Consider the following 67,042-nt stretch of genomic DNA (forward strand, 5'->3'; position numbering starts at 1 on the left):
ATATATATATATATATATACACACAACTATATATATAGATATATAGTCTGTTGATACCATCAAGCATCATAAATGGAGTTGGGCGGGGTCAAACCTTCCTTCAAAAATAAGAACTGAGCTGCAAAATGTTGTTACGGTGGGTCAGAAGGTGGCATGTTTTGGAGTCCCTAGGACCTGGAGCTCATGCACTGAAGTGATTTACTACAGCTTAATGAGATTGTGCAGGAATTATCTAATTCACGTGCGCTTTGAATACAGGGCAAATGTGGGGGAACTTAAGTTACAGTAACTTAATCATTTGTCTAAGTGCTGAGAACATTTGAAGGCAGCCATGATCTCCAGCTTGAAATCAAGGTCCTGGTTCCTTCTGTGCACTGATGATCATGTGGGGTCCCTTCCAGCCTGAGCCATTCTATGTACGGTCACTCTTTGTGTTCTGGATGCATTTTTCCACTTATGTTTTCAGTGCAGTTTTCTTCTAGTTGATTGGGGTTTTTTTTTTTCCCCACTTGGCTTCATCTTAACTTTTGAATCCCAAACATTTTGGTGAGTTGTCCTGCAAGTTACTGTTCTTTTTGGGAATGCCAAGAGACTGCCTTCTCATAATGGAAAGTTCAGATGTGTAACTTCAATGTTTCATGAAATATTTAAAAATTTTACATTAATGCACACTGTTGGTTTCTGTGAACTCAGGTGACCGGGTCATAGACGTAGGGTCAGAATGGAGAACTTTCAGCAATGACAAAGCAACAAAAGATCCATCTCGAGTCGGCGATACTCAGAATCCTTTGTTGAGTGATGGCGACTTGAGTACAATGATTGGCAAGGTAACACTAAAAATATTAAATTTTACTAAGTTTCAGTGTCAATTGCATGTTTGTATGTCTGTAAGCAATCTGTTCAGAGAAGGTATTTACAAAGAGACTGCTAAACTGAACTGCTACATTTCAATGGTGTGTAAAGCGTGGCTCTTTCCTGGGGTTAGCAGGAAAGGGCTGACCTCCTCCCCAAAAGAAAAATCTGCAGTGCTTTGGGGGGGTTGCTTGCCACTCTTTGGTATGCTGCTATACACAGAAAAGCTGATGTTGCAATCTTTAAAGAAACACTGACATATCCTGTTTACTTGAGATGATTCTGAAATAACAGATACTTAGTTTTGAGGTCTCAATAGCTAGTACTGCCTAACTTAAACTATAATTTTTTGTAATAAAATCTGTATCAGATTAATATTGGAGAACCGTTGATGTACTTGCGTATTGTACATGTTCTTCTAGTTAATGTTAAAGCATTACCTGTAGAGTTCTTTCTGGTGTGAGTGCTCCAGAAGAAAGCATTCAGTGTAAATTTGAGTTGAAAATCAGTGGTGCGGCTGTATCCTCCTGTTTCCCCTGAGAGAGCAAGCAAGATCAATCACTCAAATGCACCCCCTTTAATAACGTAGTGACCCAGGTAAGTTTTCGTCACTGTACTTTGTGTTACATTTTTTTTTGCTGCAAGATCCAAATTGATTTTATGGGTTTCTTGAATGTTTCATGAAAAGTGATCTGGTGGTTGATAACTATTAATAATGTGTTGCTGCTTTGTGTGTTGCAGTATGTGCACACCAGGATTTCTCGGTTAAGTTTTTTTTCTGGTGATGTTGCCAGGATGCAGAAGTGGAAATACCTAAATATGTATAGATATGTATAGGGAAGCATGCACCATACTTCTCAAGCAAGAGTCCTTCAAAGGAAGGAGGTTGATTAGTGAACATTGATATGGGCAGTAAATCTTTCACCACTGGTGGAAAAGGATCTTTCTAGTCAAAGAATTGTCCAAGTAGATGCTTGTGTTTTGGACAACTCCAAGCACTGTTTCCTACCAGATTTTAGGATGCTTTATGGTGGCTTATTGGAATCCATTCAGGCAAAAAAAATCTGCACTACTTCATTAATGAAGTTGGCATTGTTAAGTAGCTCAGTGAAGCAGAGCTGTAGAAGTCACTGGAGTTTTAATGGCATCTGCAGGGGTCCAGAAGTATTGTAGTTCTCAGGGTTTGGATTTCTGTCACCAGTTTGGTCAGCTATGATAAAGAAACACACTTTTGTAGACAGATGGAGAAATGGACTGTTCGTGAGAGGTCCACACTGTTGTGTTGGTTTGGGAGTGTGTAAGGACAGGATTTGTTTCTGGCAGGTCAGTTGCATTCAGTAGGTAGGATGACTTGCTGAGGTCTTCTAGAACCTGCATGTTGGAAAAGACAAAAGATACTTCAGCTAAGGATAGAATTTGTATCTGGGTGAACAGTGACTTGTACTGTTAACCATCTTCTCTCTGGAGGTTTAGGTCCTCAATTAGAATAAGAGGGGTAGCAGCCTCAGTGGGAGAACTAAAGACAAAGAAATGTCTGTGAAAAGTTTGGTTTTCAATGAAAACTAAAGATTTTCAGAGGTGGACATTCATCTAATAGAAGTTCTGCTGTTAACCAGAACATCCCAGAATAGATATGTCAGTCTGTTGCAGCTGAGTGCCATTCAGGGAAGACGAGATGTGGGCATGTCAGTGAGGCATGGTGTAACCTGTGAAACGTTGAGCCCAAGTACTGGGACTGCCAGGATCATGTTGGAGAAAGTAGAGGCAGTCTGTCCTGCTGTGGGTATTTTATTTGCCTGAGGGGGAATGGCAGAAGAGACACAGTTTTCTATAGGAAGTAAGGAGTCTCTTTCACAAACCAGGATGTGTTCTGTACAAGAGTTTCTGTGTTTGCCTTGCCAGTGTGCAGGGGCTCTGGGATGTCAGATGTGAACTCATGCGTCAGGAGTTGCATTTTTTTGCAACAGCTGGTAAGGAAAAGAATGGCTTATATCAGAAGATGCTAAAGGAATTTCCTATTGGTGCAGAAAGGGTGTGAATTTTGCAGCAAAAATAACTAAACCAGGGAAGTAGCACATTTCTCAAAGCAGTCCTTTGATGGCATAAGGACTGACCCTGGTATGCACAAGGGTGAAACTGGTGTAGTCATGAGGAAGATAAGTAGTACCTGACAGACGGCAGAACAGCCTTCATGAATTCCAGAGAATGAAGCAGGGTAGGATTGTATTTTGTCAGTTAACAATTCTTAGAATGGCCTGGAGTGGACACCAGATTTGTGCGCTAGAGATGTCTTTTACCTTTCACATGGGACAGGGAACCAGAGGTACTCCTTTCTCCTTGAGGTAGAGCTGCAGATAATAGAATCTTTAAAACAAAAAACACCTTCTTGTCCCCCTTTCTAGCCCTCCTCTTTTGGACTTTCTTTGTGAAAGTCCAAAATTATCCATTGATAATTCTCATGACATATATTAGAGATTGGCTGTGAATTCCTGGGAATGTAGGTGGCAGTGGAGTCCCGGCCATTTGCCAGTTACAGCAGTAAAGTTCTGGTGACTGGCTGTTGCCTTGAAATAGTAAAGGAAGGCGGGGGGGGCAGTTCTGCTTCATGGCACAGTTTGTCACTCTTATAGGAGGTGCTGCTTCAGGACCCTTCTGCTGGGAGCATGTGGTCTGTATCTGCTAGCAGCAAGAGAGGCTTCTTCATCCCTGTGAACAGATTAGTTGCTAATTGGTTTTAGTACTTAAGGGACCCATCTGTCTGAGGCAGAAACAGCCTGCATTGGAAGAAAGATTAATTTGTCTGTGAAGAGGAGGATGGATAGCATAGATGGCTGTGGTGGAGGTGGTTTGTATTCTTCAGGCAGATCTTTAGGATATTGGCACAGAACTGTTTCTCTCTGCAGGTAGGTACTGTGTACTGCAGTTGATCTGGTGACAGTGCAAATCAGTGGGAGATGTGGTGAAGGCTGGCATTAGTTGTGACTTGATTGCCAGAATATTACAGTTATTTCTATATCCTTATGTAAAATTCAAGAAAAAATTACTGAAGAAGCACTTTCTAGATTTGCATTGACATAAAGAACTCATTTCTATGACTAAAAGAAACACGAGTTTTGCTGCTGATCTTGGGGGGGAAAAAAGGTACAAAAGGGTACAAAGCTATTGGCTGCTAGCACACTAAACCTAGCTTGTGCTCAGCCCCTTCAGAGATTACCACTGTTTATGGGCTGTTTTCTCACTCGAGCTATCTTTGAGGTTTTCAGGATTGTATCCATAAGATTTCTTCTCTGAAAGCCAGACAGGTGGAACTCCTGACTTTAGCAAGGATCTTTCTCGCTGAAATGGGAAAGAGATGAGTAGATGTCTCAAAGGCCACAACAGTAAACCACACAATTCTTAAAAGTCCATCTGATTTCAGTTAAGACTGCATGGCTTCTGTTTTTTCCATGGATGGAAAAGGACTCTTAACACGGTTGTCAGGGGCTGAAGCCAGCGAAGCGTTGTCCTTCAGCTGAAAGCTCCAGAAGGAAAGTAAATGCTGCATTTAAAGAGCAAATGCAGGGAGAATTGCTGTGGTTCATTTAAGCAGTTGAGATGGAAGAGTATTTTCCAACTCTTATACTTGGGAGCTGTATATTGATTATGGCTCTTGGAGAGTGCTCATACCAGCAGAGTAAAATCCTTTGGCTAACATTACTTCCCTATAGCTGCACTGGTGGTTTCAACGCACATAAGCAAATTTTGGAAGGAAAAGGTAACCATAAGCACCAGCAAGAAAGTAAAAAAATGAGAAGTTAAGGAGAAACACTTAAGAAAAAGAATTCTTTTAGGTCCTATATAGTGGACCAGGGGAAATCCCTGTGGTGAAGGGGAAATACTTGATGCCTCCAGGACAGAGCTGCTTTTGCTGGTAAAGGACTATGGACATGAAGCCTGGTTAGACAATGACTGGGGACTTGCAGTCAGGTTGTCTGTAGTCACTTTTCTGGCATCTGCAGGATTTTGAGGACATGCAGTTCCTGTAAGCATTTGTGCATGGTGCTAGTCTAGTTGTCCATGATGCACAGGAATGTTGTAATGCATTGCAGGGAGCAGGAGTGTGAGTGATGGCCAGAAAGGAGCCTTTTGACCTGAGCCTTTTGTGTGTTTTGGGCCAAGGGAAGCTATTCTGGCATAAAACCTTATTAAGACCTTCTGAAAGGAAGGTCTAATGTTGCAGGTATGTTTGTAATGTCCTTTGTGGCCTGAAGTTTGTTGTGCTTGATTCTTGTTCTTTGTTTACCTTTAAACATTACTGAGAACTTCTGGGTAGCTGGAAACGTTCATCCAGTCAAGGAGGTAGGATTGCCTTTGGAGCAGTCCTCCTCTGTGTTGGTGCCAGGATCATTTCTGGGTTCATCTGAAAGGGTGTTTGAAGGAGTAGGAAGAAACCCAAGAACTATCTTGGAATCTAGTACCTGTCATGGACGGTCTGTTCAAGGGGCTAGGGAAACTTGTGAGGGAGGGTTCTGTGCTGGAGTCCTCGCTCTTCGCAGGGGTGTCAGAGTGTGTGTGCGCCAGAGGTGTGGGTCTCAGCAGAGGCATCCACCGAACTAGTTCAGAAATGGGGCCTACCTGGAGTCCTTAAGGGTAGGGAAGTGAAACAGGAGAAGTGAACAGTCAAGGGTGAGCATTATTAGTGCCAGCCAAAGAACATGTATTGAATGTAGATGTGTGCCAGGCAGAGATTATAGAATTAGAAGCTGTTTTAAAATAGAAGACTGATTCCCAAGGACATGGATCAGGAAAGGAGAACTGAATGCTGGGCAGGTAAGAGGAATAAGGCGGTGCTGGAGTGTGATCTGCCCTTTGCTCACTGTACCCTGGCCCCCCACTTTCAGCAATGTGTCAGGATGCCCAGGTGGTACAGTCTTTAATTTATGAACTCTGTTTGCAAGTGCTGGATGGGAACAGCCAGGTTAGCAGCCAGTCATAGATGAAGGTCTGCTGTATGCTTACTGTTTTTAGCAAAACAGAGCAGCTTAGTAACCTGTGTCTGCAGTGGCCACCATGTCAGGATGTTTAAATGCCCAAATCTATCTACAGTGTTGCAGGTGTTCCCTGCCCAGCTAAATTGTTAGAAGGTGTCAGCCAAGGAGTAAATGCTCGCTGGTGCAGGGAATCCAGGTTTCCACTCGTAACATGGAATTATTGCGAAGAAGTGCCTTCTATTTGAGGGAACTCGTGGCCCAACATGCTGTGACAGCAAACTTACAAGTAGACAATATAAATTACAGACATTGCTCTTCTCAGCATACAGGCCCTGTTGTTGTCATCAGCTATGACTAATCTGACATGGCTTTATTTGCTAAAGACGTGTTTCAGACTGATGGATAATTGAAGACTTTAAACATTTTAGGCTCTCTTAGTTGGGCAAAATTGATTGCCTGTTTAACAGAGGTATGCAATTTGCACTATCAGTTTTAAATAAAAAAAAAAAGGCATGTTGGAAGCTTGTTTTGAAGTTGCCAGGCTCTTACTTGTAAGACCTCAGACTTTTCTTTTGAGAGGTCTGTGGCTTTCCTGTAAAGGCAGAATATGTGGATATTTATATTTTGCCACAATTAAGGCTTGTAACTGCTAGCAGGCACAGTATCAAATTGGTTTTGAATAGGTCATTGGTTTGGATATTCTCTTTGCCCATGCTTTCATTTTCATATTTGAGTTACTGTTGTAACAACTGGTCTCCCGTTGGCCATAAAATGTTATTGTTCTGACTCACCAGTCTGTCACAGTGCAGATGCAGCCCAAATGACACATGGGTTGCATAAAAACCTAGTCTTGGACCTCAGCATCTCTGGCAGGAGTATTGAAATGCACACTTGTATATATTATTCATTTTATACTTTAAATTATTGTTACATTAGGAAAAAAAAATCCTTGTGTAATCTTGGAAATTAGTTCATGATTTGAGGCTTGTGCAGGGTGTAGAACCTGGTGTTTGGAACAGCACTCGATTGTATGATTGCCTTCAGTCATGCTTATTCACTCAGCTGTTTGAACTGGGCACCTTGAATTAAGATACCAGAAGCTATAAGATGTTTGCTCTTGAAAGGAGGAGAAAGTTGTTTGTGTTTTATTGACAATAAAAATTTTTCTTTTCAGGGCACGGGTGCAGCAAGTTTTGACGAATTTGGGAATTCCAAGTACCAGAATCGCAGAACCATGAGCAGCTCTGATCGTGCGATGATGAATGCTTTCAAAGAAATCACAAACATGGCAGACAGAATCAACCTCCCTAGAAATATAGTTGTAAGTTCATGTCTCCCTTCCTTAAATTGTTCTGGCATTGACTTAGTTAGCATAATATAATGAGCGCATGAATTTTTGATACAGCTGCTAATTAAATGGCCTAGAGTTAATTAAATTTAGTCTTCTTGCTTTGAAGGATCGAACAAATAATTTATTCAAGCAAGTGTATGAGCAAAAGAGCCTGAAGGGGAGGAGTAATGATGCTATTGCTTCTGCTTGTCTCTACATAGCCTGCAGGCAAGAGGGTGTTCCAAGAACATTTAAAGGTAAGTTTTCGGTGATACAGATTCAGTTTTGCTATGAAGTAAAGGTCTAGCTACTGTCCCTGTAGGGGGTTGGTTTTCTCAATCGTGGACTTGGCCGAATTGGTTGTTCTCAGCTCCAGCTTGCCTTTAGTGGGGAGGGTAGCAGGGAGTCTGGAAATTTGTTGTATTTTTGAAGTGAGTAGGCTCTCAGGCATGGGATTTTTGGTCATAATCATGAAAAAACGTCAGCATTCAAAGGCCATTCTGAGGGTGGGTGAAACTTAAAAGCTATTGCTTTGGTCAGAGGATGATGGGGACTGCTGTAACTAAATTTGAACCAATAGTTCTGCAGTACATAACATGCAACTTTTCCCTGACAGGCGTACAATTTTTTTTGGCATTGAGTACCAAGTTTCCTTTACTAAGCAAGCTGTGGCAATTAGCTCCTTACTAAAAATGTGCACTGACTTGAAATGATCTGGAAGTTTCACAAATGTACAAAGCTTATTTAATGACAGTGACCTTAATGATATTGGCCTTCATTGTGGGTCTTGATATACTGAGAATCAAATTTAATTATTTTGGGGGAGCAAGTGCTACCAAGCCTGAAATTTAATTTTTACTCTTTGTTCAGAAATATGTGCGGTGTCCAGGATTTCAAAGAAGGAAATAGGCCGGTGTTTTAAACTTATTTTGAAAGCTCTTGAAACCAGTGTTGATCTGATTACAACTGGAGACTTCATGTCAAGATTCTGTTCCAATCTGGGTCTTCCCAAACAAGTACAAATGGCAGCCACACACATTGCCCGTAAAGCTGTGGAATTAGATTTGGTTCCTGGGAGAAGCCCTATTTCTGTAGCAGCTGCAGCTATTTACATGGCATCACAAGCTTCTGCAGAGAAAAGGACACAGAAAGGTAAAATTTAGCTATTTTTTATTCTTCCTTATTTCTTGCTGCTTGGAAGAGAAATCAGTGTTACTGTCAAATGTGGATGAGGTCTGTGTGACTAGTGGTAAACCACTGTTCTAATTGCGTACAGCACAGACTGCACCAGGACCTCCTGCTCCCCAAAATGAAGACTGAGTAATTGCCTATGCTCAGTGCAAACCGAGTTCACTTTGTTCTGGCACTAGGAGTTGGACTAGTGCATTCACATGAGCATGATTTGAACCATCCATACGAATATTTGCATGTGTATGTTCTGCTCTGAAACAGACCAAATACAAACTTTGGGGCAGTTATGGGTGGTGTTATGGCTTAAGATCATGTTGAGTCGTTAATTGCTCTGGTAGCCAAGGAATCCACCTCAACATGAGGAAAGACTTCTTTCCTGTGAGCACTGGAGCAGACTGCCCAGAGAGGTTGTGGAGTCTCTTTGGAGAGATTCCAAACCTGCATGGATGTGTTCCTGTGTAACCTGACCTAGGCAAACCTGCCTTGGCAGCAGGGTTGGACTAGATGACCTCCAGAGGTCACTTCCACTCCCTTACCATTCCCACTACTGTTCTGAAATCAGCTAAATTAGTACATGTTCCTTGACTTCTTGCAAGCCTGTGATAAAGACTGAGAGTGGTGGGATGGTATACTTGGCCACAGATCAACTTTGGCGTTACTGTCTTCTGGTAGGGTGGCCCTTAGGAAGCCAGTAAAGAATTCAAAGCTGTTCTTAGGCTTCAGGGCAGCATAGATCAGCCTCTGGGGCTCAGAACAAGGCCTGCCTGGGTGCAGCACAAGGGGAAGGAGGGAATCGAAGACTAGTGTTTAGAACTTGGTGTGACAAATGGATCCTAGAGCTGGCAGCTGGCTGTGGAAGCTCTGTTGATGCGGATGTTAAAAATCTAGCGATTTCTTAGCAGGGAGCTACTTTTAGGTAAAGAATAACTATCTGCCAGGTTGTGGTGCTTCTGCATTAATTACTGCTTGTTCTGTCTCTGAAGTTTTCATTGTGCTGGGAGTTCCCTGGGCACGTGAGTGTTCCAGAGCCCAAACTGTAGGGTGCCCTCATCCTTGCTCCCCTTGAGCTGTTGGATTCTGTCTCTTAAGAGTGATGGTTAAAACAAAATACATGCCAGCCCTGGACACAGACATGACTCCATACCCCTTCAGTGTCCTCACACAGTGCTGAAGGCTTTCATGCAGTTCATGTTTTAAATTCCAAATCTGATTAAATCTTTAAATTTTAAGTTTCTGTGCATCTCAAACAAGTACTGTCATCACTTGTTAAACAGTGCTCTGTGCCTCTGAGTTATTCTCCATGTGTTTTAAGATAAAACTGTTTCATATGTAGCTGAAGGTATTGCCTTTTGTCTGTGCTAAGTTTTTTTGCTGGTTTTGCTTATACTTAATTGAAGTGCAAAAATGAAGATCCCGATGTTGATGACGATTTATTAGAATATTGGTGAGTACATGTAGATTTTGCAGTAGACATTTCTAATGACTTTAGCACTCTTGGCCCTCTGCCAACATGAAACTGACGGTATTCCAGGACTGGTAGGGTAAGTTGAATTATGGCACATGAGAAGACAGATGTCTGGGTGCGAAACGTTGGTTGTGATGGTTAATGGTTATTTTTACCAGGTTTTTGGGAGAGTTATGAATTAAGCTAAGTGTATAGCACTTCTCAATAAATTGTGCTTGATTGTTTCTTCTGTAGAAATGACAAAAGTGAAAACTAATCACTTCTCTGCTTTTTGTTTTAGAAATTGGTGATATTGCTGGTGTGGCTGATGTAACGATCAGACAGTCGTACAGGTTGATCTACCCTCGAGCTCCAGATCTCTTCCCAGCAGACTTCAAGTTTGATACCCCAGTAGACAAACTACCACAGCTGTGAAATTGCAGAGGTTACTTTTAATTTGTTAAGCCCTGAAACTCCGCAACAACAACCTTCTTTTTTTTTTTTTTTTTTTTTTTTTTTGCCTATAATAAAGGATGTACAAAGTGTTAATATTGAGTTTTCATGTTGTGGAACTGGAGGATATGGAGGTGGAGTATAGCTGCTGGAACACAGCACACATTCCAAGGGTAAACAAGCTCATTGTGTGGCATTTTGTATGTATATATTAGTGGAAGTAAATATTTAATGACTGTTGCAACAAACTTAATTTCATATTGTTGTACTTATTTAGATTTCTTTTGTAGGGATCTAGTAAGATGTATTTTGGAAAATTTAAAATATTATGTAATTCTCAAATAAACTGTTTTCCAAAAACACTTAACCATCTTGTGAAATATAACTGCAATTTGACACTCATGTGCTGTTCTGCATGCTGAGAACTGGCATACAGGCCAGAGGATGGTGGAGGCAGCTCACAGACTTGGTCACACGGCTGCTTAAACGTTCGCTGTCTTGACAATTCTTAATCTCTAGTGTGACTTCAGTGTCTTTAGTTAGCTGTACGTTGGGGCGTGGGTGACTTAACATAGAATGCAAGCAGCTGCTGAAAAGTGGTTTGGATATTAGCACAACTGCTCCTGAAGATTTCCAAATGTGTTGTGAAAGGGTTGGTCACATCCTTGGCACAGTCTCCCTGATGTCTCTGCTACGCTTCTGTGAATGTGACATAAATGACAAAGCAGCTGAAAGGAAACATGAGGACTCTTTAGTTGAATTCCTGGCAACTTTGTGATGCTTCATACTATACGGAGGAAGGTAAAAAGTAGTTTTAGTAAATGTTTCTGTTGGATGTTCTACCTGCCAGTCCACCCTGCAGCCTGTCTGGCCAGTGGTTAAGCTTCTGGCACTGCTCAGTTTGACGTGAGCACTTCCTTGCTTGAAATAATGCACCAGGTGCTGAGGAGTGAAGGCCAGAAGTTGCTGAGCCCTCCCCAAACTAACAGCTTTGAAAATAAGTTGGCTCCTGACAGTGTCACCTTGTGTGGAAAGCAGCAAGTGGAGTCCACGGGGTGTTCTGGTTCCTGGGTTAATTTTGTACCACAGGCGCACGCTCACGTTCAGCACCAGCGAGAGCAGCTTGGGGGGGCAGCCTGCTGCAGGGCTGGTCCTGGGCCAGCCACAACAGCACTGATTGTCAATAGCCCTCATTGTTTTCTTCCTGGTTTAGCTTTAATCCTCTTCTGCTGGTTGAGACTATTGAAATGTGGCAGCTCAACAATTTTTTTTCCTCTGTAAACAAATAACAAAGGTGCTACAGTTCTGTTACACTGCTGAAGCTGTTGGTTGCACTTGTGAAAAATTCTGGTGCAGACATCAAAGGTGGTGTTCTTGGTAGCTTGGGGGGATTGTATTCTAATGTATTTCCTTATGGCTTGTTGCAACCTTTTCTGTTAGCTGGGCTTTCCCTGTTTTGCTCTGAGCGCCTCTGTGGGCGAAGGCGTGATGCTTTGAAGAGGCAGGGCCTGGCCTCTCCTGTGCTGTTGCAGTTTGGGAATGCAGAGGTGAAAGTTCTTTTATCAGGTGTACACTTTCCAGCATAGATCAGTATATTCAATCTTTAAATCTTTTTTTTAATCTTTAAATATTCAATATTTTAACCTGCAGGTTAAAAATGCCTGAAACTTAGATTGGCAGTAATGCTTTTACTTAAAATGCTTTCAGTTCTGCATGAGCACTTGACATGTGAGTGCTGAGTGTTCACACTTGAAATTGATCTAGCAAAAGCTGTCTGGAGTGAAATTTAAATATATCTGTGCAAAGCTCTGGAATGCAGCAGATGGAGGCAGGGGACATAGTGTCCTGGCTTGACCCTGTCTCTTCCTGCAGTTCCTGTACTGCCCTTGGTGTGAACAGGGTAGTAACCGTGCAGCCCGGAGAGGGACAACTATGAGTATGCTTGAAGGAGGCCCTGTATTCTGAAAACCAGCTACTACTGGTTAATGTGAAGCATTCCGGGAAAATAAAAAGTGTAACTCCGAATTCTTTTTTAGGTAGTTATGACCCCCTTAGTAAGGAACTTGACTTCTCTTAGCGCAGTTTCTCATTCAGAAATGAGCTCTCCTTGTTCCTAGCTGGAGCACTCCTTGGTAGTGTGGGGGACATCTGTGTGCATGGTACACCAGCAGTTCTTGGGATTGTGGGGGATAGGTGTGGGGAGGTGGAGAGAAGGTTGTTGCTGCTCTGCAGCCCATTTTAGCCCTTTACCTTTTTGTGTTACTGAAGTGAGGTGGTAGCAAAGGCTCTGTGACACAGAGAGCCTTAAGTGCAAGCAGGGAGACTGGCTACAGTTCAGGTGTTGATGGGTTTTGGGTTGTCTGCTAATGCCTGTGTCATTGCTGGTTGAGCAGCCAGCCTGGGAGAAGACATTGCTGAAGGATCCATTCCCCAGGCACACCAAAGGCAAGGGTGCAGTGTCTTCAGGCACTTCCTGTGTCAATTCAACTGCAATTTAGACTAGATATTTAAAACTATCTTCATTTGGAGCCTGCCCTATCTGGAATGATTGCTTAGTTAAGCACTGAAGTGTCTCTGGGCAATGGTCTCATGTGAAATTTTATTTTGTTCTTAAAGAGCTATAAATACACTTGGGGAAGAAAGCTTCCTTCTTCTCTGCTTGAAAGGTCACTGGAGGTTGGGTCTAAGTTTTTGGTTCTTTACAGAAATATCCTGTACTATGGGGGGTTGAGTGTTGTCTTCCCTGTCATAAAAACCTGTGAAGGGAGGATGCTGATTCAAGCTGACCAGACATCAACAGACATGATCTCTACCTGATGCCTCAGGTCTGCTCACCCAAGTAAGAGGAGGCTGCTCTCCTTCAGCCTCAGAAAGCAGGTATGCTCACCAATAGTTACTTGAGTTGTGTTTGGTGTTTTTTTTTTTTTTTTTTTTTTTTTTTAAACGAATGGAAGTACACAAAGCTATCACTAAGAAACTGGGTTTCTGTAAGTCCCCTCCTGATTGCAAGTTCTTTTCTGAAGTTACCTGTGGAGAAAACGTGACAAGTCACTTCAAGAAATAGCAAAATCACGTTTGGGACGCAATTTACAAATTACTCTATTTAAAACTTTAATTTGTGATATTAATGACTGCAAAACACTTAGAATGACATTTGTTAAAGGCACATTTAATTTTAATGCATAGTGTACCATTCTAAAATATCCTAATTTCCTTACAAAGTGCTTGAGCAGCCACATACAGATAAAGTATAGCAAAATATATTTACAATCTAGGGTTTAAAGTCTTAATCTGCCTAAAAATAGTTTAAAAACTACAGAGATAAAATTAGTGCTTTCTTTCATCTTAACTGGGTGAACATACCCTGCCCTCTAATTTTTTTAAGTGATTTACTTAGATTAAAAAAAAAAAAGATTTCTGTACAAGATGTAGTTACAAAAAGGTATTTTTGAGGATACTTTCATAAGTGTTAAGCACCCTGTTAGATGCTCATATATATATTTGGGAACCAAAAAGGGTGAGCTGACTGTACCTCAAAAGTATTGGTTTCAGCTAGATACAGGAATATAATTTGTTTCTTATCAATTAGAATCTGGAAACGATGCTGAGAAGTTGACTCACTCTACCAAACATGATTTGCAGGGCTGGCAGATGCCTTCCTTCTTCCTGTGCGAAGACCTTTTAACCTTTTTCTCAGTCCATTAAGACTCTCCCCTGCCTGACTCTGCAGGTCTGTCCAGCATCATGATTCTAAACCACCACCTCAGGGCTGCACACTCAAGTGGTTCGCATTTCTCTGAATGAAAAAAATGACAAGTCTTGAATTCATTGGAGTGCTGATTCTCACTGTCTTAACCCATGAACAGTGAACTCTTGGCTAGGGTGAACCTGTGAAATTAGATACACAATCAGCTCTGAATAGTGCCAGAGCTAAGGACCACATGGGAAATTTATTTTCCAAAAATTAACGTTTGCCCAAAGAACACCAGATGCCAAAAACAGATCCTGGTTTACAAGTACGCACAGTGTCTGGTCTTTTGTCTTCAACTTTTGAGGTACAGCTTTTAGTGTTAAGGGGTTTCTAAAATATACACAGTTTTTATCAAAAATATTTATACATTCTGTTACAACATATTGCTTTTACCCTCGGTAACTGCCAATCTAAGTTCTGGAGTTCAGTGGCCTGTGTGTTTACAAATATCTTTTTCACTCAGAGTTGGATGTCGTTCGCGTGGCCACTGTGCAAAGTTAATGAAGTGGTGTAATTAAATTACTTGCCTGGACATAATACATTACAGCTTCCAAATATACATGTTCACAGCATGTATACATTGAAAATCCTTACGTTTTCTAAAAGTGATATGATACTGTACAGCAGATACGGGATGATCTGGGTGGTTAGATGGGGGACTGGTTAACTTATCTCTCCACTGGGTGAGTGGGAAAGGCATGAGCATGAGTGCAAAGGTGGATGGGCCTGGGAAATGCAAATGCTTTGCTCCTTGCAGTTAGACTGAGCAATGTCCTTGTTACATTCTTCATATAATCATATGAAGAATAATCATTCTTCATATAATTAAATTCATATAACCAGGGTTTTAAGCCGTGCTTAAAAAGCTCAAAGGCAAAACTGTTTGGCAAGTGGCTTTGGTAAACTCTGGATTTTTCTTTGTAATGGAAGCACTTACACTGTTGTTATCTCAAAGGCAAGGTGTTTAACATTTTTCCTAATAAATACCATAGAAAATTTACAAAACAAGGCATATCTGTTCTGAATACCATTATTTTAAGAACCCAAGATGGTGTACATAGAAAGGTGTAGTTTTATAGACTGCACAAGATAACATTTAACTGAAATAATTTGCCTGCTCCAGCTAGAACCACGTTCTGTGTGTGATCTCTATCCCAAACTTCTCTTTCACTGTGGCTGAGTAGAGAGAAGTGATTACCTAGCCCAAAGTCTGCTTTCCCCACGTAAGGCAGATACTTTAAAAAGTGATGTTATCTGCTTTAAAGGAGTGAGAGCAACAGTTACAGATTCAAGTGTGCACGTGTGTGGGAAGCTTAAGACAGCCTGGGTTCACTAACTCAGCATAAGAACTCCGTAGACCTGCTTTCCAGTGCTCAGATAAAAAACAATATACAAAGAGGCCACTCTTCATGAGTGTTAAAACAGTACTTAAAAGAATCTTCATGTGATTTTAAAAAAACCAGAAGCTACAGGTGGCACAGAGAGCAATTGAAGGGTTGGTATTCTTCTGAGAGAGGCATTCTTGTGAGCCAGTCAGCTGGGGTTTCACAGTGTCTAGAAGTTAACACCAATCAGCAATGTAATCAAAATCGCTGAACATTTCCTGCTCTTCTTCTGAAAGTATCCTTGGTTCCCGAGGTGGAGTGAGGATAGGTGCTTCGGAGGTAAATTCGTCATCAAAATTACTAACATCTTCTCGTCCTCTAATGGTGGGTACAAAAGGAGGCTTCACTTTCTTAGCCAGTAAAGCATTCCAATCGATTAGCTGTAAAACAAACCAGCTGATCTTTAGTTTACTGTCTACTACTCCTTAGCATCCTTAGAAGTAATAGTAGGTTGTACTGACCCTGAAAAAGTGATGCTTTTTCACATCCTCAGCATCTTTTTCTCCAGCTCCAAGACGCCGGTCTGGATTTCTTCGTAGCAGCTGACAAAACACGCAAGATTTGAGTGTAAAAGTTCAGGGGTAGGAACTAGGGGAAGATAAGTGCTGCTGTATAAGAGCTGACACCAAGATTAGGTGATAGAAATGGATGTTGCCTGACCTATAGAAAATCCCTGGTCCTCTAGACATATGTAGCTAGAGATAGCAATGCTCTTTTAGAGATGCCTGAACCTGTTGGCACAATTCCACCACTGGGCTAGCTATGCACATGTAGAGAACCTGTGCTACCAAATCTTGCACCCCAAGATGATCTGTGGGGCTAGTGTTGAGCACAGAGATACTGAAGGGTGTGCTTCTTGCCACAGAGGTTACAGCATTTACATAAGCTGGTATTTCTCGCTTGGCTGAGAAGAGAGACTACTCTGCTGTCTCCTGGGCCCAGCTATTTCACAGCAGTTAATTCACCAAGAAAGGGCTGAATGCTGCTATACACGCCCAACCAAATAAATGGGTTTTCTAGTTAACACCAGAAGTTAGATGTTTGCATGTGTGAATCATGCTGCTGTGAGCAGAACCCTGCTCCAGGCAGAGTGCCCCGCATCAGGGTGAGATGATAGAGTCATGATGCAGCCATCAAAAAATAACATCTTCTGTATTACCTACAAGTTTCTCAGATGGGAACAGTGCAAGCACAGCTACAAGTAGTAGCTATAAGCTCAAAGTTAATGGTAAACGTATTCTGGGTGCAGCACAGGAATCCCCTGGCGATGCAGGCACCAGCATTTTCACAGTAAAAGTGCCCTCCCCAGGTACTGTCATAACACGGTATTCTTCCTTTTTTTCCTCTGGACAAACGCTCTCCCTGGGAGTAGGCAAATAATTTTAAGCTATAGAATATTTATGCTATTACTTATGTCACAGTAGTCTGTGACATGCTTTAACTTACAGGCTGCAGCAAGTTGCTGAATTGGGTGCTAGACTGCTATTTAATGGCAGACATTCAAGTGGAGAGGTTGGTTCCAAAGGCTTTGAATCACCTCCAGTCGATTCCCTTCTCTAACTGTGATAATCTTCTAACTCAGAGAGGTTCAAGGGTCTTCTTTAGGTAAGTAGAGCCATTCGGCTAAGGAGTAGCACTAATGACAATCATAAACAAAATCAGCTGCTCTTTGCCAAGAATGGGACTGCAGATCCCGTGTGTGTTGTGTTCCCTGCCCCAGTTGGAATGAAACCAAGAAGATTTAGAAGTCTTTGAATTAAAATATTCATGTGACAATGTTAATCTAGCAAATAGGTCAATGCAGCAGTGTTCTGTTAGGAAAAGAGATGAACTTCTCTCATTAGGTATGACTAGGAAGCTCAATACAGAGAGAAGATAGAGCCTCTACTGTTCTACATTTTGAAAGAAAAAGTTGCTTCTCAATGAAGTGGAATGGCATTTTGCAATTTCAAGATGATAAGCAGCATGGCACAGCATAAATGAAGCAAGTCTGGATTTTAACTGTAGAAAAAAAATACTAAGCATAAGTTCTTAAAGTACTTAGTTCCACATAAAAGTAATTAATTTCTTTAATGTTGAAGAGGAACAGGATAAGAAGGGAATATGGTGATATTATGTTCTTACCCGTCTCATGATAGAGATGGCTTCTGTAGACAGAAATCGTGGATATCTTACTTCATCATTTACAATACTGTCAAACACCTCCTCTTCATCATCTCCAGGGAAAGGAGACTGTTAGGAAAGTAATAAAAAACCCCAAACTATTAAGTAGGCTTAAAAATCACTATGGAAAACTGCATATATTCAGCTGACAGTCTGGCATTAGACACCCTGAAATGAAGTCTTCCTTTTTCCAGAGACAGATACGGTAGTTCTCCGTAACGAAGAGAGAAAAGTAAGGCAAGTTGATATTATCCCTTCATTCTTACTGAAGGACTATGCTTTAAAAATGTGCTTTTAAGAAGCAGAAACACCTAAGTGAGTTTTTGACACAAGATACACAGGAAGTGGGGAAAGTATGTATCAGTTCTTTGGGACAGCCACCATTCACAAGCAACATAGTCAAGATTAATTTGCTTTGGTAATATTTTTCTAGCATGCTACAGCTCAAGGGTTTTCAAATTGCTTTGAAGTGGCAGATGTAGGTAACACCCTACAGGCTTTTTATCTCAAAGGAATTGGAATTTGAACGCTCATCTTTTTTGAAAAAGAAGAAAGTTATGAGTAAATCTATGTAAGCCACCGCTGTGCTACCTGAGTGACTCTGTAACAAAATGGCCAGAAGGAAAGCAATACAGGCAATGATAAATAACTGTCCAGTAGTAAATTATTTCTACCAGCTCATTTTATTTTCAATGCATATGTAATTCAAGTGGTGAACAGCATTGTGTTGGGCATAATCTTTCACTGCTATCTAGTTTTATGTATTAAATTTCACTTCCACTCAAGCTACAGGAGTTAAGGACTTTATTTTCTCTCCAAAAGCATTTGGAAGTGGAAAACTGCTATAGCTGTACCCATCCAAATGTGATGGTAACAGATGTGTGCTGGAAACTGAGCGTCCCCAAACCAGATGTGCTATGTTCTTGCTCAGAGACACTGATATTAAGGTCTCATTACTTTAATTTAAGGCATAATGATGTAATTAAAAACAAAATAGAACAAAAATCTAGAGTTTAAGTCTTGGACCAGCTACAACTCATCACTTCCACAGCTGCTGATAATTCAAGCTCATGACATGACTCACCAACTTCTCACATTACAGCAGCTAGTATCAGGTAAGTAGCTGCTCAGTATTAATACTTTTTTTTTTTTTTTTTTATGAAATGCATTGAGATGCTCACTGTAAAATGAGGTTTGCCTATACGTATAGTATATACAAGTATTGATAGAGCTGTGACAGGCCACATTAAGTGTTGACTATTTGGTATTCTGAGTTCTGTAACCTTTTTAACATATATTGGTTTTATGACTCCATTGTTTCTTACTAGAACTTACCTCGCCCACAAGCATCTCATAGATCAGTACACCAAGACCCCACCAGTCTACAGCTCTTGTATAGGAAGTTTCTGTCAGCACCTCTGGAGCAAGAAATTCTGGTGTGCCACAGAATGTGCTTGTTCTGTCTCCAAATCCCATTCCTGAAAAGTTACAGTTAATGAGAAGCAAGCAGGATTTTCTGCCATTCTACAATCTAGTCCTCCAGCAAGTAAAACCTCTCTCTAGAGCAACTTCAGCTCACACTATAGTTTCAGGGCCTGTCCTGAAGGCTCAGGCCAATAAGGCAGAACATTCCCCCATTCTTCTCTCCCATGAAGAATATGTTTTTCTATCCTTAACTACATGCAATGAATTAAAATAAGCTTCCAGTAACACCTCTGTCACCCAGTTTATCTTTGCCTGCGAAGACACAACTGTATGCTATATTTCTTCTAGCTCATAGAAGAAAATGAGGAACTCTAGTCAAACATACCTACTATGGATGCTTCCACACTTGCAAAACTACATAAAGTAAAATGTGGAGTGTAGTCAAACAACTTTATTCAAAATAAGCCCTGTCTATTTGCAACAGGGGGACAGTATGGGACATCAGCACCACATGGTCTGATGTAACAATAAATACACTTGGAGGTGCTGCAGAAAGCTTAAAACCATTTATGGTAGTAGTCAGTAAACCAAAGAGCTTTTCTTCTCGTTTTCTTCAGTCATTCGTGGGGATTTGTTTGTAGATGAAGTCACAGGACTTGCCCAAGGATTTTAAAGACAAAATATCTTTAAACACCTACTGCATTTACTAAATTCCCTCTTAGGCTATCTAAAAGGAAAAGATAGGGAAGACAGGCTATAAGAACTTGAGAACGAAATGAACTTTTCCAGATCTTCCCCCCCAAATGGGGTTTGAGAAAGACACTACAATTTCAGTTGCTACCTCTATTTTATGTCTTATATGAAAGGCAGTTACCAGTAGTGGGATGCCTGAAAGTAACTTTTTAGCATACAAGGCTTCCTTTTTGGGATAGATTTCTTTATTTTAGCTATAGTATACTTTGCATGTCATTTCCACATACTTAGAGTTGTGACTATTTCATAGTTAAAAAGATAATGAATTTGTAAAAAAGTAAGAATAAGGTATGGATTATAATTGTACTTGATCTTACTGTACAGTATCAACACGTTTAGAATGAGGATGCTCCTCATCCCTTCTTAGGAACGCTGCATTCGTACAATCGGAGATGTATGTCTTCCTTCAAATGATACAGGGTGAGTACACAGTGTACATATTTAAGAGTCCAAAAGTCTCAAGGAACAGCCAAGAGTAAGACAGATTATGGAATTCCCCCAGAAAGAAAAATTAAGGGTCATTACCTTCTTTGCAAAGACCAAAGTCAGCAATTTTCACAAAGCCTTCAGTGTCGAGCAATAAGTTATCCAACTTCAAGTCTCTAAATGAACATTTGAGAACAAAATTGCATTACTGACATTTCTTCAGTACTATTCAGAATAGCTGAAATTAGTCTCCTGAAAATGGGACAATGACTACTTACCTATATACTATTTTGTGTTCATGTAAATACTGAAGTCCAAGAACCACACATGCAGCATAGAATCTGTTCAAAAAATTAAGATTTCAAGTGATTTTAATTTTGCTTTTCAGAATGTGAAGTCCGTTATTACTGATCTTTTTTATTAACCATCATCTGAAGATTACAGATCGTTTTCTTTTTTTTTTTTTTTTCAGGTATTGATTAGTTTTATACAAGGTCAGAGCTTTAAAGCCAGATGGCAAAAAATGATTAAACCTGCAGCTTTCAAGCTGTACTATGTCAACTTGGCACAGAGGATAAATTTTCTGTAGTGTCCACTGCCATGGCATTGAAGGACTTCTAATTTGCCTTATTCTTTCCCTTTTTACCCTTGTCTGCTATTTTAACTTTTAATTTAGCTTTTATAATGTAATCTTAAAAAAAAGTATTATAAACATTAAATATTTATATGTAATTTCTGAATTCCATGTAGGTTCAGGCACATTAAACCTGCATGCGTCACTTTCTAACAAACTGAGTTAGAATCTCCGACCCTTTTAAAAACTTAAACCAGTCTTGACTGAAATGACACAATACAGAGGCAGGTGCTGATAAAGATTTTAATTCTCCACTGCACAAAATGCCCTTCACTTGATGCCACAAAAAGGGACTGGATACTCACACTGCTCTGGGTTCAGAGAAGACATCAGTATGAATGTGCATCATCAGATCCCCACCAGCAGCATATTCCATTACAAAGCAAACGTGATCTTTGGTTTGGAAACAAGCAAAAAGGTTCACCAAGAAGGGATGTCTTACACTATTCACAGTTTCAAATATTCGCTTTTCACACATCAAGCTGTGAACAGAAAATGAGTAAAAATTTAAAGCTGAATCCTGAACCACAATTTTTCAACTCTCAAAAAACTATTAGTAATTTCTATCTTATATTTTTCCTCAATTCCTCAGGGTAAGATAAGAACATTTTTTGTTTCAAGAGAGAGGTTTTAATACTTGCACACACATTACTTTTAGCTTTCACAAACAAAACAGGAAACCTAGCAGTTCATGGAAATTGTACCCATTTTCCTTCCAAATACTCAGACTTGCATTGAGTATGCATTAATATCATGTGACGATACCTTCAAACCACTTTCATTTTATACAACAGCTAAAGTGGAAAACCAGTAACAACAGTATAGACATCTATATATAGTAATTCCAGATTACTTCTCCTTAAAGCCAACTTGTTAATTTGCAGCTTTTTCTTAACACGCTTATCTTTCTTCCTGCAAGTCAAATGAATATAGTCACTATTGAACAGTTGAAAAAGCACCTCATTCCACTAAAGCTAGGCAGTTTTGTAACTCCCACTTCCAAGCAAAGAAAAATCTGACTTTTGGGGCAAAAAGACTGAAAAACAACAGTGGAGCATACACAGGACTTAACATGATGGACAAAGTATGAAAGCATGTTACAGGTTGAGAAATACCATCATGGGCGTTTCTGTCAGTAAGAAAACAGTTACTTTCCTCCTGAAATGTGATGGAAGTCTACTGAACAAGTAATTAGAAAAAGTAATTGCAAGAGAACTTAAATGAAAAACAGGATCAGATCAGCTTTAAGTCAGAGCTGTAGTACAGACATGGTAAGAGAGGCACTAAAATGAGTCAGTATTCCTGGGCCACACTGCTCCTTCCTTGCCCCAGAAGACAGACTACATTTCTGCAGCAGCCAACTAAGCAGGGAGATGACTACTTGTTGCCTGAAAGCTTACAGTTGTGTTGCATTCAGAAAGAAAATGTAATCCATTTATAGACTCTGGGTATTTTATTCTACAAACTGACCTGTCTACTTCATCACGAGCAACAATATCGCCTTTCTTCAAGGCTTTTATAGCAAACATCTCATTTGTGTTTTTGTACTCTGCCAACAGCACCTAGAACAGAGGATAAGTGAGTCATTTTAGAGCTGTATCTAGTTTTTGATATAGCTTTGACATTTGATACAGCCTTTTGACACTTACCTTTCCAAAATGTCCTCTGCCCAGTACAGCACAACATCTGAAATCCTTCAGACTGAACTGAAATCTTTGTTGTGACCTATGTAAATAAAAAACCCATCAAAAAACTTCTAGCTTTTTAACTTTAAGAAATGCTATTCAGCTCCACAGTAAAACCACTGCATTTTTACCTTCTGTCTTCAGGCTCTCGGGTGTTGGTGTGTTTTATGTCTGAATGGGGAGCATCAGACTCATGGATTACTTCAGGCTGGAGTTTTGGTACAATACTATTTCTGCCATTTTCAAAATCAAAAGTTGTTACTTCATCCTGTGGAAAAAATGAAATCTGAAAATTTAAAGCTGATTGCAAAGGCATATTAATGCAGAAATTTTATGACAAGCATGAGAAATTTTTAACACAAGAATTTTCTAAGCTAAAATGATATACTTTAAGACGATACAGATAAGCAAGTTTTTAACAGACTGATGAAACGTATTGCTTCAGTAATTCTGCTCTTTGTTAAAAACATTTTTTCCTCAATGCTCTTAATGATTTTGGGCTTTTTTTTCCCCTCCCCTCTTCTGTGACATGGAGAGTTAAACACATCAGCCATGGAAACTGTTTCCCACCAAGAGTAACAGAACAATTCTGTATGTGTAAGTTAAGGGAGCATATACTGAAACATAAGGGAAGAAATCCATCATAAAGATGCCAATATTGCAACTTTGTTAAACTGCATAGCTCAAAATTCTTAAAGTTACTTGCCTGAGATGGCACATCAGGAGCCTTTATCTCAGAAGATTCAGATATTTCCCCAAGGGAAGACGCACGGGGTGGAGCAGGTGGAGGCTCAGGCTCAAGTTCAAAGTCCAATTTGGCTACAGGAGAGTCACTGGCAAGAAGATAACTCCTCAGTTTATAGCACCGACTGTTTTAATAGTATGAAAACCAACTTTAAAACTGTTTGCTATGTAGATTTCTCCCACAACAAATCTTGTGTGTAGATCGTGTATACAATGGATGTCCAAAATTAAAACATCGAAAGGTCTGCAGTATTGCAGAATAAACAGATTTAACATACATTATGTACGTGAGGACATAAACACCTCACTGTTATTCTTGCTGTTAAAAGTGCTTGAAAATTGTAGATATCACCTACCTGGGTGACAGTGTTAGTTCAGGAATGTGTGCATCAACCACTGGCCCAGTAGCAGCCACTGGTGCTTGAGGGCTGAAGGTGCCAGAGTGATTTACTGTAGGAATAGCTCTTCTTACCAGCCTCCCCCAAGTGGCAATATTAATATTCATTTGAGGAGCTCTGAGAAACGTTTTGCCTGTGGATATTGTGAAAAAATAAAATAGAGTGCAAGTAATTTCCTCACTTATTACCAAAAGCTATAATTAAAAAAACCCCACATAGTCATCAGTTTATGCAGAACAAACTGAATTTGTCATATTCCTTAGTGATTTGCAATTATTCACTATTAAATGCTAATACATAAAACGGAATTCTAAAACAAAACATTTCTAAATGCAATGCCAAATCCTTCATTATCAGCAGCTTTAGTCCCAGGCAAATACTAGGTCTCTGTATAAAATATATCACAGATATGTAAACTTTTTAAGCTGATTTTTTTTCTAACACATTTATATTAAACAATCACCTTGCTGTTTTGAAAAAATTTTCTTCTGTCTCTGGAGTTTTGGTCTTCTTTCAATAACTGGGTTAAAAAACGTAACCTGCAGTTCAAATAATGTGTGTTATAATTCAAGTTTCAAAACAAAATTCATGCTTAGAAGTTTAAGAAAAACTTTTTAAACTATTCTGTAATATAACACTTGCAAGTGTGCTCAAGTGCTTCAAAGAAACATTCTTACCTCTGCAAACAGAGTGCCCTGGGGTTCAAGATAGAGACACATGCCATGTCGTTGGTTATCCAAGAAATCTTCCAACCTCAGAAACTTTACTGCACACAAAGATCTCCAGTCACGCCAATAAACTGAGATTTCTAATTCACGTGACTACGACAGGAAACATATACACAGGAAATTACTTGTTAGTAATTGTTCTGCAAGAGTTACCTCTCTACAGTCAGATCTAGCAACTCAAGGACCAAGATGCAGAGCTGTTACTTTAAAAGGGAGCCAGGGCTAACTAGCCACGATGAGCAAGCTCCCACTGAGCTGACTGTAGCATTTCACTTCAGTTCAGATGTGGTTGTTGGTGTCCAAATGAAGTGTAAGTGTAAAATTTCCCCAAAAGTAGAAGGAAAGAGTCAGTTATGACTTTTTGAGTCAGTCTGACAACGGTGCTAATTCAAGATATTTCACCTCAAGCTCTGACAAATTTTTACCTGTATTTAGATGCTTCAACTTTACTAGTTTTCCAAGTTATTCACAAGTATCGACTGCACGTCACAGCTCCAGTGACATTTTAGTACCTGTATACGTACTATGATGCAAGACTTCATACAGTATCTCTATAAATACACAGAGTTTTTGTAACACGGTCTTAAAGAGGAGCCCCAAACTGTAAACTAACAAGAACTACTGCTTTGTCTCGCCAGTGGGATTTATATATTCTTGGGGTGCTTTGTATGCTTGTTACAAAAGGTGAAGAATCCTGCAATGAAATGTAACAGCAGCATTGGATGTTACTAATTTCAGTTAGCATAGTTTAATTCCAGCATGACGCATCGATTTACTGTCTTTGTACAGCTGTACTTTTCAAAAGAAACAAAAGTTACACAGCAGCAACAGATAAAAAAAAAAAAAAAGAAAAAAGAGATGGGGCTTGGAATGTGCATTTCGAATATGGAAGTGTGTGTAGTCATGCCCAGCAGAAGGTCCTTCTCTGGCACCAAAAAACATCTAATATTCAGTTCTTAAATAGTGAACATGACACATACTGGCTGGAAGGATCAGTTCTTAAACTTTTGACTATTCTGAGATTTAAGACTACAACTAATCAAGGATTCAGGACTCCATAGCTGCTAGTTTAGTTCTGCTCTACTCTTAACCAGAAATTGAATTTCTCTACCTACACATCTGAAACTGCTTCCTTCCTAGATGGAAGGAATCTGGTTTGTGGCTCAGCGGGGTGGGGCTTGGTGAGGAGAGAGCAAAAACAGGAAGGTGAGCTCCACCCCTCCCCCCCCCTTCTCAATTGTTTTATATATACTGGAGATGACATCTGGGCTCCTAAAATACAGTTTAATTTACATTCTATTTTAAACACTGATGGGGAAAAAAAAATCCTTATACCTTAAAATACTATGACTATCAGGTATCTACAAAACAAATGCTTGATTAAACCTATATGAGGAAATGGCCTCAAGTTGCACCAGGGGAGGTTTAGGCTGGGTACTAGGAAAAACTTCACCAAAAGTGTTGTCAAGCACTGGAAGAAGGTGCCCAGGGAAGTGGTGGAGTCACCATCCCTAGAAGTGTTTAAAAGATGTGTAGATAAGGTGCTTAGGGACATGGTTTAGTGGTGGACTTGGTCGTGTTAGGGTAATGGTTGGAGCCGATGATCTTAAAGGTCTTTTCCAACCGAAATGATTCTATGATATAAATTCTCTTCAAAAGGTGTGAGAAAAGAAACATCACGTATAATTTTGATACTTGCATCTTCCAAGTAACATTTAAAATTCTAAGAAAGAACTCTTAGTGAATTAATTTATTATTCCTGAAGCTTCACATGAGAACACTTTTACAGAAGCACTATAATAATCCTATGACGTAGCTTTACCAAAATATCTAAACTGTCTGATACTAGAATGTACCGATAAATAATGAGAAGTTGATGATCCTATTAAAAATTTAAGTACCATCTATCTCAGGCAAAAAAGATGCTAAATGTTAGAACTTGGATAAAAATACGTCAGTTTGTAGGTCAGAAAAGGCAAAATTTCTAAAATGCCAGCCCAGCATAACAGCTTAACTCCAGGGAGCTCATTCTGTTAAGGACAGGAATAGTTGCACATATGAAATTTTAACATAATCACAACAACAGGAAAAAAAAAAAAAGTAACATGAAATTAATCTATAGATCGACTATAGCTGTCAATGAAGTAAGACCACATTTTTACCCTGTCTAGTTCCAGTGTAAATTTCTGATCCCATGACTGATTGGAAATAGGTTTCCAGCTAGTTTGACCAACCACAGTGTTATCCAGCTTCAGTACAGCACAGACTTCATCTGTAAGTAAAGTACACAAACTCAGCTTAAATCTTTAAGATTTTCCACAAACAAAAAAAATTTCACTAAGGTTCTCTTAGAAATGTTAGCTCATATTTAATGGGTTCTTATGGGTGTAATAGTGTGGTTGTGGTTTCTTTTTTGCTTTTTTAAACAACTTGACAGATGAAGAAACAGATAAGTTTAAAGGCTCAAATCAATCTAGTATTTCAAATCACAGTATATGGCACATGCATCAAAATATAACTAACAGATCTACATAATAAGAAAGGTAAAGGGTATACTGAACTAGACAAGTCATCAGTTTTCAGAAGGTTTCTACTACTTCCACTTTTACTTCGACTGGGTCTGCTCATGAAAGTTGGTCTGGCTTCATTTGGACTCCAACCAGGTAGTGCAATTGATGTGGCTTTTGATCGACCGGGGACATTTTCCAAAATATCCTGGCAGCCCATTAGCCTAACTTCCAGGGTACCTAGAACAAGACAGACAGTGATTTATCAAAGATTTTTGTTCTTACTAAACAAAGTGAATGACTAATAATTTATGGCAATAGCTTGCACTGTGACCCCCACAGGGTATAACAGAAATATCAGATTAAATGAAGAGACAGATCTAAGTCAGAAGAATATACTGAAAATAAGCATTAAAAGTCAAATATGTGGGACTCAACCTTCTAGAAGGACCAACAGTTCACCCAAATAACACAAAATAAGGTTTTGTTCCATGTTTCCGAAATATTTTTGTTTCTTTGCTTGAGTACCTAAGTGACTTGGGTTCAGGTGCTAAGAAATTTAATTTTTTTTAGATGACAAATCCTAGGTTTCTTATTAAAATGATGGATCTTGAATATAAAAATAACAATTTTCCTTGAGTTTTTTTATAACCAGATAATATTAGATAAATTGTTTTGGTAGCTAAAGTCAGCACATTGACTATTGAGACTCCAAATTTCTTCAAGATACATTCAGAAATCTCATTTGCCTGCTGCATGCTAAAGTCAAATTTGAGTTAGTACATAATAAATGCATTGTTCCAACTGGACTGGACTTGGATTTAGAAATGCTGAGACAAGAAGCCACTCTTAAAAATCCTCTACATCTTTAACCAAATGAGGCATAGAGGCTGCTGGTCTAATTTAAGAGTTTCCTCCAGCAGCACAGAAACATCTGAATACCACAGAAGGTTACAAGAACAGTAGGCTTACCTCATCTCGTACAAGATAGCATCTGTCAAATTGTGACACTGCTGGCACTAACAAAATCAACTATTAGAAGTGGTGAAATTAGCTGGTTCATAATCACACTGACAGCTAGAAATGCAGCTCCTAAGTGCAGTGTTCTTTGAAAAGAAATGTACCTAACTGTGAAACTTATAACTACTCCTTTGTAACAGAAATTTAACTCAGAGTTGACCTTAAATCGGGCTGGCAACATTATAGCCCACGGAAGAGACACCAAAAATCCAGTTTGAGGAGAAATCTCATCCTGCAAGAAACCAACAGCTCTACCTGACAACTAGCATTAGGCTTTGAAGACAGAGAGGTACTATTATTGGCTCCTCAAACAGGTTAAAAGGCAAAAGAGTATTTCATTCCAAAATTCCAAAAAATAAAAAATTCAAAAGCAGAAAGGCTATAATCTTGTATAAGGATCAGATGCGCACCAGAAAGTTCTGTTAGTGCACTTTAGAAAGTATGATAGTAGCACTGATCTATTTTTCACGAAATATTAGAGGAAAACACAAAGACACTGTTCATTTAAATCCAGTTCAATTCAAAAGCTCTTTGTGCAGCCAATATGAAAGTGAAACTATTAAGAACTTCAGGAGTGTGTTGCTCTGTTTTGATAATTCCTACTAGAAATTGTTCATATGTATCAGTAAATCATGTTTAAAGAGAAATCACTTCTCACCATAATGTACCTGACCCATGATTATGTATTACAGAAAAAAAAAAAAAAACATATCTGTTTTAACACCAAGGCATGATACGATACTTCCTGCCACAGTCACTGCTCATCCGAGATTCCATACTATGAAAAAAAGTTCCCCTCACCACACTGCAATTCTGCAGGGGGTCTCAGCTGAGGTCCTGATGCTTTTTACCTTTTCCTATGTGTCTTATTGAACCAAAATGGAAGACAAGCAGACTCACACCATTTTATTACTACTGCAGCTCAGCAGAAGACTTCCTCTTTTTGTTTTTAAATATAACCCCGCAGTACATTAGAACTAAATTCTGGTTTCAGTTATACATGTATAACTAAAGTAAGATTTGAATTACAGATTATTTCTGTAATAAACTCACTCTGTTAAGAGTTGGTTTACCAGTTACATGTAAAATGTTTTAGGAAACAAAACCAAACCCCAAACCTGTCTGTACTAATAATTTTTATGTGACTACTTGTTAAATAAATTTAGGAAAGCAACATACCCCGAAGTATGTATGTAGTCAAGAATATTTGCTTTTCTTTAAGAACACTGGGAGGCAAATATTTAGGAGGTTTGTTAAAGTACAGCTCATTTCTTGAAACAGTTTACTTCCAATGAAGGACAACAATTCCAGGTGAACCCAAACTATGAGAAGTTCTGGAGTCTTATATTTCCATATAAACATACTGTTGCCTCACAGCAGACTAAGCCTCTAAGAAAATAACTTCCACGTTTAATTGCAAGGAAAACTAATCACAGCAATAAACAGAAGCTCCAGTATTTCCACGCATATTTGTCAGGATCTCACTCTTTGGTTTAGAAATATAATGTGCATTTTAATAGCATAAATCTCATCTTATAGGAATCCCGTGTAATTCAGTGGATAAGATAGGGACTGGGAGAAAAGCTGGGTGCCTACCTCCAGCTCTGCCACTGATTTGTTGTATGACCAGGGCAAGTCACTTAACACTTCTGAATCTAAGCTTCCCCATGTATAAAACGGGGACAATGATACTTACCCACCTTTTAGACTGCTTGATGATCTAATGATGAAAGGCATTAAGTAAATGCTATTAATATCACATAGTGACCTAACTTAAGGCCAGAATTTCACTTTTTCAATAGGATTATTAAAAAAGTCAACAAAAAGAAAAATCAGAGAAACTTATCTGCATTTTTTTTTTGGCACATCGATACTTGGGAATTCTAAAAGCCTTTGTCTAGGAAAAGAACAACAATGAAATATGTCCAGAAAGAAATAAAGCTGGCATTAAAAACTTGTTTTAAACCGTAAAATAAAATAACTCCATAAATCATACCTGTTAAAGCTGCTGGTTTGGACAGTGTACTATACTGGTTTTGAGTAGATATTACACTTTGACGAGGACTTAATGTGGGTGAAGAGACCAGTGAAAGCTCCTCTATAATAATACTGCTTTTGGGATGGTTTTTAGGAAGTTCATTCAATCTCTGTTCCAGTGAATACTTCAAGAGGTCCAACTTCTGGCTTGATTCATTAAATCTTGCTTGTGCCTTTTTAAAGTTAAAAGAAAAAAATGGAAATATTTAATTTTTTTTTTCTTGGAAGAAAATGTAAAATTAAGTATCAGAAATTGTAATGACATAAATTACTTCTGAAAGTGCCTTTCTGTCGGTAACTTTCCCAGAACCAAGTAATTTCATGACATTTTTTGCACCTTCTGCTACAGCATACTCTATCCTAAAATGATGCCGTAATTCTTCCATTCGGAGTTCAAGAGGGCTTATCACAGGCTTTGCTGCAAAGAGACAAAAACAAAACAATCTTCATTGAAGACCACATCCATGTTTAATTTCCTTACTATTAACCATTCCCCCATATAAACACAGCAGAGGTGAGAAAAAAAAAAAATAAAGAGGGGGGAAGAAAAAAAAAAAGAAAGAAAAAGAGAGATGCAGATTCGGTACCCCAAATCAAAATTTTAAGTATGTTATAAAAGCAACAGTTAAGTTTTAAGGATCTGCATTTGAAAGAAGAAATAATTAATCAGGGCCTCAATCCAATGAACAGGTCCTACTGCTTGAAGAGCTGTACATGTTAGAGGACACGAGAAAAGGAACGTGTCTCCAGTGGAGTTAAGGCACAAAAGCCACATCTCAGCTGGCAAGAACTCCACATTTCTGAACCACGCTCTGAGGATTTCTTTTTCAAACTACTCTGTAGCTAAGTAGATCCCTGATCAGTTTCTGATAATTCTCCTGCTTCATATGAAATCCCAGGAAATTTGGCTTCTGCCAGCACAGAGACTGTAAGAGGTTCCATACACTGCCTTCCTTAAATGGTTTAGGTTAACCATCCTAATGTCCACTTCTTACAGTGTTTAGATTTCCTAAACGGAATTAGAAAGTCTCCTGGATTTATTCCTTTCTGCTTAAAGCTCCAAGAGTAGTAGCAACGAAAAAAGCATTTCAAAGCCCTTCCTAGGTTGAATACTTTTCTTTTTCTTTTGAATAAATAGTATATATAAGCCATATGGTAAAATGGTTTTGCTTTTCCCAAAAAAAGCCAGAAGTGTCAGAAGTGTAAAACCAAAGAAAACCAATCCCTATCCCACAAAACAAATCACACACAAGTTTTTAATTATCTAGGATATATCCAGGCCCTGATCATGAGCATTGTCATACAACTTCAACACTCAGAAATGAATATGAATAAAGTTCAAGACTAGAGATGTACCGATATGCCCACAGTTCTATAGTATGCTCAGGCTATTGTAACTCAGGAGTATTTGTTATTTCTTTAAAGATTTTGAGAGAAATGCAAGTTTAAAACTACTTCTGAAATGCAGTACAAGTATTTTAAATCAATTAGGTTTAAAAACACTAGATTTTTTTGTTGTTTTCAAAATAGTTCCTTACTACTCGGTCTAGCCTATATACTCATAAAGACAGCAAAAATTTACTTCCATCTGTGCTCCCACTGGTAATAATAAAGTCAATCTATTTAAGTATGACAAGCAGGCTTTGCACCTGTGTCTGACTTTTTTTTTTAGGACAGCGAAAAGATTATATGATTTGAAGAAACCTACTAATTTTTGTTAAGGCAAAAGAAAGCATAGATGAAGAGAGAATGAAGACCACAAAGCAAAAATGGAATGAATAAGGTTCAAAAAGGATGATGAAGAGAGATTGTATTTCTCTTCATTAAGCTTATGGTATTTTGCTTCAAGTCAGATGTATTTAGCATCCTAACACACATAGTGGTATCCCTCATCTCTGATTATTTTTGTTTCATGAAGCTTGTGTAAGATTCCTACTAGAAATTGATAATGATTCTGTGGGCACATGGGTATATATCTACATAGTATTCTGACAATAATGATTCACATTTCCCTTCTACTCCATCACCATTATCAAAGGCCAATTCATTGGTCTGGACTGCCTGAAGAATCTGCATCCTTATGACTTCTATTTTTGTCTTGCTGTCCTGGAGCATCTGCTGAGCTGTGGCAAGAAGTTTTCGATCCTATTAAAACAAACAAACAAGTTAAAATTGTAAATCCTTCATGGACCAAAACACACTGAAAACTTCAAAACCCATATGCTTCAGGAAAAAGAAACTGAATCTATGTACTTCATTTGGTATAGCAGACCAATTCAACTCACCACATTAGCATATTAGTGGAAATTAAGTTAGGACAGGCATATTCTGATTGATTAAAGACTATAAGCCACTTGCACAGAAACTGTACCTGTTTAAGGATGAATAATGTAGGTCTGATCTAGCAACATTACATGTGTAGGTTAAGGTTTTGTCAGCTGATACTAAGGAAAGATGAGCTATTAAGTGCAAAATACTTTCACCCTATACAGAATTACTCACATTTACCACTTGAGAACTATTCTAACAGACATATTTGCTAGACTAAATCATATCAAAATCATTGTATTAATTCATTTCAGCTGATTTTCAATCTGGACATTAGAAATACGAAGTTAGCTTATATAACATTATGAATAAGTCCACAGTATGTTTTTCTGAACCAATCCGAGCAGATTATTTTTTGCATTAAGTGCGTAATACACAAGGGTTACTTCATTAGCTATTTCATCAGCAACTTGAAGTACAGTACTTTCCACATAAACTAACTGAGCTAACCAGTTTTTGTTTTCAAAAGCAGCAGCACAAGAAGCAGTTTAGAAAAGAATATTTCTCACGATAAACTTTCAAGCTAACTGATAATACCATTTCGTTGTCAGAAGCACAGCTAGCCATCCACATGTTTCTCAGGTATACCATTTTTTGTCCTCCAGCTACTGGAGATCTGACTTTCAATGGATTATCAAATATTTCTTGCATATGGAACTGCATGCACTTCTACGGCTGCTGCCTGTCTCTCTGTATGTTCTGGGAATTACCAAGTAACTTAAAGGTGATCTGACTAGCAATAAGAACAAAAAAATGGAGTATAAGAAAATTTAAGGCAGTTAATTTGTCCTGTCTATGCAGTACCAGTCACAGTAATTAATAGTAGTCACTCTGGAAGATTATTACACTTGTTATAGCCCAAAGGGTATTTTGGTTAACTCATTTTGTAGCCAATCTATAACCTCATGAATAAGATCCTTTAGCACAGACATGGTTTATACTTATATTTTTAATTTCATAATGAGGTTTTCAATTATTCAATAAGTTAAAGAAATTCAATTCTTCCTCTTACCACAACCAAGACAAAGAACTGCATTGTAGACACCCAGAGCTAGAAATACTGGCCCCATGAAGTATACTGTGAGAAAAATCAGTATGCTGAGAAGAGAAAAATTTACCTTCAGAGAGCTCCTCTATAACCTTGTGCCTAATGTGTTACTCAAATATTTTAATGCTCACCCATGCTCTGCAGTATAGATACACCAAGACAGACACATAAAAAGGCTTTGACTGCATGGAGAAAAATTGTGCCCCCTCTGTATACCATAGTCTCAGAACTTTTGGTTTTAAGTTTTAGTATTAATCAACGTTTCAGAGAGATACCACTAAGTGTTCATATTTTAAGATTCCAGGTTAGGTATACAATTCTACAATTCTATACAATTATTTAATGAGTACACTGAATTTCCTAAATAAATGCCTTATCAAATACAAACAAACTTTAAAAATAACCAGTCTACAGCAAAGTATAAGATCTAAGTAACTGATTACAAGCCACCCTAGAATCCTGTATTAAATCTTATCCATGCAACATTCTGATGTATAAATATCTCATTTTTGATCTTACTGCTCTTGATTGTTCCTCATATGCTCTTACTGCAATGGATTTGCTTGCTCGGGGGCAATACCAGCCCTTCAATGAGCAGAAAGGAGGTAATTCAGGATTAAAGAGGTACTCCTAAGTTTTCAAGAGATAGAAAATTCTGTCTGCAGAATCAAAATGGATGTGTTATACTCAGCAGCTCTTCTAGTGTGGGAGGCTGAGTACAAAGGTATTCCAAGGCATCTCCTGACTACAGAAGAACTGACAGTGCCTATAAAATTCATCTGCAAAGCTGTCGTGGGATCTTAGAAAATCCACACGAGTCTGAGGAAATACACTTGAATAAAGGCCTTTATATGAGTTTAATATGTTTTAAAGAGAGTCCTGCAGTTACTTTTTAAATAACTTTCTGGATTACTGGGGTTAGATTCAAACTAGGAACATTCTGCCCCTTCTGCCCACCTCATCCAGACACCTGAGTTGTTTTAAGCTCTGCTTTTTAAAATGTAACCACCATGCTCAAGCCTACAGTGTAAACCTACCAAGGGAACTCACAGCTGAGTCTGAAGAACACGAGAGAACGAATACGCACCGTTTCCATCCTGTCTGCTCAAGCGGCTGGCAACGCGTTTGTCTTTTCCAGCTTGCTCTCCCCAGCCCAGTTACTACACACACACAATTTGGTAGGCTGATTTAAGCCCTTACCAATTGCAAATTCAAGATTCATTCATCAATTTTAATTACATGCCTCAATTGTAAAGCAAGCCTGAATTTATCCTTTCTATCTAGCCTGATCAAAGCCTGCTAACAATGTTTAATATTATAGCCCGAGTGTTTAGTTAAGCTTTTTCAGGCTGTTATAAGGTTACTTACCGAGGGTTTATAAGGAACATAATTCATGTACATCTTTTAATCCATTTGGGTCAGTTGATTATTATTTTTAAGTGTACCTGATGTTAAGTACATGGCTGCAGAGGATGTAGACTCCAGGGTTTCTGGGAGCTGAAGGACTGTGGTGCATGGACAGCATTCCCTGGCCCTTAGTCATAAAGTGCACTCCAGATATTTCTTCCATCTGCCCAAGGCTAGTAGGTTACAGATTACCTTCAGATAAGGCTACCAAAGTACCAGCCGGTTCAACAGAAGTTCTGCTGGGGCAGAATGAGCTTTATGGCACCTACAGTCCATCTAGTCTAATGTAATTTTTCTGGGACTGAGCAGTATTTACTGATTTTTTCGAGGTGTAAGAAAAGTCATACAGCAGGCAGATACAAAGTAACTTGCCTCTCCACCAGACCCTAGCAGAAATTCACTCAGAAGTATGAAGTTTCTTTCCCGCACTTTCTCATTAGTATCAATTAAAAAGGGTAGCAACACTATTAACAGATATTTACTTTTCAAATCAAATGCTTATTTTTAATAAGTTCACAGACCTAGCTAGGTGTTGGCTCAGTCAGTTAAGAACTTAAAACATTTCAATTTTATTTATTATTGATTGGAGACAGAAACATCTAACAAAGCTACTACATAGTATTTGTTACATCTATGCTTGTATTTCTTCTAAGGAGATTTATTTCTAATGTAAATTATTTAGCAAAAGCTTTTTTTTTTTTTCTCCTTCTCATTTGAGAACTGTGATTCCCTTATATCCATAAAATATGGGGGAGGAGAACGAGGTAGAGTTGACTTTCTTTATCTCCCCCACCCTTCATTTAAAAAGTTTTGTTTGTCTTGCAGTTGAGTTAAGTGATTCTTAAGAGTATCATGAATTCGATTACATGGTTAGGACTACACACTAAGTCAAATCAATTCAGGGGCTAGGAAACATTTCCCTCCCACCTTGTTGGAGAACTAGTTCTATCATGAGATAGAAAGAACAAGCAAGCATGCATTTAAAGTTCAGGTCTAGAAGTAAGTGTGGCTTTATTTTTAATTTCAGCTTGATGCTATCAGATCAACCTCTAGAATACAACACTTCTGTTAAAAAAAAGTATTTTTATGTATATTTTCTGTGCATATGTACTAATGCAGATTGTAATAACTCTATTGGAGTACTATACATATCTTATTTGCACAAATCTTTCTACTGCCGACTACAACTAGATGACCATTTCAGAAGCATACTTAGCCTTGTTGCCTTTTGTGTAATTATCATGCACATTACAACTTTAAACTAATGGATTTTTTTTTTTTTAAGTGGAGCTAGGAAAAGCATCAGATACCAGTCAGTGCTATATGAAGCTTTGCTGCTAAGTGAATCACACATGATGAAAGATTACTAGATGTACTAAATATAGTAAACCGACTTTGCTATTTAGGTTGAACTGCATGTGGAGAAATTGATAAAACAAACACTTGAGTGCGTATCAAACCACAACAAAAAATACTACCGTAATTTGTAGCAGATTTGACATAACTGTTGAAACAAAGATAGACCCCAAATGAAAAATAGTGAAATTGCATGTTGTTTATACACTATATATTTACACCACAGCAATATGAAAATCCATCTATTTCATGTTCTTTAAGCATTCCAAAGCCTTACCTTTGATGAGCCATTTGAGTACATCTGTATCATATTTTCTGCTCCCTGTTTTACCTTCAGTTCTATATCCAATTGCTTCTTTAAGGCCATCAATCTGTTGTTAGTAGAAAAACGAGGATCGCTATTTGGAGTATCAGGAGTCCTAGGACAATCTGTGAATTAAAGGTAAGATGTAATTTGTGTAGGAAAAAAAAAAACCAAACCCAAAACAAGAACCCCACCAAAACCCATGAAAAACAAAACTCAAGCCCCTCTCCCCCCAAAACACCCTAATCTATAAATTATTAGGCTTAGAGGTTAAAGAAAGCTGGGACACCAGACTTAAGCCCGAGCCTCCCGTCCAGAGCTGCTTTGGAGCAGGGCGGCAAATGCGCCTGATGGCGCAAAGCCTCACCAAAGCCTCCGACTCCTACACACGGCCTGATTCACACGAATCGCTTCCGGGAGTGGCAGCACTGGCAGGTTTGCAGCTAGCTCTATTTTTGTTTCAAAGGAGATTTATTTCTTCTGGAATCTTGAGGCAGTTAAAAATGCAGTTTTCCATCGAGCTTTCTTATACGCCTAATTTTATAACTAAGTGTTTTAAAAATGAACTCGGACAGTAATATGCACTACTAATGAGCATAGTCTAAATACAGATATTAGGCAGATCCTCACCAATTCTAGTATGAACATTGCAGACGTGTTTTATTTCCAAATTAAGAACAGATAAAATGAGCCTTTTCCTCAGTTGTAAAGCTGAATGATTTTTGCTCTGGAATCATAATAGAAACCTGGGATAATTGGACATACAGGCAGACAGGTTATTGATCAGCTGTGATCTGTGGGGAGGATAAAAGCTTTTTCATTTGACAGTATTACTGCATTTAGAGCTCCATCTTTCTGGATTAATTAATGGAATGCAAGTTAATTTTATCAAATTATATAGTCAAACATCTTAACATTTCTATCCTCCTCCAGAAAAGTCTATTAATCACAGCTTCTGCAAGATGAACAGTTAGAGAACTGAAAATAAGTGGCCACTGGACTATTTCCTAGTATTTAACTTTTTTGAACACAACTCTCCTTTTAGCTAACTGTCTTCCCTAACAGTCCCAGTGGCTCCTCTTTCACGCTTTTTGTACAGGGGAATAAATTATGTCCACTGAGTGGTATTTTTGCCGTTTATTTCTTCTACCCTAACAACTGAGAGAACACCTTCTCTATGGGCAAATGACATTAGTTGGTCTCCTGGAAGAGAATATTTACTCGATACCAACACCACAGTCTTTTATTCCAATCTTAATTTTCCTTGAATTCAAACTAGGATGATGGAATAGGTTCCTGAATTTCTCAATTATTAGAAAACACAGGCATTGCATGTGTAACTTACAATTTACTATTATGAGGTGTCATATTTCTTTTGTAGATGCTTCCGATAATTAGTTTGGGAGATTTAATACATTTTACTTTCAAGTTTGCTGTGTAATTTCCTCCTAAATTGCAATCTTTGTTGAAGCTAGATAGACTTCATATAAGGAGAAGTTTTAAGTTCCTCTGTTGCTAAGTCACTCTTCAGTTCAAGCCACTCCAAGACTTCTACCGCTTTCTCACTACTTTGAGGTAGTACAGAAAATATCAACTGTTCTGTCTGTCTGTTTTTTAAAATAAAAATCTGTGTTATTCTTCATCTGTTTTGTTGTTCATCCTCTCCTCACATTCAACGAATCATCATCTAATAATCTATTCAAAAATTGGAACAAACATAAAACTTGAAAGTCAAGTCTCCTTGTAAAGTAGAATAATTTTATAAATGAATATTTACCAACTTTAAATCTATGATGTAGGTCTCTGCCACTTAAAGATCCTGCCCTCTGATGATCCCTGGCTCCTGAAGTCTGTTTTCACAGCTTTTAAAGATGCACACAAGCAGTCTTCCTTTACATTAAAACAACACTCAAGTTACAAGTCAAGGACTAATTAGAGATACCACGGTTCAGGTTGCCCAAGCAGCTGTTATTATCTGCCTTTGTGTGTCTGCACTGTGGTGGCGTAACCACACCACGTACCTCAGTCATCTCAAGAGTTGGTCTGCACTTGTGGACCTAAACTATCCTCTACCATTTAGTTTAAATAAATCTACTATATGCTTTATTAGTAACAAGCATCAAAGGAAGCTGTTCTGTAGTATGAACTGCTAGGTAGAAATATTTTTTGCCTTCATACATAATAGCTGCTAACTAAACTCCTAAATAAAAACCAGTTTGGTTTCCTAACAAAGATTTTTTTTTTTTTTTCAAAAGAAAAAAAGTTTACGAACAGCTTCTCAGAAATAGCTTCCAAGTGACTCCTTCTCCCCTGAACCCCATGACAATTCAGTACGTAGCCTGAGGTAGCTTCTTACAGGCTTCAGATTAAAGTTTTAAATCAACCAGACAAACTGGTCCTGGTATGGAAAGCACTGACAATCTTTGCAGCAGCACGACAAGCTACATCTGTATTAGCTGTTTCCCTTTCTCTTCGTAATGTCTGCTGAGGTTGTAACCACTTCAGTACGGCTAGTTCTCGCTGACCTATTTCTACAAAGCGCTATACAGAGGGGCTCGAATCTCATCTGGAGATATTTAGTTATCTTCATAATAAAAATAAGTAATTGATTCATCCAGATAATTGTAATCAATGTAATTTACTTATATGGTTGAACAAGAGTTAAGCACTTATACCAAACTGATACTTCACTCAGGTATGTAAGTAGGGACTGGGGAATGTAAGAGATTCTCTAGTTTGCCATGTTTGTTGGTCAATCAAGACAGTACAAAACTTGCCATTTTGGATGCATTGAAATCCAACTTTGGATAGGAGAGCAAGAGCTTTGCTGGACTATGGATTAGTGCCCCTAAGCATTTTCTTCTTGACAAATATCAAGTGAAGTAACAGATGTATTTCACTGAATCTGACTTCATTTCAGGTAACTAGCAAGCTATTTTTGCCGAACAACTATAAAAGTTGCTGTCTAATGCTAATGAGGTTTGTGCAGCTTGTTAGCACACATCCAGGCTGCTGGAAGAGCTACAGTATTGCTTCCTCAGCAGCTGCAATATCCTGTTTTCATGAAAATATACTCATAAGACTTAAGTTAATAATGATGGTTTAACTTTTTTTCTTTTTTTTGTAAATGTCTGGATTGCATCAAGACAACGGCAGTTCTCAGCCTGAAATGTTTATCTTAACTGTGATCTCCGCTCTTTGGAAAACTTTTCCAGTTTGAGTCTCTGCATAGTGCTCACCAGCAAAAACGTTTTGCTTCTAAATTGCCTTTCACCAGCACTCCTGTCTAAATTAGACTAGTGACACAACTCTACTCTCCTGAGACTGCGCTTGTTTCTCTGGGGACTCTTCCCCAGATGCTAGGTATGCTATTTCTTGAATAAGCTCAGTGCATACTCTAGTATTCAATGTAACTTCCCAAATTTGGGTTCCCAGATGGTACTGCAGCATGCTGCTAAGCTACTCAGATAGCAGCAAGTGCCCTATGGTAAGTAGTTAATTTTAAGCTTATTTGAGGATATTTAATTGCAGTTAGCCTCATCAGGGTCATATCCAACAGAAACACCTGTGATGCATGTTTAGGCATTGCTGGAGGCAGGGAAAAAAGAGACATTTCCTCAGGGAGTCAGATGGTTGTATCAGCACTTGAACAAAGCCATCAGTAAGTTCAAGGCAGCAGTGGACATTCTGCACTCAGAAAGCATCCAGCACTGACCTGGAAACTTTTGAAGTCTGACTGAATTTCAATTCAGTAACAGCTAATTTTCACTACTAAACAAATGGCATGAGATAATTGCTTCAATAATGTTATTGTACATTAAGGTTTCCAAAAGTTACCATGGCATTCCTATGGTTATGAGCCATGCAGGTGAACTCTGCTGTTGAAAAAGTCACTACCTTTACCAATTTGCTTGCTACCTCTACCAGTTTCCAGTAATTGGTCTTATATACACACTTTGGTCTCAGACATTAACCACTACCCAGTCTTTCTTATTCCCCTGTCAGCTAGTCATAACCTCAAAAAACACAGTTCATTTTCTTTGAGACCCTTACAGCCAAATTTGATGTAAAGTGGATAGCTTAGAAGCTAGTTATGAAAATGGAAGCAGCATGAACTCATCTTTTTGATTTCACGTTCTCCATTTTTTATCCTGTCTCAATTTTCTCAAAGGTTTTTCCCATCTTCTCACCTCCTTACCTATCTTTACTTCAGCTCTACGGAACAGATTAATTTCCCCATTTATACATATTCTAGGTATCAACTATATGCCTAATTAAATCAGTGACTTGCTATAGGTAAACTATTTTAATCTTACACTTCACTGAGTCCTATCAAACCCCACAGTATCCACTGCTACATTTTAGACACACAAAAAGAATAGAAATTTAACCCATGTTACTGTGTAGAAGCATGCTTGCAAGACACAAAATTTCTTCACCTCTAAGACTGATGTAATCATCTCCATGTCACACATTAAAATCATCTTAAGATTTTCAGCAGTAATGGTCACTAGGCTTGTCCTACTTTTGTACTGCTGCATTCTGCTTCACTTTTAAGTGCTGACCTACAAATTTTAAGACTCTGTTCCAGTATGACTAATATACTACATGATAAGGGCAGATCCAGGTACAAAGTCCCTCTTCTAAAACAAATCTAGATTCACCAGCAACCTCATAATGTAAAGTAAACCTGTGTTATGCTTTTGTTTCTGAAGCACACATTTGCTGCCAATTCTACCCTCAAATTCAGTAATACAGCTTTTTGTCAAGCGGCTCTTTTTTGGTTAAGGTTTAATATCAACTCTTCAAATAGTTGTTAAAATTATTTCCTATGGCATTAGGACATAGAAAGCTCTCAGCTGTAAAAAACTATCATCAGGAAATCTTCACTTGCCTGAAATGGAATGTTATTAAAACATTTTTCTACAGTAGATTCACGAACACTACATTTATTGGTTTTAACATGTACTGATTACACTGTGCTGATTACAGAGAAGTTACACTACAAATTAGTTGTTTGTTAAGAAAGTAACATAAGTTACTGCGTGGTACCATAAGGTAAGAGTCATAACAGCTTGCATGGCACTTCACAGCTCTAAATCTGGAGCACTTTACAAATACCTGTTCACACCCACTTTTCAGATACAGGAACAATGAATGATTAAATGGCTTTCCCAAGTTACTACAATGAACTTTCAACCTGTTAACAGAAACAGTCCAAAAATCTTCAGAGTTCACGTCTGACAGGTCAAAGGGATCATCATCTTGTAGGCAACAAATCTCTTAGTGTTACTTCTCAACAGATCTCAGTTCAGACTTTGCTACTTAGAACCTGAAAAACCCTATACAATATACTCTAGAAGACAGGGAAAAACATAGGGCCGCCCCCCCCCAAACTATAAAAGTATATAAGTATATAAAAGTACATGAAGACAACACAGATCTTGACTCCTACAGCTCTTGAACCCTCTTTACCTGATTTTCAGAATTCATGCTCTGCACAGTCTAAACATTTCCCCATATACCTCCTTCTCTCTTTTAAATCATTTGTCACTAAACTAACCAGGAAAAGGTCAAACACAAGCTGAAGTGAAAAACGATAACTCAGAATAAAGCTAACATCTGGAAACAATGCACTTATCTGGAGAGCTCCCATATTCATTAGTAAATTGTTATTAAATTCACTGCCAATCCCAAGCAAAAGCAAGAATTCCCAAACTGAGATACCTGGGACCTGTCCACAGAGGTACCTTCTGTCAAATGGCAGTGATCTTCAGGGACACGTGTCTATGTATTTGCTGAATATTGTGTATATATACATATATACACACACACAAAACATGACAAGTGTGTGTGTTTGTAAATTCTCTATTACCAACCTTATATTGAAAAGGCCAAACTCACTAATACCTTAAGTCAAACATAAGACTTCAGTATTAAAAATCAGAATATTGCCTAGATGACTTGTACCCCTTAGTATCAAGACAGACAGAATGTTTACTGGGAGTTCTCCCTCTCCATGAATTAGTGAACATGAATAAGGAAGGAGACAGGCAACTAAATTACAAGGTGAACAGTATAAAAAGTTCCAGCATTTCAATTTTGGAGAGTAGGTGCCTGTAGACTACTAAGGTCTTTTAGACTACCATGATCTTTTATCCTTGAGCCCTTCATGAAGTGTGACCACGAGGTGAGATAAGCCTGGCTGCTAACAGTTATTCACAAAAGCAACGGGCACTTCTCAGAAGTGTACGAAGGATCTGAAAAATGTCACTTACATATTTGTACCCAAATTATCTCTTTAGAACTGGTAAACGCTTTCTTAGGGCCTACTGCATTTCCCAAGTCATGCACAAGGACAATACATCACAATGACTTAATGAGCGAGAGTTTTAAAATGCTACACTGGAAGGGGGCATTCCAATAAGAGCATTCCGTGCTCATCCGCTTTTCAAGTTCTACTATTAGATGAACTTCACAAATTCTGCACAGATCTGTCTATACACAGTCTGTACACAGCTTGCTTTCTGTTCTTCTCTTCCTGTGTTTTTAAAAGCCACACTACTGTCAGTCAACATGAAAGCAGATTTTCATCAACCTCAGCCAACATGGAACAGAATGCTTCGTGCCTACTTAAAACCCCAATAGTATGAAGTATGAATTATTGTATTATTTCCCATTTAATGCTGCAGCAACTACTTTGCCTCACTAGTTCCAGGTGTGTGTCCCCTCCACCCCTTGTATCTCACAAAGAGCAAAAACTTCAGAGAATACCATGCAGGCTGCCAAGGATGCTTCACCACTTTTGCAGGATGTCACACGGCAAGACAGTATGAACTGTAGACATCACCTGCCTAAATTCTTCCTGTAACCAACCTTTCTTCACAAGGATGATGTGGCCTTTTATTCTGCTACCCAAGCTTCTTAACATTTGGCATTCATTTCACAAACACCTTCAATGGCTTGTGCACGCTTATGGAGTTTTCACCAAGAGAGTCTATGCAATGTGAAATCACCAGGCTGGCAACGTCTGCCAAGTCATTCCACAAAACTGAAAAAGCTGTGTTTACTTTCCAAACATTCCACCACCAGATACCAAGCCTGGTATTTTTAAAAGATACATTCAAAATTATCATTGACTCACTGCCATGCCACAAAAAATATTAATTAAAACCATAAATTACAACCGTTTTGTGATTATGTGATATTGAATGAATTTCAAATGGTCTTTAAAATGGTTAAATGGTCATTGTGGAAAAGTCTTAAAAGACTTAACAAATTGCTGCCACAGTAAAAAATGTTTGACAAGTTAGCCAGAAATGGCATAACGGAAAAAGTTTTCAAAAGTTAAAATTAAAAAAAACAACAACAACCCAAAATCCTAAAACGTTCAAGTACAAATGTTATAATTTTTTTTCCCCCCATAGTACAAAAAGATGTATTAACACTAATGCCTACAGCATAACTCAGAGAAAGTCACTGGAAGAGCTACTGAAATTTGCTTTTATACAGCAGAAAGCTATTAGGAAATATTATAGTGACTGAGAAAATATTTTAATATTGTAATAATATGTACCAGTTCTCCACTTTCAGTTAAATTAGTATTTAGAGCTTCATCAAATAGTCCATGAAATACAACGCTCCCTAGAAAACAATTTAAAGCTCAAAGGGACTGGACACTTATTTGTGGATCAAAACAGAGGCATACATAAGTAACAAACTCACCAGCTATGTATTTGTTCATTCCCAGAGCAATTTTTTCAAGTGAAATGGGATACAGGGTATCTAAGCCAAGAGGAAAATCTGATTTCACAGTAACGTACGGTACCTGCAACATCTTCTGGATCCGTTACAACAATGTGTGCATTTAACTCCTGTAACTTATGATGCAAGTCTTCTAACTTCTTATTTGATTTTTTCAAAATGTTATCCACATAGGCCAAGTTCTTTTTATCTGTTGTGACCTTCCTGAGGTTCTCTGCTCCTTCCTTGATTTTAAGTTCCTTCCTTATTTCCCGCTTGATTTGGTCCTTTACTTCGTCCAGCTTCTGCTGTACCATTGTATCCGAAAAGTCCAACTTCTGGCCAGGGATCACATTCTCAGAGGCTAGAAGACTTTTGGCATCCCCCTAGAAAGAAAAACAGTAATATAACTACCAGGAAACACTGTTTCTTGACAATTCTTGTTGCACACTTATGATGACTAGAATTTAGGCCTCTGTATGTTAAACACTCACTTTCTAAGACCATTCACTAACCATGGGTCCACACTCATGTTGCCCTAAAATAACAAACTCACAAGACATTGCATGGTAAATGGAGTTACATTTTACAACAGGTTTATTTTAAATTCAGTGACATCTTTACTATGCCTATTTTTAACACCAAGAGACTGAAATACTTCTGGATTTGTCATGGCTACTTGCCTGGCAGTTATAAGCCTCAGAGCTAATGACTCACATTTGTAGTTTTCTAGATTTAATTGTGTGTTTTAATAGACTAAATGGATACAGGAAATAAGATTAATGTATAACAATTATTATCTATGATGAATTTTTATACATTCATTAGAATACATTCCTTTTAAAGATTGTAAAAAACAAAAACAAAAAAACAACAAAACCAGTAACGTCTGCAAATGCTTAAAGAAATACCGGTATCTTTATAAAGACTTGTCAAGATGTTACTGGAAAATATATTCGCTAGTTTTGTTTTTTTTTACTTTCACTTAAAAAAAAAAAATAAAAATCACCAAACAAAAACCCCCTCACTTTCTTGCACAGGCAAGCTAGGCTGAAATAAATGAAAAAAAAAAAAGTTGCAGTGATGAGTAAGTTGGTGTAGTACGGGGACAGGGGATGAAAAGTCTTCATACCACCAGTACATATGAGGTTATGCTTGTCCCTTATATATGTTTACATATCATCAAGGAGTAAGAGTACAAAGGGCATGTCATAGAACCTACATCAAGAATGTACAAGTACAATACACAATAAGACTTCCTGAGTGTCTTATAAAAGGACCAAGCGCAATGAGTAGACACCAGGTCCTACCCAAGAGGTCTTCGCTAAAGCCAAGTCAGTGAAGATCAAAGAAGCACTGTCTTGACCTTAGAATCTGATCCAGGCATAATTCAGGATGTATTTAGCAAATGTGTGGCCTGATCTGTATATAACTACCCAAAACACCAAATTTCCACTAAATTTTCCTAAACATAATTAATAAATTTCCTAGATTTCTGAAAGACTAGCGTAAAGTATTGGAAGGGATGATTTACAATATGAAAATTTTGGCTGTGAAATTAGTTGACATAATTATTTGCTGTTGGAAATGCCAACAATACAGCAGAGAAAACAGTAGGAAAAAATATTCAGGAAGGAGTTCAAGCAGCACAGCAATGGGCTAACAAATTGTAAGAACATCCCTGAACATATCACCTCTAGACATAGTCCACAGAGACTTGTTTGCTTCTGAAAGCATTTGGGGAAAATGAGAATCATGAAGGTGGTGCCAGGGCCATACATGTCAACAGATAATGCTGGTCAAATTATTTCAACCTGTGATATCGCCTTCCACAAGTCAAATCCAACCTACTAGTTCTCATTTATAATTTCACAAGTTTACTAAATCATCTTTAAACCTCTTTTGAAAATATTTTGTACTAAGAGTAGCGGCTATGGGAAGAAAAGTTAGCAACTAAAAGACTCTTAAATATTAAAAGTAGTCAGAATCACCATCTTGCCACAGAATTCGTCTATCAGTGAAAAAGACGACAAACAAGCAATTTAGAAATGACAAACTGAGTAAGAAATGAAAGGGGGAAAACCATGCAAATTCTATACTTAAAGTGCACTTATGATTCTTGTATGTACATTTCTGTAAGTGCAGATGAAAATAAATAATTTATTATGCATATGTAGAGAGGCTATTAATAGTTGTACTGGGAAATACATCACATTGTTTCCATATGTAGGCGTATAAAAAGAACCAACATTTTAAAAAGAATAATCAATACTGATGAGCAACTAGTACAAAGGTTCACACCCATAATGAAGGAAACCAACCACCATATGTTGAGTGTTTCGAGAAACAACTGAAATGAAAATAAATTCATAGAGCAAACTATATTTAAGTAATAACTATATCCAAGTCAGATTCAGATCTTTGATTTCCCTGTTTGTCTAGAATATAAGAATTTAGGATGTAAAAGAAGAGCTTCAATATTAGTGTACTACTATTTAGCCTTGAAAAACAGAGATCAAAACAGTGTTTGGAAATAAAGTGTGTATTTTTAAACCATAATCCTTTGCACATGTTCTGCAAGCTTCCTAGAAATAAACTCATCATCTACCTCCTTCAAAGCATGATATGACACTTTCCAAAGTTCACAGGACAAAGACAAGTAGTAAATGTAAAAAAACACTAAAACAACAAACAACCCCAAAACCGAAAGGAAGCCTTTATTTTTTATTCCAACAGCACCTGAAGTATGCTAAAATTATGCCAAGAATGTACGTTTTTCAAATAGAACAATGCAATTACAATATAAATAATTCAGAAATATTCTTGACTAAGGTTTCCCAAAGAGACCTCAGTTAATTGTTTATGTATTGAACAATAATGTATTTTGTTACAGGGGGAGGTTTTTATCCCTCTAAAAGCCGTACGTCCCACCTGTTAGAGAGATATTATGTTCTTCCTTAAACACGTTTTTGGAGCCCTTGTTCCAGATACAGTCTCTAACAAGTCTTCAATTAAATGAAATCTCCATGATCATTTGCAATTTGCATTTCAAATTTCCAGCAATTAAGTTAAAGTTCTCCTCAATTTTGAGCAGTCTCAGCAGCATCTTTGTCCCTGGACTTAAGGGTTACAGGACAAGGAGTCTTCTTCAATCTGCTTCCAAGACAGCTCAGAGATCAACAGTGTGAATGCCAACACTGGAATTGCCTATACCTTTAAGCATTCCTCTTTAAATCCTCCCAAAAGCCACAGATGATAATCCTTCTGTCTCTCTTGTCATCCAAAGTTAATTATACTTTAGAACTAAAAGTACCTGTCACCTAGTTACCTAGATGTGTCACCTGGCACAAAAGTCACTGTGAAATAAACAGTCTTCCAAGGAGACACCTCTGCACCCGGTGACCCTGCAGGTCACTGTGGCTGCAGAGCAGGCGTGCGTTCTGCAGGCGGAGCTGCTCTGCCCCTGCGCTGACACTTGGCTGCTGGGACACAGCGAAGGTTCGAGGCGGGTCCTGGGGCCGGAGAGACGAGCAGCCGCAGCAGCGTTCCATTTGAAAATGGAGATAATGCCAAGATGGACGCAACTGGATAGAACACCCAAGGGTTCAGCAAGAGAAGTGAGGTAGGATTTTTTTTCATTAAGAAAGGCACCTCCCCAAACGCTAAACTCAAACTCGACTTTTAAACTGGTACGTTTAAAATATCCCAGCTTCATTTGACGACAACCTATTACAAGCCTCTTGACCAAGCTGAATATTCTTTCAAAAAATTCTTTCCTGCATTTGGATAAACTCCCTCCCAGGTTAGGCTTCTCATCCATTACGACATAGGTGTTCTGTCCCTTCAATCTGAAAGTTAAGTATGTCAAAAGAGGCAATGGGTCAAGCAGGAAGGGTGCAAAGACAGAAGGTATGATTCATGTTCTCTATGCCAAGAAGCCATCAACGGATTTTGCACAGCCACTTCCTTTACTCTCCCTCCCAGAATCGTTTAATATAAAATACCTTAAGAGTGGAAATGCTCTGAAGCAGATAATGACTAAACCACTCCTGCTGGCAAAACAGAGAAGAGGCCTCACTGCTTTAAAAGCTAAGACAAAAGAGCAGGCAGACAGTTATCGATTCTCAGTTTCCTTTTTAATTCTGGTCGTGTTCTGACTGCTGGTTAAAAGGGAGGAGCCAGTCTTTGCTGGGTGGTTCCAAGACCGGACCATTCGGCAGAGCATCCTTCTCCCCAGTGCCACAGCACACGCCTGGTGACCTAGTTCCCTGCCCCAGCAGCAGCAGCAGCAGCAGGCACCCCGCACTGCTCAACAAGCTGCTCCTGGGCTGCGTGGAGAGCGACTGCAGGCAGCGGTGCGTAGTCTTTGCATTGGCAAAATACGTGTTTATGAGCCAGACTGGAGATTTGTGAAACATTTCAGCATGTAATGAAACTGAAGCTATGTTTGCTACAAAAAACTATCAAGGAGCACAAATTAGATACTACTGCTGAACGGGAATAAAAAAAAAAAAAAAGAAAAAGGAACCCACATACAGCTTTCCTACTGCAACAGCCTAACGACTCAACCTCACTTTGATTCCTGTCTCAAAAACTATCTATCTACACAGATTAATTTAAGATATCAGCCTTCAGTTTCTGTACTCCTGGGAAATGTTTTAAGTATAGTTGCTGAAAACAATGCGTAGTAGCCTGAGCATGTCTTTTAATAATACAGAGTCTGGCTGATGAGGTGAAAGAGTAGTAAAGTCATTCATGAAAACCCAAGGAGGCCTCACACTTTTTCCTAAGGTCAATTGTGAACCAAACAATTGGTGAAAGCAGGTGCCTTGCCGAGCAGCATTTGTCACTGAAACTCCCATTTGAGAATAAAACATCTACATTGCTGAACAGAAAAGAGTACCATAAAGCTAAATGTATCAGAGAACCTGCTGAGGTGGTATAAACTGAAGGACTTCAAATTCAAAACAATATTCTCAAATTGTCACCTCTAAGAAACAAAAAAAAAAGACAATGCTAAAATCCTGGGCATTAATAACTCCCCCAGACTTGCTCCTAGGAGCAGCACACAGCCGCGCTGCGTTGTGCCATCTATTCACCACAGGGGTATTGAATAGGGCAAGAATTCAGATTGCTTACTTCTGGTAAGCACTGTCCTAGAGAGATAAGTGGAGCCTCAGACTACAGCATGCTTAACAGCTGGCAGGTAATCATGCACAATATTATTTGCACTTCACACTGACTTGCTGCTAGCCCACACTCAACCTGCTTTTAGGAAAAAAAAGAAGAAAGAAAAAAAGACAGGTTTCTTTCCTACAGCTATTGATATTCATTTTTATATGCTCTTGAAATTAAGTAACCATTTTAATAGATGATAATAGACAATTAAACAATAAGAAAACCTGTTTGACAACTACAGTAAAAAATGATGGGCTATTTAATAATTTATTATAATTTCAAATATAAAAATAGGATTTTCATCATGTACGATTAAAAAAATTATCATAATCCAGAAAGACTCAATGTTTATTAATTTCTCATTTAATTTTGAAGGGCTGGAAGTACAGATTTGGAATTATTATGTTTCTTAGTATAATGTTCTGAATAATCTTTTTGGAAAAAAATAAAAGAATGAATAAAAAAAAGTTGTTTTTCTGAGCTAACTGCCAAGGTCCCTGAAACTCACTATAGTAAATCCTGAAACTGCAGTAGTCTTTGATTTTAAGAACAATGTTAATCAATTGCAAACTTCCCTTCCCCCCTGAAGTCATTCATAAAACCAGATGTGATGGCTTGTCTGGATTACTGGAACTACATGGACTATTTCCTCCTGCCCAGAAGCAAATGTGATTGTGGTCAAGATCCCAGTGCTTGCCCAATGTCAAGAACAAAAAAAAAACAAAACAAAAAAAAAAAACATTGGAGGCTTAATAGATTTTGGCATTAGTTTGCTGTGCTAACATGTCACAAATCAGGATTTAAATTTAATCTAAGTCACAGCTCTCTGCTTTGTAACAAGAGGCTGTTTAAGGCACAAATGCCATAGAGCATTGCATTATACGTGCATGAATTCAAGTAGGACACTGATTAAACGGGGGTCAACTCCTGTGGGCAAACAGTGAGCACTTGGCTGCATCTATAAGAGATTAAATAGATTTTTAACAAGTTTTCCTTAAAACAGGGATGCCCAACCTACAGTCCTCAGTCAGCTGGTTCCCTCTGCCCCTCTCCCAGTTCCAGCTGCCGCCTCGATGAACACTTCAGGAGGAATGTTTGCTTTTAATCACAGGATACCTGCCGGGCTGCAGCGCTCAGTCCCACAGCACCTGTATGAAAAGCCTGGTGGCTTTTCAGCCAGAACTTCGCACCTAAGCGGGTAACAAAATTCCCTGGGGATTCTTTGCTAACATCTAGGCTTCCAGCCACGAACAATCCTGGATTAGGTCAGCGTTTACTAACACAAAGGGCACGCTCCCCAGAAGGTGTTCCAACGGCAGCACAGACCTGCCTACAGGTTGTGTCCACGCAGTGCTGTGCCAACATTGATTACAGAGAGGGGCATGAGAGAGAGATTCCATACTGCATGCTGGAAGTATCTCCAATAATCATGTACTATAGAAATGTGCCAGGAAAACTACAGTAATTCCTTCTAAAATGCAGCCTTACTTATATGCATGCAGTAGGAGCACCGAAATGATAATTTCTCATCTAATTCCTGCAACGCTATCATAGTATGTATGTGTAACATGATAAATACACATACTCCTGTTTAAATGATGAGGAAAAACAGGTGGATTAAATGACAGTTGGATAAATCAAAGAGGGTTCAAAGCAGCACAGTATGTTTTAAGAAAGAAGTCCCTTAGTCACAGATTCTGAACTGGAGCTGTACACTTTACATACTGAACTGGGCAGTGAAAATGGACATGCATGTGTGTCATATCTCCTACTGCCAACAGAGCAATTCCACGCACACTTTGCAGTTTCCAAATCTGATCCAGAAAAATTAGTCACTTTTTGAGACATTCTTTGGGGAAAAATTCATAAGATCCCATTACACAAGTAACATTGTGAAGACTTGTAAATAGGAGAGACATTACTACTTGTGTGTGTTTTATAGTTTGAGGCTGCTCTGAAAAAAGCCACAGATTTCAAAATTGATACCAAAAATAAGCATTGAAAGGGATTTAGGTTTTGGTGGACTTTGGGGTTATTTCATATGTTTGTTCTTTTAAACACTTTCAAATAAATGTGGAGTTATTGTTTTCTTCATGGGAACACCTGCAGTTTTCTGTATCATGTAAATATATAAAAAACTTCATCTTAATAGCCTAGAGCTATTTCTTGAACATATACAGAATGTACTTTTAAAATAAGGTGTACTTTAACATTCTTGCCAAATACTACATAGGGGTATCCATGGTATCCATTTATATTAGAAATTAATACGCTCATTTTTAATTACTGCTAGAGACTAAAGCAACGGGGGTTTTTTTGAGAAAAATTCTTACCATTAGACTTGTCTCAGTAGGACGTGACTGATTTCTCTGCAGTTACACTAAGCTCAAGTTTGGTGCAAGCAGTTATTTTACTGCTCTGAAATGCTTAAAGTCCAGCATAACTTAGAAGAGAGAACTATTTAAGATAAAGCTAAGGTCATGAAAATGTTGTATGGAGAATTTGCCTCCAAGTACCAGTAATACAAAACCTAGTAATCTGTCCACAAGAAATAAACACTCTTCCCCTTCACAAAATAAAATACAAGCAGTACGGTGCCTATTGAATTGTGTGTTAAAGCAAACACCCAAAATATAGCATTTCTGCTGCTACAGAAAGCATATTTTTATATCACCCTAATATACATGCTTTTATTGGCTTTTTTTTTTTTACAATAAAATATTTAACTAATTTTGTTTAGCATTCAGAGCAGAATAATATCATACCTATAAGCTCAAGACATTGGAAAAAATACTTTTACTATATTATCCAAGCTACATAATATGATATTTAATTTGGTAGAAGAGATTTTCAAAGGTAAAAAGGTCAATGCACAGACATGAGTCACAATCATGCCTTATGACTTGGGTAACTCCTCCTCAAATACAAAGCATACAGTACAAAGGTGATAGTTTGTTGGGCATGCACCCAAAAAATATACTTAATGTAAAGTTGACATTGCAACTAGACATTTTCAACAGCTGTAATGTTAACACTAAGATAAACACGTGTGGTTAAATTTCTGCTTGTGAAGAAGTTTTAATTACTACACAGAAGTAGCAAAAGAAAGCCCCAAGGAACTCAAACCCCGTTATTAATACTTAATGACAAACAGGTCTACTCCCACTTGTAAGTGGTTTTCTTCTATTATGATAAAAATGAATTAGATAATAGCTACTCTTAACTAATTAAAAGGCATTAATATCTCAGATAACACAACAGATTGACCATTCTGCTCACCCACAAATTACAGTATCAGCTATTGCCACATCTGTAAATGGTGGTACTTAGTGTTACACACTTTCTAACTAAACTACAGGAGAAGAATGGTGAAATGCTTTACTGCAAAAACAAGTCAGTACAATTTAGGACTTCGCTGTTCTTTCAGTGCAGCTTAAAATTCTCAGCTCATTGAAATGATGCAGAAGAAATTCTCAGTTAGTATCCAGGAATTTCTCAATAACACATACAATTGTCAGAACGCTGTTAAAGAAGAACAAACTAATTTCTTTAATCTAAAAAGCAGAATGAAGTGATCCATGTATGATCCATCTCCACTTCTGGCTGGGAAAGAGAATGACAATTTGAAAAAAACCAAAAACAACACGACAAAACAAAACAACAAAAACAAATAACAAAACCAAATCCCAAACTTCTTTGTTTCTGACAATTCCAGCTTTCAGCACGGACAACTTCTATGTTAGTCCATTTAACTTTATTATATTTTACAAGAGCTATTTTTAGCTGCTGCAAAACTAATGGAAGAGCTGAGAGTCTACATTCCACTCTAATTAAGCCATCAACTTTAGCAGCCAAGTATTTTGTACATTATAAATGCAGCAATACATAGCAGAGATAATACTAACATCTGTTTTATGAGGCAGCAAGCCAAGTGGCTAAATACTAGATCTTGGTGAAGGAACCAGATTTTTTTGCTTTCTAGGACTGTACAATAGTGCTCATCATAGCTTATGGGTTCCTCAGCTTGTTAGCTGAAGCTGTTACTACAGGAAAGGGACGTATGTTTATATATCAAGAAATTATGTCTTTACACTCTAGGATTGAGAGTCCTTTCACATTAGTTTTGGCTATTGTATCTGAAATTACTTCAGTTCACACTCTACACTCCAGCCAGCTGGAAACACTGCTCCTGTTTTCATGTTCAGCAGTAAAGGAAGGATGGAAAAGCCTCCTTAAACCCTTTCTTTGTCTTCACAGGTGGCCAGTAGAGACGATCATTTTTCACTATGGGGGATAAGTATTGCCACACCCAAAATTCCACTTGCAGAGATGCAGACATCTCATTCCATGCCTTTTCAGTAAAAGTCTATGGATGAACACAGAGTTATTTATAGAAGCATTACTTCACATCCCCATTTGACTTTCACAGACCATCACTGATGTATGCTGTGATACATTTGAATAGCATTTTTTTAAACCCTTCTTTCTCTGACTCTTGAAATACGGTAGGAAATTTCTCACTGGCTCTTAATATCCATTTTCTAGTCAAGAATTCCCTAAGTATTAGGAGAAGTCATGAAGAAATAGAAGCCCATCTTAACATATGACATAAGCAAAGAGAAAATTTGCTGACTTTACTGCTTTATATGCAATAGTAATGAAAAAGAGGCAGGTGATCTCACTTACTGATTATGTGGGCTGAAAAGAAAAAATAATCTTAATGTTGCAGGTGGTTTTGGTTTTAAAAACTTTCTATATTTTCTTAATTTTTAGGAGCCCTCATCCCCCACTAACCTGCAGCACAGTAACTCAAATCTACCTTCTTATGACCCAAAATGAACCCCTGACATTTATATGAAGTCGACAGCGAGAAGTGTTGAACCAAAGTCTATGATATTAGCTGAAGGACTGCTTAATGCTCATTCTTTTAAAGTTTTACTCCTTATGTTCAATCTCAGTACCATCTCCCAAGTAAGCTGTTTCCCATTTTCCATATAGACTTGCATAGGACTCTCTCCCAGCTATCTCCTGTTACCAGCAGTTTCAATATAAGCTGAATTGAAAATGGAAAGCAACAGTTTCCAGCTAACCAATGCTCCAATGAGACCTGTACTGTAACAGAAATGAAGCAGCATAAACCAACAATGCACCTTGTATAGATGTGCCTATAGAAGCAAATTTAAAGCATATGCTATAAACCCAAGTTTACATAATAATGGCAAAAAGTTCTCACCTTACAACTGCATTAAACCAGGGAAATGATATATTGCTTTTTATATTGCTGAGTATTGAGAAAGCCCACAATGATGAATACTTGCCAGTCATTTCAATGCCTTTCCTTTTTCAGAGTGGGTAAGATTATGCATGCATTCTATGTTTTCCAGCAACAATCACGTGAATGCAATCTTGAACATGGTATTTAACTTCTGTTTATGTTAAATTGATAAATTTTTGAATATTAAAAGCCTCACCCTAGTTTTCAAGGCATATATACACAATAGTTTTTGCACACTTGAAATTTAAAAAAACCCCCAACATTCTAGGAATATTTGTTGCTAATGTTTCAGTGTAATTGATTTTGATATGCTCATTACTTTGAAGGCATTCTTCAAGGCTAGAAGTTTTCCATGTCATTACAGTTTAGAAGCATTTTAGTTTCCAACCTGAGAAAAACCTTCAGTTAGTAATAGAAGCTGTAGCATGAAAAATGTTGAAGTAGAATATATCCTTTATCAATAAGAGCAACAAAAATACCCTAGATATGACATTCAGCAAAACCTTTATGAAGAAGTCCTCCAAGCTCAAAAGAGAAATCACTGCAGTCAGAAGCTATTTATGGTTGAAGTTTAACATGTTACATTCCCAAGAGTATCTACTATATATTCCTCTATAATGACCTATCTAATGTAAAGCATGTCATCTTCAGGAGACAGAAATATACAAACTAACTTTCCACTGAAAAATACCAGTCGGATGATGGCTTCTTTTACTTGATCAAAGAGACCAGTATATTCTGATAGAAATATAAATTTTAGGTGCTCATGGTTATTTCCTAACTGTATTTGAGAGGGCAGAGGGGGGAGGCAGTTTGTGTGTGTGTGTGTGTGTGTGTGTCTTTTTTGAGGCTCTCAAGCATTCTACTAAAGATGTCAAGAGTCACAGGAGAAAACTAAAAAGCAGCCTCTATAATAAAGAAAGAAATCAAACTGCACAAAAATAAAGTACAGTCTCAATCTATCTACACCATCTTCCAAAATAAGACATATTTAGCTCAGGCCAAGATCCTCTCAACTGTACACTTCTCTGGCCTTTCTGAGCATTACTGTTTTCTTTTTCACACCCCTCGCACTGTTTTACCAGGATGCAATGAACAGGCATTATTATAAATATTTTGGGGTACGTCCAATCCTGCCTAAACACAGGTTCTCCACATTTTCTGAGGGTGACAGAACCATAGTGAGCCTTTCCCTTCCCCTTTTGCTAACCATGAGTGAGGAACTGGCATCTCTGATCATTCTCAGTACAGGCCATCAAACTGCTCCTTGCTGCTATAACTCAGATTTGCAGGAAATCCAAGCAGACGTACTTGACTGTGTACTAAGCTTCAAGCATATTCACTGCAATAAACACTTCAGTATTTCAGGACAGTACACAACTTACTTTGTAACAGTGGAAAAATTAATAAAAGTCATCAGAAACATCTGATGTTTTCAACATATGTTTGGCAAAGTGCGAGATAAAAATCAGGGAAGGAAATTGCAGAAAATACTACATGCTAAACAGAAATCAAGAAGAAAATTTGTGTTAAACTGGGTATTTTAGAAAGTCTATGTGAATAAATTCAAAATATGGATGTCTGTAGTCAAGCTTTAAAAATCTGTTTATTTGAAGTACCATATAGACCTTAAACTGACAGTAAATTAATTCAAGTAAATGCATCAGACAGGAAGGCAGACAAATGCTAAAGAAATGAAATGTTACTTTGAGTCCATAAAAGAGTATTGTCTATCATAGACAGGAAAGAGTTACAAAAACGGGAGAATGCTTGCAGAACTTGCACCTCCCTTGCCCTTCTTTCATGCCCAAGGTCATCTGGTTCAAGACTCAAATTGGAGTTAAAGAAACCAATTCCCACACGCATGGCAGCTTGCATGGCAGCTGCTGCCCCAACTGTGTCACTGAGTTACTCTCATCAAAAAGAAACACTTCAAAAAAGAACACTTTAGTATTAGTACTGGCTGCTAAACTGAAAAATAGAAGATGATACTGAATACAACTCTAGAGCAGACCAATGTTCTTTTTCTTCTTGCACCTAAACTGCTAAGGATTTTACAAAAAAATCTGTTAGAATCAGTTTAATTAAAGCTTGAAAATACATTCACCCACTCCCTTGTACAGAATCCTAGTACAGGTGAATAGCAATTTCTAAAGCATTTAAATTAATAATCATAAATTGTTTCTGTATTTTGCAGCACATTACAAGAAAAGGCAGAATTCAAGAAAGGAGTCTGTCCCCCAAGACAAAAGTTAGCTGCTGATGAATGTCATGTACTTTGGCACAGACGTGCATTTAATTTGAAAAGTGCATATACAAAATGAAAAGGAAAGAAGTTACATTCAGATGTAACTTTATGAAGTGACATATGTCATGGGGAATCACATTTGAGCAAACTTGCTAAGGATAAATAGTTAAAACTGATTACATTTTCTCCCAACAGAATAATACTTAGTTTGACTCATACTAAGTGGTATGAATAAGGAAGAACAACATTTAAAACAATCCCTGAAATAAATTATTTTGTTCTAATGTTAAAGTACTATCTGTTTTAAATTTCAAAATGTTGTGTGTCCACCTCTTAAGGAGAAGAGAGACTGAAGACACAAATCCTAGCAGCTTGTAGAAAAAAAAAACACCCACATTATTTAATGTGTTAAGTTTCAAGAGCGAAATTTGAATAACCTTGCTGAAGATCTCTAATTATTCAGCTATTATAGTTTGCAAATGATAACTTCTAACATCCAGTCATTCCCAGCCTAAAACACCAGCTTCATATGAGCTTATAAATAAGCAACAAACAAACTGAAATATTGCAGAAAACACGCTTCCATTAAAGGAGATTGCCGAGTCCTAAATGGGCAGCAGTTCAAGAATGCTACACTAGTAGCCAGGCATGTACAATTTACATCACTTTTACTCTTCTACCGCTGCCACTATGTTTAGAACATGTCCTACAAAAAGGCTTTGCTCATTTTTAAAATGTTCTGCAGATCTGTAGTGTGCTTATTTTTATACTTTTCAATACAAAGTATTGAAGAATCTTTGAAACCTTGCCTTCAGTTTGACTCTGTCTTCAATAATCCTTTCCTAGAATCTGAATTACTGTATTCTGTCTCCTCACCCCATCATGCACATGGGGAACTGCAAGCAGACATCCTTACAACTTCAGAGCTGCATAATGTTCTTCTGCATGTTGTTTTTAAGAAAAGCTTGACACTGCTATGTCATCATTTGTCTTGTAGCCCACATGATTTGAGAATTAGGGAGAAACTAATCTTGCCATGTCATATGCAGATCTGTCTAGAAAGGGAACATGCTCTTAAAACACATTCCACTTAATTGTTTTGCAAAGGCTTCCCATACAAATAAACACATTTAGTAGAAAACCAGTGGATGGGTTTACATATTATGCTTGTAAAAAGCAACAGGCCACAGAGTCAACAGGCATTCCTTCTAAATTCTCAACAATAGTTTTGGAGTTTTTTTTGACTTGCATTACTTAAAAATTCGAGTAATAAGGTAATATGCATCACAATGATTAAAGAGCAATTCCAATCTCATATCTAATAACCTAAGTGATGTAAACAGTGTAAGTCATAAAATCTATCATAAAAGGGGTTATGTTCCTCTTCCTGTGGAAGAGAAATAAGAAAGGTAGGCAGAAGAACAGAACTAAGCAAGTTTTTTCCATTTATCTCAGTACTGGCATAAAGTTTTCTGCCCACACAACCTAAATAAGACAGTTGTTAGTAGAAAGCTTTGGAACATCTGGAATTGACAGAACCACTCTATTCTAAAGATAATCCTTCACCCCAACGGCAGAAATAAAAAATAATTTCTGAGATTCTAATGGCATAGCTGAATTACAAAGACAAGACACCCAGAGATTGTTAATGTCTACAAGGAGTAAGAATTTATAATTTTGAAAATTAATTCAACACCATGAGAACTGTAAAAACACTTAATCACTTCATCCCAAATTTTGTTCTTTTTGCACTGTATTTTCGAACCTTTTTCTCACCATTATTTGACTAGATGTCTGAAGTACAGCATCAACCTTGTACATAGTACTTCAAAGTCCTCTAAGTGGTGCTTTAATTGATGCTTAGGTGACCATTAAGAGGTATTCTGTTATTGCAAATATTCAGCTCGTCATTGTTTGGGTTTTTTCCTACTAAATATTCAAACAGCTTACAGTTCTATTCAATGGTTCACAGAACTGTTCAGTAACTGAAAAATGTATTAATACCAAACTGTCCTACCTTACACTCTTCATTATCTTTATGGACAGTAATTTTATAGCATAATTTGCATGGTAAGTTGTTTTCACTCGAGAATTTGATCCCATCTGTTTCAGTTGTGCAGTCACTTTTTCTTTTGTTAAGTTACAGGAAGAGCAAAAAGACTCAGCGTTTTTCAAGACTACTCCTTACCTTGAGTGCACAAAAGGTTTAACAGCAGCTTCTGAAAGCCAGCAGATAAAGCTGTGGTCATACCCCCACACTTGCCCAGCGTACTGCCAGAAAACCTTAAGGCTGTCCTCAACCTTCAACATCAAACTAAATGAAACTACACCTTCCACCCATACATGATGTCCAAACCAATTCTATTTCCAATAGCTTTTTCAGACAAACAGGTTTTTACTGGAACATGCAGCATATTTTGAGACCTTATGCTAGTAGAGTGCAAAGCTAAAAAAGAATTGCCATGGACAGTGCCTGAACTGTTCGTTATCTGTATATTCACCTGCAGCAGAACTGGACTCTTTTCATAGTCCCTAGCTCAAAGTCACATACATGAGAGTAAATCTCAGCCTGTAATCTCAAACATTTTGCTGCATAAACCAGCGTTGCAAGGGAGAGAAAAAAAAGAGACATTAAAAAACGTGAAAGAATCACCAGCCCTATCCTGCCCTAACAGTTTGTTCCTGCCCCAGACCATGTGTTGATATACACCAGTACAAACCTTTATATAGCCACACAGTGAACTGGACTGTGAACCTGATCTGGTTGAAAACTAATTTAAGGAAGTGAAAGAAAAAGCACCAAAACAAAACTAACAACAAAATATGTTCACCATATAGCTGTCTGTGCAAGTGTGAAGCAACACAACATGGTGCATCATGGTTTTCAGCAGCAATACCAGCTGACCAAGTTTGACAATTTCTTTGAACAACCACCTCATGTCTGTATGGGCAAAGCTTCCAGTTGCAGCACACAGTGTGGTCAATGAACCAAGTAGAGCTTTTCCATCCTAAAATTACATCACAGATCTGCCTTGCATCACTAAGTGATTTGCAACAAAAACCTGAACCAAATATACCTTTTGACAGTTATCAAAAATACATGTTAAAGTTCCTAAGGAAACTATAGCACCAGCAATATACTAAACCATATCATTATTATTATTATTATTACCTGTGCTAGACTATGTTAGGAACTTTAAAAAAAACCAAACAAACAAACAAACAAAAAACCCCCCCAAAAAAAAAAAAAAAACAACAAAAAAACCCCAAACAAAACAAGACCCCAAACACCACTTTTTTTGTCTGGTCCTTTTAATCATCAGCTCTTGATTTCTCCTCAAAAGTTACACGAAGCTTATATATGAAAAAAATATTTATACATCCATATAGATAGATGGAAAAACAATCTCAGAACAGCTATGCACCACAAATATTTGGAAGTCTGATTTCTAAATCAGGTTTACATTTACATTTACTATTACATTTACTATTAGCTCTTATTCCTTTTAGCAATGTCTTTATTTCAATAGTCTAGCAAATGAGTACACAGAAGGCTGTTACATATGAACTTACACAGTTCATGAACATGTATTTTATTTTTCAGTTTTATATAGAAATTGTACATTATGGTGGCCTTTAAGTGTTTTGAGTATTATCTTTTATGAGCTAACAAAAAAAGGTGTATCAGCCCTTACATTCCAAGAGTCAAGCAATATTCTCCAGGTTTAAGGCCCAGCACTAATTCAGAAAACTACTACTGCTGTAGTAATCGACATGAGCAGTTGTCCTTCCTGACCTTATCTGCTTGCAAGTGTAACAGACAGAGCCTCACATTATTGCTGTGATTTCTGTCAGAACTTTGATAACATCTACTAGTACCCTGGTGTTGCAGACTTAATTATGTCTTTTCCTGGCTGTAGATCTGCTGCCTGTTGTATTTTGTGGCACTCTTAATAATGAGTGTGGGAAGTTAGGGGGAAGCTGTGCCCCTGGTTCTTCTCAATAGAAATAGCACTAGTTCTGCTACTTTCACTTTCATGTTAACATGTTCTTGTGTTTAATGGAAACTTAAAATCCATGAGCCTTGTTACCATGTTGCAGGATAGCAAATGTTTGAATAACTTCAACAGAAAAAACAGTTTACTTCAGCATCGGACTACCATACATAACATTACAGACACAAAACAGATATTATAGGTTTTGGATTCTCTGTACTTATTTAGAGAATAAGTCAAAACTCTCGGTCATTTAAAACCCAATATGTAGCCAGCAAAAGAAGTGAAGCTTAAAGAAATCCATACGAATTGGAGGCAGAAAAAGATAACTAATTTAGTCACATCCACATTAAGCTTTTTACCAACACAGACCAATTTTGCTGACTTACATAATAGGCCAAGAGTAAACCCTCCCTGGGATCTGCCACGTATCAACCTTTCTTTATGGCACAAAAAAAGCACACAGAAAATCTGCCAATACTAACTTTCATAGCTCAGCCCTTCTCAGTCAATCATTTCTTATTTGGCACCTGGTAGCTATCTATGCATCTATAATAAAATTACAAAGGCATTTAGCAGTTGTCCTAGCAAACTACGCTTATGCTAGTATTTCTGTTTTTTTTTTTCCCTGGCTGCCCAGCAGAAGTGACAAACTGCACTGTTGAGAACACAGTTTTGCCATCACAGTGTGCCCACTCAGAGGCACCAGCGCAGCAGCAAACAGGAATTACAGCCAAAGCCAGCATAATGTTGACACACAGTATAGGAAACTATATCTATACCAAATATCAAGAAAAATAGGTGTGGCCTATTCTTAAAAAATAATCAGATCAACACTATCTCACAACAGAGCCAGTTCATGTGAACTCTCTCAGCTCACCCTATTTGTGAAGTTAAATGCATTACCCTGAATAGCTTGATTTCAGCCTCTTCTATTACCCACAGTACAACAGCAGCAGAATTCCCAGCAGAGCTGGTCCATTTAGATGAACACAAGCCAGGAACTGCACACTGCTATCCTGTTCATATTAGTGTCTGCTCACTCCAGGACTTGGCCATATCCTCCTTGCCACCTGCCAGAAGTTGCACCAGCAAAACTGATGGATGCCACAGAACTGCATTAGTTTCACATAGTCATGGAATTTCTGAAGGTTCAGGAAAGCAGCCCACAAAGCACAATGAGAAAACCCAGAGAGCAGAACTCAGCTCCGTAGGATGCATGCCTAGACTGCCATGCAAGCGGTTTAACTCACTAGTGAGCTGTCAAAAAGTAAGCGATCAGAAACTTTAAAATAGCAGTAACAAAACTGGCATGGACTTGTGTCAGTGCGACAGTTACATTGCTGCAGTTCAAACAAACTAGCAGACACATGTTACTGGAAAGACGAGCACAAAGCATTTTGTCAACTAATGGCAGTACTCGTTTCCATTTCAATGTAGTACTTCCAGACCATATCTCAAAGTAAGAGAAATTATGGATTGGATCTTATGACATGAATCTCATTTCTTTAAAAACAAAGCACCCACCCCAAACATTAGCAAAGAATCTCTTTTCCGTGTGCCAGGAACTGCAGACCAAGCATTAATAATTAAAGCTTCAAAGTACCATACAAATGCCTTGCCCGTGCTACAGAGCAGTACCTCATGAGAGATGCTCAGTCCATTCCTGAACCCCTTCAGTTATTGGGCCCACATAAAGAGAACAAAACAAACAAGCAAAAAGCCTACCACCAACCAATTTGTACCAGTTGTACAAGTGATTTCTAGAAAAAGCAAAGGCAAAAAGCAGGCTGAGACCTTGGCGGCATGTGGCACACAGCATCAGGCTTTTGTTACTCTGAATCTAAGTAGAGGCCATGTAATGTCTTCGGCTCTAATGCAGCAAAGCGACCAGACGTTGACGAAGAGACTTTTAATCCACTCATTAAGCCCTTAAACCAATGTTTCCCAATGTAAAGGACATGTTTATCTGTTCTACTACAGATTTTAGGGTACATTGTAAAAAATGATCATTCACAATGTATAAAACTGTTCCAGTAGAGCTGCTACACATACTGTAACTAAATAAACTTTTCTACTAGCCATCACTAGTAGTTTATCTTGCGTTAAAATAACAGATCTGAGTCTTAGAAAGACATGTGCTCCAATAAAGAAAATTTAGTCAAATGTATATGAATCTACATCATATACAAGTTCCTGTGTTAACAGGAAGGCTGACAGAATTCAGAAGAGGGGAAAAAAACAAAACAAAACTAAAGAAAACCCAATCCCCTACCCATGCACCTACCTAAAGGTATTTTAAGGACTGTTTATGTTCCACTGAGAACAGGATGTATATTTTACTAATGCAAGTTTTGAACAGAGTACTGTTTAAAGAGTAATATATATCCACAAATGGAAAAATGTGAAGTGCTTCCCTAAATCCACCAGTTCTGGAAGTGTTTGTAGGGACCTGAGAAGTCCCAAACAGCTGTACACACATTTTCAGGTGTGAACTGCAGTAGACTAGTTTAGGATATTTTAAATCGAATGTGACATTTTCTTGTCCTGAAAAAACAAGAATAATTCAAAATTAAATTTGAGGCTAATCTGTCTTTGCCGAACAGTACTTGGAGTCAGCCTTACTGCTGAGTGTTCAGCCTAATTACAATGTCTGTTCAAAACAGATTAATTAGGTTACTTGTACCTTTTTAAGATGTCCTTAGGCACTCGACCACAGCTAATAATAAATACCTGGTACACCTTTTTTTTCCCCCCCTTCAAAAAAAGCAAGCATTATTACCTCTATTCTAAGGATGAGGAAACTGAGACATGAGTAAGCAAAGTCATCTGCCTAATGTCACCTAGCTGAGAGCAGAGCAGCCAGAAACGAAATGCAGGTCTTCAGAATCCCATCTAGCAACACTAAGTCACACTAACAGAACACAGTGAAGCACAAATGTCTCATTTCATATGCAAAACATAGTGGAGACTAAGACTCAAGTGTCCAATTTATATGATGCAGACTAACAAAATACTGAGCATTCTTCAATCACATTCATTTCTTGTCCCATATATGACAGAGAAATATAAAACTCACAGAAAACTATACTGGATGTGCCATAGTGCAAGCATAATTTACCTATATTTCAGTTGTGGTATTGTTCATCACTACTTCAAAACAACCCAAAAATGTTAACAATGGCCTTTAAACAGGATTCTGCCTTTAAATTTATGCTTCCAGATCCCCATGTACAGTACATTTGGAAATTATATGACCTGGGCTTCCATTAAAGCAAAATATCCATTTTAAAAATGCCTTCATTCTGAACAATACAGAAACAAAGACATTTTTGTCAATGTTTTGCAATTCATTTTGTAACTAATTCCAAGCAGAGCTTTTAATGCTTGAAGCAAATGAGGGTCTGTTAGATGCTTATTTACTTTAGGTCATACCCCCAAGTTCTCTATCTTGACCAAGTAATTTTATTTAAGCAAATAAAACCAAGTAATATGATGTTTGTTTGTTTGTTTTTTTTTTTTTTTTTTTTTTTTTTCCCCTTGGTGTTACACAAGTATTGTTATGGAAGCACAACTTTGAGTGAACCAAAGATATTTTGTGGATGCCTTATTTAATAACCTACAGAATCCTAGTTAAAGTTTTTTTTTTTTATGAGGAAACAGACTCACTACTTCCACCAGGAAGCAAAGGGTTAAAGGCTGTGCAATAAACCCAAAATCAAGCACTGGAGAAGATAGTTTACCTGCTGGACAAAGTTCTAAAAGGATGCTAGCCCAGAGGACTGCAGAATTTTGGAAGGAAAGGCAGCTTCAGCAATATGGGTTCTTACCCAAGCTCCTTCCCTGTCCTACGAAAGAATCTGTACTGGAGATAAAAGGAGGTAAAAACATAAGCTGTCTTTAGGCAGTCTTTCAGTCTTTAGTAATCAGGTAATTTTTCTGGTGAAGCTAAACAGAATAAACTAAAAAGAGCATTTTTTTCCTGCCAATTTATTTCATACTATGCATTTGCTAAGTACTGAGGAATAAGTGTTGTGTTTTTTTATCTTGAGCAGACTTATATGAAAATTTGCTTAGAAGCAAGATACACTTTCACTTTGCAGAAGAAGCAGGACAGACAGAAATTTGTAGTGGATATTTGCTAGCAGAAGCTTTGAAGAAACTGCTGTATCAGAAACAGAGTCACTTTTTTAAACTATAACCCCGTTGCTGTGAGAAGTGTGACCTAGGGCCTATTTAAGGCATGTTTCATTACACTCAGTACAAGTACATAAACCACATCTACACTTTACCACTTTCTTCTTAGCACTTAGTGATCTTGCCCATCTGTTTTTCAAATTTTCTTGGAACCCACTTCATATCCTGTTCATCGGTAGTTGTGAAAGTCTGCGAGTCTTTGTATCAGAAGAGTTCAATCGATTCACAACTGCAGATCCACTTCTATCAGCTTCATCCAAACCTAAAAGTTGACTGCTTACATGGCAAGGGAGCACGCAGGGTCCTCATAACCAAGTGTCTGCAGAACATATGGTATCCTTAAGCAATGTGGTCTATTGATCACTGACTGACACTCACTTCAGAGTCAGGATGACACTTGGGATTAACGCTGGGTTTAGCTTGTTTTCAGTATGTTTTCATGAGCGGTAGCAAAACATCTAAACCACACATCATGCACGATCTACATCAAGCCAATTACGTGGCGCTTTCAGACGTTCCTGTAGCCATGCATTCTACAACTTCCTCATCTCTCAGCACAAGACGGCAACAGGCAAGTAAAAGCCCATTTTACATATAAGCACTTTTTAAGCTAGACCTCTTCAGATTGCGGAAGTCACCTCCTGAAGAAGCCCGAATGAAATGGCGTATCTCCGCTCTAGTGCCCTTTGCTTTGGGAACGGCTCACTAAAGGAGCTTTTAGCCACACGTATATGAAGAGTAATTTGTTTTGAAGAATTCGCAAGAAAAATGATACTGATGATTTCACATTCCACTGCTAATATATGCCACTGCAAACAAAATGACCTTCATGGTGGTTCTTCCTGATATGGAAGTTCCTCTTCAAAATACCTAAAAGTTAGCCATTTACAAAGCATAAACCCTGCTGGGATTTCCATGGTAACTTTGTAACCTTTCTGTTACATGCATTTACTATGCATGATAGAAGAGAGCGCAAACAAAAGATCCAATCCATGCCATTTTTTTTTTTTTTTTTTTATAATTTGTATCACTGCCAGTCTCCTCTTTCAAAAAAACTAAGAAAAGAAAAAAAAGAACACCAGTCTTCCCCACTCCCAACAACAAGAGCCCCCTCCAAACAAACTCCCCCATTTCTGTTTAAATCAACTTGAACGCCCCCCCCCCAGGATTTCTACAGAAATTCTGCTTCCATTTAGCTTACCTGTAACATTACCATAGGTACTTATTCACACAGCTCACCACTTCAAACAGGTTTACCAGCTTATATATCATTGTATCAAGTTTGTATTAACATAGCGATTCTTCCTAAACACTTATGAGCCACTGATTAAAGTTCAGCATTTTAGATGGATTCTTAGCCTTCAGCCATCTCATCTACTACAATATTAAGTACACTGCTACATCTCTGTTGTGCCTTCTTTTCCTTTGCTACTTGAGTGAGCACATCACAAACACTGAAAACTACGGGAGAATTTAACAGCATTTAGGAAGTAAAATTTCTCCTTTTTGTAGCATGCCTTTCTAATTTCTAGTCGAGCATTAAATACAATGCTTCCCATTTATGGACTTCTTACTTCTGCTAATTGTCCAACTAATAAATTCAGAGACACATTCTATGCCTGGTTAACCATAACAATTTGAATAGATTTAGCAGTGTATATTTAAAAAAAAAAAAAATAAAAAAAAAGGCAGCAAGCTTTCTTCTGGACAAGGAAGCGGAAGAGCTAGCAGGTTGAGCTGACATTTAAAGATAAGAGCCCAAAAGCGAAGCTCCCGAATTGCAGCTGACAAGGAGAAAAGTACCAGTTGCATAGGCGACCAAAACTCGGCAAGCTACAGGGGAGGGCAGCAGGCAGCCCCCGAGTTTTCAGGACCTTTCACAGTCCGGGGGGGCTGTCTGGGATTTTTTTTTCTGTAGTGACCAGAACCCTTGCCGTGTGACAAATGCCGCCGGCCGGACCGTTTTCCCCTCCTGGCGGGCTCCGGGCTGAAGGCCTACCGAAAGGGACCCACCCGCACGGGCGGAAAGCGCCGCGCTCGGCCCGGGGAGGGGGGCGGCGGGGCGGC

General features: G+C 38.2%; 2 protein-coding genes across 2 annotated transcripts; one reads left to right on the forward strand and one right to left on the reverse strand.

Moving 5' to 3' along the window:
* Nucleotides 1-693: 693 nt before the first annotated feature.
* GTF2B (general transcription factor IIB) lies at nt 694-10,601 on the forward strand (the record flags this gene model as incomplete). Its single annotated transcript, XM_008939070.1, has 5 exons — nt 694-827; nt 6,997-7,143; nt 7,280-7,409; nt 8,023-8,304; nt 10,089-10,601. Coding segments are annotated over 5 exons (827 nt in total), but the record flags the coding sequence as incomplete, so codon positions are not given.
* Nucleotides 10,602-15,447: 4,846 nt separating this feature from the next.
* PKN2 (protein kinase N2) lies at nt 15,448-44,462 on the reverse strand. The gene is made up of 21 exons (XM_008939059.1): nt 44,168-44,462; nt 36,313-36,464; nt 31,924-32,041; nt 30,169-30,314; nt 29,856-30,069; nt 26,894-27,079; nt 26,495-26,604; nt 24,282-24,425; nt 24,068-24,143; nt 23,563-23,737; nt 23,169-23,295; nt 22,594-22,730; nt 22,427-22,502; nt 22,248-22,339; nt 21,083-21,259; nt 20,422-20,484; nt 20,243-20,319; nt 18,875-19,017; nt 17,501-17,608; nt 15,838-15,918; nt 15,448-15,756 (listed from the first exon to the last, which is right to left on the reverse strand). The coding sequence occupies exons 1-21, from the start codon at nt 44,397-44,399 to the stop codon at nt 15,553-15,555; spliced, it is 2,838 nt and encodes a 945-aa protein (XP_008937307.1). The 5' UTR covers nt 44,400-44,462; the 3' UTR covers nt 15,448-15,552.
* Between the last annotated feature and the right edge of the window lie 22,580 nt (nt 44,463-67,042).

The sequence above is a fragment of the Merops nubicus genome, unplaced genomic scaffold (assembly GCF_000691845.1).
Source record: "Merops nubicus isolate BGI_N331 unplaced genomic scaffold, ASM69184v1 scaffold39950, whole genome shotgun sequence".
NCBI classification, from domain to species: Eukaryota; Metazoa; Chordata; class Aves; order Coraciiformes; family Meropidae; genus Merops; species Merops nubicus.

Excerpts from the sequence above, each read along its gene's own strand:
- PKN2 (XM_008939059.1), bottom strand. The coding sequence starts at position 44,399 with ATGGTACAGCAGAAGCTGGACGAAGTAAAGGACCAAATCAAGCGGGAA. Across the intron at positions 30,070-30,168 it reads ACAGAAAGGCACTTTCAGAA|GCACAAGCAAGATTTAATGA; the intron begins GTAATTTATGTC and ends AACTTTAAAAAG. Across the intron at positions 17,609-18,874 it reads ATGAGATGCTTGTGGGCGAG|TCTCCTTTCCCTGGAGATGA; the intron begins GTAAGTTCTAGT and ends CTTTCCTAACAG.